General features: G+C 39.8%; 1 protein-coding gene across 2 annotated transcripts; it reads right to left on the reverse strand.

Annotated features, from left to right (window-relative positions):
• Positions 1 to 453: 453 nt before the first annotated feature.
• SELP (selectin P) lies at positions 454 to 44,268 on the reverse strand. Of its 2 annotated transcripts, XM_081948232.1 has the most exons (18): positions 44,129 to 44,268; positions 43,533 to 43,602; positions 39,864 to 40,247; positions 36,597 to 36,704; positions 35,300 to 35,488; positions 34,174 to 34,359; positions 33,342 to 33,527; positions 32,124 to 32,309; positions 18,108 to 18,293; positions 16,428 to 16,613; positions 15,989 to 16,174; positions 12,855 to 13,040; positions 10,463 to 10,648; positions 7,646 to 7,831; positions 7,031 to 7,153; positions 4,994 to 5,024; positions 3,750 to 3,805; positions 454 to 860 (listed from the first exon to the last, which is right to left on the reverse strand). In XM_081948232.1, exons 1-17 carry the CDS (start codon positions 44,129 to 44,131, stop codon positions 3,751 to 3,753), a joined length of 2,637 nt encoding a protein of 878 aa, XP_081804358.1. In that variant the 5' UTR covers positions 44,132 to 44,268; the 3' UTR covers positions 454 to 860; position 3,750. The 2 variants fall into 2 exon arrangements, with proteins under 2 accessions (XP_081804358.1, XP_081804359.1); XM_081948233.1 differs by lacking the exon at positions 15,989 to 16,174 and having other exon boundaries at positions 44,129 to 44,267.
• Positions 44,269 to 72,089: the final 27,821 nt, after the last annotated feature.

Here is a 72,089-nt window from a genome sequence, read left to right on the forward strand (position 1 = left end):
ACTATAAACCAACATCCAATTTCTGACAGCTACTTTTAAGGGAAACTCTCAGCCAATTAACCAATAACTTTAAAATACATCCTGCACTTGTACAGCAGTAGGAAAAGTCTCTGCTCGTGCCTGCGTGGACGTAACAGTTACATGTGCAGTATGTGTCATTGATTGCAACTTACAATTTCTGAAAGTTGTCTTCTTTCATTTGCTTTTGAAAACAAGATTCTAACCATTATTTTAAAAGATAAATTCAAGTATGTGAACAATTTATAGTAAAGTCTCAAGGGCGACTGCAAAAACTGGATATTCTCCTTCAAAATATGGAGCACAGTTGTCTTCTGTGTATTTTTTGTATATGTTTTTGTATTATGAAAACCAAGCTTTGAAAGAAGCAAGATTTATTAAGTCTTTACATCTGTATCTTGATACAAGAAAATAGAAACAATTTTTAAATCTGCATTTCTTTTTCTTTTTTAAGTCAATGTTGAAATATCTTGGAAAATCAGCCACAATTTCCCAAAAAGACTTCTTGGCATATGTACAGCATCTTCTTAGCAATAATGGTTAGCAATGTTATAAGCAGTTAAAAGTCCAAAACATGGGAAGAACATAGGTCATTTCAGAACATCTTGCCAGAAGATAAATGACAATGAATTCTAGTAAGTTTTGAGGTCCTTTAAGTGCTGTAGCTGGATAGTGAATGGAAGCTTGTAATGTAGCCTTTAAAGCTACATGTTTCAAATATTAATTTATTTTCTCTGACTTTCAATGAGCCCAAATCCTAATCAATATTAACAGAACTGAATGAAGTGTATGAATATTCCATTGCATCAGCATTTTTCTTCATAGCATGTTCCAGATGAGTTCTGTGGGATATAAAGAAAAAACAACTTATTTAATTATTGATATGAAAAAATAAGCAAGCTAGTGATTAAGAAAGCAATTACATCTGATACGGACTGAAATGATTAGGCTTCCCTAATGTGGCACATTCTAAGTAGGTTGAATTTCAATTTACACTCATACTTTCTGGAATTATAGGTTTGAGTTATGTTGGCTGAGGTTTATGGAAAGTGAAATCCAACTTATTGGGCAGCACCCGTTTGATAAAGCTGCAATAGAAAATGTTATAATTAAAACTAATTTCTCAGGGCTAAAAGAAATACTTAAATTTCTGGATTTAATGTTGAAATAATTGTTTAAGGACAAAATCATTGGAAACACAGAAGTTGTCAGACTCAAAGGTCCTTTTTCAAAAGGTAACTGGACTTTCTTCGTTTTTCCTTGAAGATGTTTCACTCCTTATCCAAGAAGCTTCTTCAGTTCTGACTAAATGGTGGAGAAGAGACAAATTTATATTCTTTGCAGCCTTCTGGTCATTAGCACTCTCCCTGAGAGTCGTTGAGGCCACTTGGTCTCATGACCTCAAGCCCTTGAGCACCTTGGGACATGACCTAGATGATTGAGAATCTCCATGGACAGAAATTGTCAGGGTGTTGGGATATGTTTGTTTATGGATATGGGTGCATTTTATTTTTATAAAAATATGCCTTGTATAATTTGTGATAAATTAAATCAGTAATTTGATTTCCCATGAGATAATCTATATTATTATTTCAATTCATGTAATATGTTTCCATATATTGGGCAGTGAAATGAGCACTCAAGACAATTAGCAATGGAAACAATGCAAAATATCATTTGATGAGATAGGCAGCTATGGAAATAAAATAAAATAGTTAACTCCCATTTTAAAAGCTAATATTAATCTTTGAAGCAGCAGATCCATGGAGAGTGTCATGGTGGCTGCAGGTAGGTTATGGATTTTTCAGATGCAGTGGAAAAGACATACTGTACAGCCAGTGGATTGCTAGTCTATTGTAGGGATATTCTCAGTCAATAGAGGATGAAGCTGTTGAGCAGAAACTTGCAGAACTAAGAGTTTTGATAGTCAAGAATCATTCACAGATCTTGACCAAGTATCGAGTCCTAGAATTATCCAACAACCCTGCAGTTGTTAGAAAGGATAAGACATTAGGCTAAAGGAAGGGCAGAGAGGGTTGATGCTCAATTAAGGAACAGATTCAAACTCTGTAGCAACAAACCCATTTTCCTTGACCAGCACCTTGCTTCTCTTGGATTTCTGATTTCTTGGATATTTGACTACTTTGATCTCAGGCTAACATACGTATCTCGTATTTGCATCAACTTCTCTCATGCTTATGAACTCTTATAGGTGATTCAGAACAGTTTACCTCACAGTTTCTCATCTTCTACCTGCAGTGACGTGCGGTGAGGGTTATGGCTGGGGAGGCTGGTGACGTCATCAGGAAGGCGGGGAATGGGACCACGTGTGCAGGAGGCTGAGGCAGCCCCAGCCTCCAGCACACGTGGCCCCATTCTCCGCCTTCCTGAGTGAACATTAAGGGGACCGCGGAGTGCACTGATCCGCGTAGCATTGCTTCCTCCACCGGCGCCAGTCCCTTCCCCCCCCACTCCTTCAAGGTCTCCCACCAACCCAAAGCCCGATCCCCAGCTCCCTCGGGCAAGGCTTGAGCGGGGTGAATGGGAAAGCAACGAAAGGGGCTGCGCTTTCACCCCGCTCAAGCCTTGCCGCCTGCAGCCACCACCTGCCCTCACTGCACCTTTCGTTGCTTTCTCATTCAGGCGGCTGCGCTTTCGTGCCTTTGTCCTCCGGCAGCGCCGACATTTCTGCCTCCGCCCTCCGCAGCTACCGGGCGCGCCTGGACGGAGGTAGCCAGAATGGCGCTGAGGCAGTCCGGCGGGCGAGCGGTCCGGGCGTGCCTGGGAGCTGCGGAGGGCGGAGGCAGAAATGTCGGCGCTCCCGATGACGAAGGCACGAAAGCGACTCGTGCCTTCGTCATCGGGAGCGCCGACAACATTTCTGCCTCTGCAGCTCTCGGGCGCGCCCGGACGGAGGTAGCCAGGATGACGCTGAGGCAGTCCGGCGGGCGAGCGACCGAGGATGAGGCTGCCTCGCTCGCTCGGTTGCTCGCCCGCCGGACTGCCTCGGCGCCATTCTGGCTACCTCTGTCCGGGCGCGCCCGAGAGCTGCGGAGGGCGGAGGCAGAAATGTTGTCGGCGCTCCCGATGGCGCCGAGGCAGTCCGGCGGGTGAGCGACCGAGCGAGCGAGGCAGCCTGATCCTCGGTCGCTCGCCCGCCGGACTGCCTGGGCGCCATTCTGGCTACCTCCGTCCGGGCACGCCCGGGAGCTACGGAGGGCGGAGGCAGAAATGTTGTCGGCGCTCCCGATGACGAAGGCATGAAAGCGACTGGGGAACCCAGTCGCTTTCGTGCCTTCATCATCCGGAAGCGCCGACAACATTTCTGCCTCCGCAGCTCCCGGGCGCGCCCGGACGGATGTATATAATATTATAATATTATATATATATATATAGTATATAATATTATATACTATTATTTCATGAAGAGAGGTGAGGCCCTGCCTCCCCTGACCGCACGTCCCTGTCTACCTGGCTTACACATTTTGACTGTGGCTCAACTTCCCCACCTCATTGTTTGCGAGCTCACAGCTGTGGACTATCTTGCTCATAGCCAAATAGTATATCTGGTTGCCAGGGGAAAGTTGGGACAGGAGTCAGCCTTGAACCCACTCCTTCTGCTCCCCATCCAAAAGTCAATTGTGCCACAGGTAAATGTTCTGACAGAGAATGGAGAAGGACATTAAAGCCTTGGAAATCAACACGACAAAATAAAGCATTTTTGATCTTACCTCAGGAGACTGAGTCAAATGCTGAATTGGAATATGTACCAGGTACCCCCAACTCACTAAAAGGCAATAGATAGTTATCATTCTACAATTCATGTCACTTAGGAAAATAGAGCAGAATGCCTCCAGGCACACTTTACAATTACGGTTTTGAAAATCTCAGAATTAATTTAATATGTGATGTTCCTAGTGCTTGAAATTGCTTTTTGAAATGTGGAATGGGGGGAAAAAACACATCCTGTAATTTGCTTCTATTCTCAGTAGGGCAACATCTTTTGTACTGAACTTCCAAGAACAACATTTTAGACAAAAACAAGAATGAGTTTTCTGACACCTCATAAACTAACACATTCATATCATGAAACATTTGCTTAATCAAAATCCACAGAAAAGTTAGTAGTTGACAGTTCAAGTGCAACGCCTACAAATCTGGTCATCCAGAGCATTGGCTGTTGGCTTAGCTTGTGAATAGATGTGACAGGTATGCTGTTTGCATTAATTTGGGCAGTGAGGCGATCAGCTAGAGTAGGAGTCCACAACCCTAGTTTGTGGCCCACTACCAGGCCGCGACCCATTGGGAACCAGGCTGTTGAAGTGGCGGGTGAGCTTGCAAAGCTTCATTTGCACATGCATAGGATTTAGGTTGCACACACATCCACTTGTACAGCACTTGTACGGTGGCTGCTGCTTCCGGCAGGCACCAGTACGGACGTACTGGGGCCTACCACCTGCAACTCACCACTGCAACTCACCACTGCACCAGTTGTTCCAGGATGTTTCTAAATCCCGTTTCTTTACTGTGATGGTACATAAATTAAAAGCCAATTGGCAAAGTGCTGGAAGAAGCCTTTCAGTCCTAAGCAAATATAGTACACCGCAAGTTCTATTTATAATAAGAATAAAAGTTCTATTTTAAATAAGAGACGTATTTCTGCATAGATTCATGCTATGTGTCTGGCTACCTTAAATTGCTCAAGGCACAAATGAAATATCTATGTTTTGTATATATTTGTTCATCTTTACATGTTTTTTGGGGGGGAAACCCCCCTCTATCCCCTGTCTTTCATTTTGCAGGCATGCCATTTTGCTGACTTAGTATTTCATATATTTAACAAAGTAGAATAAAATATATAAAATCGTATGCAATGATAAATGAATTTGTCTTTGAATTTTTATGGAAATTTGCATTGTTTTATAGCTTCATTTAAGAAATTTGATGTATTGTAATTTCATATTGCAGTCAGTACCTGGTATGACTTAACAGCTTCTTTTTCTCCTCTGATGGAGTCATAGTTCCCATTGGATGGTGAAAAAAGACAAAAAGATAGATTATTCCAATGGATTACAACATTACAATTAAATCATTAATGTAAACATTAGTTAAAAATGGCAATAGTGATTCTGATGCAAGGGTATAAATTTGTATTTATATCAAGTATTTTCTTCTTCAAGTTCAACTTTTCTTTATTATTCCTCTAATAAATCTTATTATTCCTCTCTGCTAGGTAACACATAATTTTTCAGAAGGACAATTTTTCAGAAGATTTGATTAATTGGGTCAAGTGTTCCTCTCCTAATTAACCAGTCTGTGTTTGGGAGGAATAAGATAGAATTTCAGATTGAAATTTAGTAACACAGTTGTTAAGTGGCTTCCTCATTGATTTTGCTTGTCATAAGGTCTAAAAGGTGATCAAATGACCCCAGGACACTGCAACTGTCGTAAGTATGAGTCAGTTGCCAAATTCCAAATTTTAATCATGTAACCATGGGAATGGTGCTGCAACAGTGTGAAAAATGGTTATAAGCAATGGTGGTATTCAGCTGGTTGGCACCGGTTCAGCTAAACTGGTTGTTAACTTTTTGTGCAGTTCGGTGGACCAGATGATCCCACCACTGGCTGGGCTCACCCTTCCCCTTCCAATCACTGCTCACCTGGCCTGAGAAAGTAAGGGCAATGGCGGTGGAGGGAGACTTGTTCTGGGTGGGGCTGGAAATCTCCACTGTAGAGGGTGGTACAAGAAGTGGTGCAAGGAGTAGCACAGTCCTTGCCGGTCAGAGAAGTGGCCAGGTCTGATTCTCTGGCGCCCCATCTCTTGCTGGGTCTCACTGCCTAACAGTCAGGTTTTTTAAAAAGATTTTTGCAGCAGGAAAGAGCAGGCAGCTACGTCCGGCCTTTGTTGATGCAGCTGGGCATTCTTTGGTTGCTCAGGGAGACCCGAAGCCTGCTCTCCACCCCGACACACTGGCCTGCTGTTTTTGCCGCTACCACCTCATGGCCTGCCCGCTGACCCAACCCAGCTGGCACCGCTGCTGTTGTCAAGCGGGAGTGGGGCAAGGTCGCATTGTGACTCCGTGTTATAATGGACTCTAAGAGGAGGAGCGCACTTCCCCCATTGTGAAGTGCGCTAAATTTCACTGTGCTTCACAAGGCGCTGCAAGAACAAGTGGCAGGCCATTTCAGCCATGTGGCGGCAAAAACAGCAGAGGCAGTGGTGCGGTTCAGGTTGGGTCAGCGGGCAGGCCATGAGGCAGCAGTGGTGAACATGGCAGGCCAGTGTCTCTGGGTGGAGAGCAGATTGCATGTCTCCCCAAGTGACTGAGGCATGCCCATCTGCACTAACAAAGGCCGGAGTTAGCTGCCCGCCATTTCGTGCTGCAAAAATCTTTTTTAAAAACCTGACTGTTGGGCAGTGAGACCTAGGAAGAGATGGGGTGCTGGAGAATCAGACCCGGCCACTTGTCTCTGCCACAGTGCTTCCTGAACGCGGCTTACAGCTCCGAGCCCAAAGTGGCGGGAGGTGAGGGCTGCCTTGAGTGCGACAACAGTGGGATGCTGTTGCTGCGCAAAGGCAAGTACAGGGGTGCTTCGCTGCCACACTAAGTCTCTGGCCATCGCCCACCTGCACCTTTCTGTGAGTGATGTCAAGTTGGCCACACCCATTCAGTCACATGACACTCCCCCAGCCACGCCTACTGAGCCGGTCATTAAGAAGAACCAGTTATTAAATTACTTGAATCACATCACTGCTTATGTCACTTTTTTCAGTGCTGCTGTAACTTTGAATAGTCACTAAATGAATGGTTGTAAGTTGAGGACTTCCTGTACTATACAATTTTGTATAAAATGTACTTTAGAAAGGCATTTAAATTGGAGGGGATGGGAAGTTGTATTTAGTTTTAATTATTATAACTATATATGCTAAAAAATGTGAACTCTCATGCTCATGAGGATAAAAACACAGGTAACTGGGGGGTTCCTAATTGGATGGTGTAAATCTCCTTACCTCTTTTGCCGAGACGCTTAATTGCTAGAGCTATCAGACCCCCAGAGATCATTAAAACAACAAGGGATGCTGTGACTCCACCAGTATAGAGCAAAACTTGCTTTAGGTAATTGGCAGCGTTTTCTGAAATTCAATATATTAGAAATGAAATAAGTCAAGTTAGAAGTACATTCTTTTCTTGTAGGACTCCAATATCCTAATATTGGCTCTGTAGCTCCATCCATTTACATCAAGAACTAAATGCCCTTGACCTCAGACTCTGAGCAATGTCTCACATATTTTGTACCCTTGGAAGTAACATTACAAGGAAATGTGCCAAGCTAAACTTTCTTAGAAAATGGGGGTGGATGAGTGGGGAGGATATGATTTTTTTAAAAATCTTCAGCATTTCTTTATGAGTCATTTTAGAGAAAAAAATATTACAGCAAAATAATGCTTTTAAACATTAATTAGTAAGTGCTTTCTAAGTTATTCTTTGTGATCATTATGTCAATAGAAACATGTTAAACCAGCAGAGGGCAGCATTAATACTCTACTCACTGCAGAATTGTTTTGCAACTGTTTTTCGAAATTGGAGCCGATGATTGCAATTTGCATAGAAAGAGATTGTGGTACCTTGACAAACAGGCATCTCAGCAGACCACCGGCCATCAGGTTGGCAGTACATCGTACTCGTTCCATTGAGAGTGAAGCCCTCAGTGCAGTAGAAGCGACATGCGGAGCTGTAGCTGAAGTGGCCCCAGGAATGGGAGCAGTTCTTTTTCATGTTCTCTGTCTCTTTAAGGTGGGGACACTTTATGGCTGTGGGGGAGGCAGGAATTAAAATTAAGAAAAGATCACAGGATCTTTCAGAACTGGACAAAGGCTGATCAAAGGATCACATTGTGAAAAGAAGTCACAATATTGGTTGTAGTGATACTGATGTTGGAATTAGAAAAAGTAATGGATACATGGTGATTGTATGTGTGGGAACATCTAAACGTGTGGTGTGTGTGTGTGTGTGTGTGTGTGTGTGTGAGAGAGAGAGAGAGAGAGAGAGAGAGAGAGAGAGAGAATTACTTGTGCTGAAAACTTGGTGTACAGACCTTGGATTGTATTATTGAAAGAGAGAATAATTCTCCCTCCTGTGTACCACTGGATTCCAAGGTCATCCTATGACCCTGACTGCTGGCAGATTCAGGATGAACAAGTGGACGGGTGGATATGTATTTCAGGAAACAATGCCACCGATTTCTTCAAATTGCAATTGGCTGGGTCCAGGAGCCACCTGCAGTCACAGAGCCTAAAGCATCCCTACAATGTTAACGTCCAGTTGATCAAATACAGGAACAGACTATTGGGTGGTAGTGGCATTTGGCTTGACCCAAGAAGGCTCTTTTTATGGTTTCATCCGAAAGTATGTGTAATTAGGCAAGCTTCTTGGAAAGGGCATTTTATAGTTGGGATGTTATTGCAAGAAAAAAAGCCTCTCAATACTTCTTCAGTGTGGCCCACCCTACCCAGGATGGGCACATTACTGAAGGAGGGCTTTTGCAGATGGTTTTACTGCAATGTGAAGTTGAAAAGGGTTAGAGGCCCACGTTGGTCTATGGTGGCAAAAAAAAACCAGGCGTCTCATAACACCTTTCTCATGGACTGCAGCTCATTTTATCAGATGCACAGAGGGTTTGGACTGATTAGGATTTAAACTGAGTGAAGCTTTTCTAAAAAGGTCTACTAGTCTATAGAACCATTGAGCGAGAAAGTGTTGTACTCACAGATATTTTTAAAAAATCATTTTTGATCCCATTTTCAGACTGGGTTGTTAACATATTAGGTTTTTAATACAGTACAACTATGATAAGTTGCATGTAATTTGTTTTAAGTATAAACTATCTTCCTTTCATCCATCCCAAACTTAGCCCAGTTTAAATCCTACATCTGTCTGGCCACTTTGTGCTTCTGCTGAAGTAAGCTGGAGATCACAAAATTATGTGGCTGTTAATAATATTTGTTAATTGAAAAAAGTGCTACCATACTCCTGTGTTTTGCCTTCACAGTTACGTACATTACAGCCACGTGGCATGAAACCAAGAAGGAGCAGAAGTCTCCCATAAGTCACAGGAAGTGGAATAGGAAACCATCTTAATATATTTTGTTCATGTACAATTTCTCTAATAGAAGAGAATATATGTAGCTGAACTATGGAATTCGTTGTGCTCTCTAAGCTTAGTTGTTTGGTTGCGGATGTTTCCCTCCTGCATTTGAAGCAGTGTATAGCACTCAGTGTGGTAAGTTCTTCACAAAATGGTGCAAACCCTGTCCACTCTCCTGTGGCCGTACAGTTCAGCCTTTTGGATCCAATTCTTTTAAAACCCATGTCACAGGAGAAGACACAGCTGGAGTTATATGTGAAGTTTCTATAAGACTGAGAGCATTTGAGCTCCAAAGAGCTTCTTTGGCGCCTGCAATTCAGGGCACTTGAGAGCTGGTGAAAAACAAATTGAAACCTTTTGGAGAAAAATCTACAAGTGTTGCAGAAAGAGGCAGGAGAAAGAAAATATTAAGCAATTAATAACATAAAAAGTGAATTAAGGAGAAGACCTTTAGTGACTGATGAATTACTGCACATTAAATTCACAAGCTAGAAATATCTGGGAATATTAGATGCTAAGTTAAAAAAAAACCACTAAGCTTGTATGAAACTTGCTGATTTATTTTAAGTTTTTAAAATCATTTGCATCATTTCTGCAGAAAGTTCATATTCTACCTATCTTTTATCACTGGAATGTATTATTTAATTTGATTTTAGAAGAACACTGCTTCTTTGGTGCTAAATGCTTAAGTCTCAATTAGGATTGTTCCTTTATGGGAGAGAGAGGAAAGGGAGGGGAAAAAGAACGATCAATGAAAAATAAATGTTGTGTTCTGCATAGAGTATTTGCATATGTCCTTTGGTATATTACTTCATATTGTACTTTGATTTTGATTATTTGATTATATCGGGCACCCAGAGTCATTGGGAGGTGGGTGGTTTTTAAATCCAATAAAATAAAATGCTGTTGTATATGCTTGTAATAAACTAAACATACAGAAAGTGTTTCTGTTGCTAAGATGTGGAAAGGTATCAAATTTATTATTTCTGCTGCTTGCTTGGAATTATAAACCAAGAAGCTTCCTCAAACAGGCTGTAAGAGTAATATATGTTATGTATCTATATCTGTCATATAATGGCTACAAAAAAAAGACCAAAGGCATTATAGAAATCAGAAAAATTGACTTACTGAAAATTAAATACTTTCATTTTTTGCAATCCTCAACAAATTATATTTTTCATCTCCTGAAGATCTTTACCAGCTCTTAAAAATAAGGCTACATTCGATTTGAAGATGAACCACCATGATAGAGATGGAGAATTTCTAGCCTTCAACCCACATGGTTTCTTAAACCTACCTTCACAGATGGGTGTCTCTCTAGTCCAGTTTCCCTGATTTGTGCAGCTCAGCTTATCTGATCCAGCTAACTCAAACCCAGAGTTGCAGGAGAAGGTGCAGCTGGAGTAATATGCAAAATGTCCATAAGGATTAGAGCAATTTTCTTTGCCATTCTCTGGGTTTTTCAGGGGTGGGCATTGGACAGCTAAAAAAGGTACAAGCACATTAAAATAAACGATATCATCATCTTGGATGAATCAAATAATGCATATTGTTCAATTATGTTCTCACAGGTAATCAATCTGTTCCATACTGTAAAAAGACAATTATGCTACTTTCTTTTATCAACAAGTGTTTTCAGAATCAAACTTCTATAGAGTTAGTTTTCTTTTGAAGATACAGCATTGCAGACTTATTGTATTTTAACTATTTTTATTAATTTGCAAATTGAGAGGAAGGTAATTTAGACTTATTAAAGTTTTATCACCTCTTCTGAAAGTAAGCCCTATAGAGTGCTTGAAGGCTCACAAAGCTGTCTACTGCTTCCCAGTCAGGTGGTCAGCTCTATCGTCTCTCTCTCTCTCTCTCTCTCTCTCTCTCTCTCTCTCTCTCTCTCTCTCTCTCTCTCTCTCTCTCTCTCTCTCTCTCTCTCTCTCTCTCTCTTTCTTTTTGGCTTCCATCAAATGAATTATTTCATCTCTCACCTGGATAGATGGGAATTTATTCAATCACTAGACAACACTAGCTGTTGAAGCCACTAAGAAATGCACACTATAAGAGGTGGAATGTTGTTGAAGTGGGACCTCCTCCTTTCCTCCCAAGGCATTCAATGAAAATGGGAAAGAAAATTGGCTCATAAACTCCATAGATTTCATTGTCTATCCATTAATGCTTCTAGCGTGGAAATAGAACAAGCTTGATCTCTTAGCATAGAAGAGAAAATATGATGTGGTGGACATAATGAAGACTGGCCAGGCCCATGATGGCAAACCTATGGCATGTGTGCCGGAAGTGGCATGCAGAGCCATCTCTTTGGGCATGACAGCTATCACCCGTTGCTCTTCCGGGTTCCACGTGCACATGTGTGCCAGCCAGCTGGTCTTCACGTGTGCATGCATGCCAAAAACCTGAAGACCAGGTGACTGGCACACATGCGCCTGCCGGAAACTGGAAGCTCTGCTTCCCGGCATGCGCATATGCACTGTGGAGCTGCTCTTCTGGTTTCTGGCACTCCCACACACACACACTCCCATTTCGGCACTCAGTGTGAAAAGGCTCGCCAGCTCTGGGCTAGGCTGACTACTCTGGTTGAAATACTTTGAAGGTTATTATTTATTGAAAGGAACTGGTGCCAAGTCTTTAAGGCTTAATAGATTAAAACCAACAACTAAGTTATACTTTGAACTGAATAAGTAATAACAGCAAGGCCTGTAGTATGAGAGTTAAATGACTCCAGCATTTGGAGACTACTAACAAGAGGGTTGCTGCATTCGGTATCAGATATAATTTATAAGTGGTCTTTAAAGACAGCCCAAGTAAAGCACATGGAAGTAGTCTTTACAGGTGATGATGAGGGCATAGTTTACTGCACCTAAGTCCTCCTGTACCATGTAATGTTGTAGGTGATGCTCCAGTTGTAGCTAGGCAAAATCCTAGACAGAGGATCTCCCACCTCATGCACGGTCATCTAGAAGAGTGACAAAAGTCATCTTTGTCTCCTATCTGGGCCTGAACCCAGATTGAAAAGAATACAGATAAACTGCTTTTTTTAGGGTGTTTGTACTTGATCCATCACTACTATCTCAACAACCTTTTCCAAAGAGGAGGGCTTTCTAGGATCACAGGAAATAATGTAGCCTTTTCAAAAGAGATCACTTCATAGGCTTCTTCAGAGCTGCAAGCAGTTCCCCTTCACTTAGAGAGGAATCAGCACACTAACATATTCAAGTGGTCACCTTTTTACTTATTCCTTGCCACAGTCAGGATGGACAGAAGTCCACATTATATGTTTGAAGGACAATCTAGAAAAAAACCCTAACCATTTCTTTGAAGGCTATGAACCAAAAGGAGTCCCAGATAATATGGCAACATGGTGGCTTAGTCACCATAAAAACTCTGCCCATGAGAAAATATTTCGATAAATATGAGTGACTGTTGACAATAACACCAGGCAGATTGGTCAAAATGCTCAGGCAGGAGTTAGTGAACAAGGTTGCTGATGATAGGTTGACAATGCAATAAGGAGAAGTGAACCCACTTTGCTTCCTTTATTATGACAGTGTAGGCTGCATGATCAGATTCACTCTAGTTTTTCTTTACAGTTGTGCCAAGCATTACATTTGACAATTCATTTCTCAGCTGGCCTCAGATAGTGTCTGTATTCCTTATCGGAAAGTGTGCTTAATACTGACCTTTACAGGAAGGTATTTCTTGAGTCCAGTTTCCTAATGCTGTGCAATCAAGTGTTGCTTGCCCAACCAGTTGAAAACCGGCATTGCAGGAAAAGTTGCAACTGGAGCCATATGCAAAATGGCTATGAGGGTGAAGACACTTTAAATGGCCATTTGCAGGCCTTTGTAGAAATGGGCACTGGGCAGCTGAAATGAACAAAGCAAAGCTGTGGATACAATAAACTGTACATATACTTTATATGTGGATGTTTAACATAGGTGATACAGGTAGTTTTCATGATCACAACTGAGCCCAACATTTATGTTGCTAAGTGAGACAACTAAGTGAGCTGTGGCCCGTTTTCTGACCTTTCTTGCCACAGGTGAATCAGTGCAGTTATTAAGTTAGTTATTGAATGAATATGGCTTCCCCATTGATTTTGCTTGTCAGAAGTTTGCAAAAGGGATCACATGACCCCAGGATATGCAACTATCATAAATATGAGTCAGTTGCAAAGCGTCTGAATTTAGCCCATATCACTATGAAAAACAATCCTGTCACTTTTTCCAGTGCCATTATAATTTCAAACAGTCCCTAAATGAACCGTTGTAAGGTGAGAACTACCTATAATATGTGTAATATTGGGCACTCAGCAATTGAAACAGATTACATGTGTACAATTACTACATAGACACACACACACACACAAATAAAGTATTCATATAACAAAATATGTAGCACAGAGGATATTTCCTTAAAATGAAGAAAGTAGAATATACATGATTCAGAGCTTAATACAACTGATAAAGAATTGTTATCCAAAATTTCAGGCAAAGGTACCATTCCTCTCAACTAAAGTTTAAGATTCTTTTAACAAGAAATATATCTACTGAAAATAGGACCTTGGTTTCAGCAGGCAAAACATTAGCTCTATTCCATTTTATCATAAGTGTTTATATAAGACTTTGAAAAAAGGCTAGAGTTCCGAATGATTATGTTCCATTTCTTATCATTGTTGGGAGGTGGAGTAGATGATTGAAAGCAAAAATCACACATTCTAACTATTTCATTTGTCCCCACAAATGAAGTTACAATCATCCGTATAGAGCCATTCTTCCGTTGATTATGCTATCAGTGTAGAAATATCTACTAGGGCAATGGTCAAATATCTGTATCATTAAGATCATGGCTGCTGTAAATATATTTTCCAGCCACAAGAATTATTCCGGCATAAACATCCATTGTTTTTACCCTAAAGATGAAAAGCAACTATAGTTCACTCCCTCTAAATCTGGTATTCATGAATGTATATTGGGAAGAAAGAGAAGAATGCAACCTTGCAACAATTCATGCTTCCCTAATCTGAGGACTTTCAGATGTGTTAGATTAAAATCTCTGTTATTGTGCTTTGAATTAACAGGAGATGCATCTGACATACCTCAAGGATACCCAAATGTGAACAGTTTCAGTAGTGTGTTTATATTACATACATAGGGAATTGCTTATGCACACGTATCCAAATCGGTTGACTTTTTCAACTTCACTCTTATTTCAAAATAAACAGCTAGAACTTAATGGTATCCAAGTTATGTTCCATCTTTCTTGTAAGTATATCCCAAGGAGCGACTTAGTTAGTTGGTATATTCCCAAAATTCTGAATAAGATTTGTGTGAAATTTGAAAAAAAAAAGAGATCCTATTGTTGCTACTGCTATTTCATTAGTGCTACATTACAGCAATATTTCTTGAATGTTTTGCTCTTGGGTCCCCTTCCTACTTTTAAAAATTTGGAGGAATAGGTGGACTGAAGAGATCTTTGTGAAAGCAGAGCAATGACCAAAGAACCTTTTGAGTATTCCAATTCTTTGGAATCCCTCCAGATTAGATAAGAATGGAAATTGCCTACATGTGCTTTGTCAGCAGCTTCCCATGAGGGGAGTGCAGGAGTGCAGGATAGCGGTTTCCTATGCTTGTAAACACTGGAAAATGACAAGAATAGCTTTCTTACTTGCAACCATAGTTGGTGCCTTTTAAAGGACACAAAGTTTCCTATAACTCACTCTCTAATCATTGGGGCTGAAAGGCGAAAGCAGAAGCAATATGCAGTATGCTTATATTTGGGTACGCAAGGTTGCCCTGATAAAAAAACACTCTCTAATCACTTTTGGAAACTACTTTTAGGCTATTAGAGACCCTCACATAACATAAACATGATAAGTTTGCCTTCAATTCTGAATGAAAGAAAATATTAATCATAAACTTAAGAATTTAAAATAAACAACCAAAAACTAAACAAGATTGTGATCTTACAAAGTTATAAACAGCCTAAGGGTCAGGTAAATTTGAAGTATAGAAACTTTTACTATGATATTTTGAAATTAATTATAAAGAACATAAAGCTTCTTGTGAGAAATAGATCTTTTTTAGAGATTAGGAAGGCTGACACAATGTCCACAGAGTCAGTCATTATGCCTGCCTCCATGGATAGACTCTATCCAAAAGATGTTATTGAATGACAGATATGGAACAAATTTTATCTAACAGGATAGATGGTACTGAAAGTGGATTTACAAATGACAGAGCAAAAGAATAACTTGAAAAAGAATGTCTCATTGGGTATACAAAAGAAACTAGCTGATGTTTTAAAACTCAAAAAGGAATATAGAAATCTGAAGTCCATACAGTCACCTGGATATTTTTTTTTTCTTATTGGCTTACAAGAGAGGTGTAAAGGAATTATGAATGACCTTGCGGAAAAAGAGGAAGAGAAGCTATGGCCTAATGTATGTATGCATAATATTAGTGGCCTAATGGTCAAAGAAAGAAATCAAGAGAGGACACACCCTTATGGATCAAATAGTTAAAAGTAGAGGAGGGAGGTTTGTACCTTCAGACTTTTAATGTAGCCTTATGATAAAATAGAATTTGTTTATCTAGTTGTGTTTCATGTCTGATTTACCTGGAAGGGCAGACATCAGTCTTACAAGTCTGAAGTCACAACCCCCCCCCCTTTTCCATCTCCTTCCTCCAGTATAAAAATCTGTACTACATAAAATAATTGTTTCTTTCTAGTTTAATTTGTTTCTTGTTCTACATTACTATCTACACAGCACTGGATTTTCTATCTAACTGCCAAGATTGTATTCTCTATTTATCTTCACAACTGGGTGTGGCTGCAGACCACTTTCCCAAATGTGTGCACTGAAGTTGCCTTGTTCCAATGTGTACAAAGCCCATATCACAGGAGAAGGCACAACTGGAATTATAAGCAAAACTTCCATGTGGATGAGAACATTTTAATTCTCCATTTTGAGGAGTATCCAGGTTTGGGCATTCAATAACTAGAATGAGAGAGATTGTTGGTGAAAGAAAGAACAGCCAGCCCAATCATTCCAAAAGAAAGTCCAAGAATGAAATCAGTGTTCCTCAAAGTGGAGATTTCTACAAATCTCCAAAGTCGAGATTTCCAGATTACAATATTGTGTTTAAGTTGAAACTGTCCAAAGTTGAAAGAGCTGACTAATGTCAGAAAAAACATTAAATTTCATTGGAGAAAACAGCAACAAAAATCAAGGTGAGGTGAAGGAACTTTACCATGGCATGCTGGTAATGGAGAACTCCAATGCCTGGTTGCCAAGCAGAAGGTTGTGTTTGTTCCAGTCAAGAGAAAGCCAGGTTCACATGCAAACTGACAGGTGGATTGGTAAGCAAACTCTGCAAATGGGTGAGAGCAGGCCATCTCCCCATTTTTAGGATTCTGCAAATGGTGGCATTGCATAACTGGAAAAAAAGCCACAGATTTGATAAAAACATTGACTTTTAAGCATGGCTCCATTTTATGATAGATTTTTCTTAAAAGAAATCATGTTTAGACACTGATACGGATTAACAGAGTTGGAAGGGACCTTGTAGGTCATCTAGTCCAACCCCCTGCCCAACCAGGAGATCCTACACCATTTCTGAGAAATGGCAGTCCAATCTCTTCTTGAAAGCTTCCAGTGATGAAGCTCCCAAAACTTCTGAAGGCAAGTTGTTCCATTGGTTGATTGCTCCCACTGTCAGAAAATGTATCCCTATTTCCAGGTTGAATCTCTCCTTATTCAGTTTCCATCCATTATTATTTGGCCATCAGGTGCTTTGGAAAATAGGCTGACCTCTCTCTCTGGCAGCCCCTCAAATATTGGAACACTGCTATCATGTTTCCCCTGGTCCTTCTCTTCACTAGACTAGCCATGCCCAGTCCCTGCAACTGTTCATTGTATGTTTTAGCCTGGATTCCCCTAATCATCCTTGTTGCTCTTTTCTGAACTCATTCTAGAGTCTCAACTTCTTTTTTTATATGTGGTGATGCAGCATTGTAGGTGTGGTCTTATTAAGGCTTTATTGAGTGGCATTAGTACCTCACTTGATCTTGATTGTATCCCTCTGTTAATGCAAGTTAGGATTGCACTGCCATTATTGGCTGCCGCTGCACATTATTGAGTCATATTTAATTGGTTGCCCACTAAGATTCCAAGATCCCTCTCACTGTTACTGCTATTAAGCCTGGTTTCACCCAGTGTACTTCACTCAGTATATGTGTACTTTTGTTCACATTTGTCTATGCTTGGATTATTAATTATTAATTAATTATTAATTTTTGGATTACTTTTATAACATTATGTTCTCTCTAGTTCAGTGGTTGGGAAATGCTGGGAGGTTTGCTGATGAAGCCAGTCAATTCATGATTGCCAATCTATAACTGCTACCTAACCACAGGTTCCTCCTCCTTAATTTCATGAATGTCATTGACATAGACAAAGACAAAGACTTCTTCATAAAAAGAGAACAAAATAATTTAGCAGTATCCCTAATTTGTGTGCAAAATACCTTTGAGAGTAGTTAAGTGACCAGTATGTTCTGACCAGAGAGGAGAGGTAAAATCAAATGAGAATCTGAGAAAGTGAACACCTTTGAAATGATGTTACACGAGGAGCATCTTTTTTTGGAAGGGAGAAGCCTTCTGGAATGCCCAGAACTCTGAAAATTGCCAGGGATGACAGTTTTCTTCCAAAACAGATTATCTCCAATGCATGGGAGTAGGATGCTATTACAAATATAGTGGATAGTATTGGCAATGTCATAACAACCAGTACATTTTGCAGCAATGGGGATGTGATAAATCAGTCAGAAGCTTCCTTGTCTTCTTGCTGTACCTACCGAATATTATTCAATTCTCCTCACTAATGACAGAATCCTGAAATGGAGATTAAGAAGAAATAGAAAGCCTCAAACCTCGGCAGGTTGGCTCTGAAGCACTCCATGCTCCAGACGCTTCACACATAGCGGTCTCTGCTCCGTTGATCAGAAAGCCTTTTTTGCATTTAAAGTTGCAACTAGACTGGTAATGAAATTCCCCATGGATATGAATGCAGCTGAAGTTTCCATTTGCAGGGATATTTAATGGCTGGCACTGGACAGCTAAGGGCAGGAAACATATACAATGCTTTAATAGCACTAAAGATGGAAACATTTTGAAAATTTGAAGTCATTAACAATACTTTTATTATGTTGAAAACATAGAACACTGGAGACAAAAAACTCATTTTTAGTACATATATTATGTTCTTACTTTATATAAAAAATATAAAAATATTACTGCATAGAAGTATATTTAGCCTAAAGCTATACAAAAGTATAGCTTTATTATAATAAATATTTTTTGTGTTTTTGTTTGTCACAAAGGAACTGCAAGCTGCTGAATTTTGCACAATACAGCATGACTTCAGCCATATTGGGAAAGATAAGATACAGACACACAGAGAAGCCTGGGGTCATAGTCATAGACATAGAGAAGGAAATAAGAGAGGCTGTAAGACATGTAAGCATAGGTATAAAAGCACACTATCATAGCTTTCAATGTACCATTTTGATCTGAAAATCATTCAATAAGATATTTTTTTATTACCTAAAGTAAAAAACTTTTCAACTGCTAGACCAGTCAGTTGCTCTCTCCTGATATGCATAAAAGGATATGTTTTGGCTATCAGTTAATGATCATTAGCTAAGGCAAAAATGCTTTCACCATCCCAAAAATTGTGGGAGAGGGAGTGGGTCACCTCTGGTCTCCCTGAAGATGTATCAGGTTCTAGGATCAGGTTGCAGACTATTATTTCCAACACCTTAGCAAAGAGAGCCTCGCTTATTTTAATGAATGACTAGAAGAAGGAAAGATACTGAGAATCAACCTATATTTTCCAAATCCACTTTTAAATGGTTAACCATTATTCACTGAGATAGTAAACCTACATGTTGTGAAAGGTATATACCAGGGGTGAGTTCCTGCCAGTTCTAACCTCTTCTATAGAAGAGGTTCCACAAATCTACAGTGCCATTTAGTACCCGTTCCAGCTCCCTCCCCCCGCCAGTCCGCACATCATCAAGATGAAGAGTGAGAGGAGGAATTCTGGGAGTTGAAGTCCACAAGTCTTAAAGCTGTCAAGTTTGAACACCCCTGGGTTTTTTTTCTAAAGGGTTAGGGGTGCAAGGGTCTTGTAACTTGACAGCTTTAAGACTTGCGTGACTCAAATGCCAGTGTTTCTGAGCCAACATTTTGGTTGCTAAGCAAGACGGTTGTTAAGTGAATTTCACCACATTTTACATGTTGGCCACGCCCACCCAGTCACATGGCTGGCAAGCCACTCCCATCTGGTCACATGGCCAGCAAGCCACTCCCACAAAGCAGGTCACACCTACAGAAGAGGTTCTAAAAAAATTTGAAACCCACCATGGAATGTACATACCTACACATATATACATACATACATACATACATACATAATCAGTGGTGGGTTCCGTATCCTGTTGCAACCGGTATGGTGCAATGGGGCCCGGTGTCCACCACATGAACGCGCACAGCATGTGCATGTGTACTTACCGTCCGAGCCCAGGGTTCACATTTGTCAAGATCCATATGTCTATGCTTGGATTATTAATTTTTGGATTACTTTTATAACATTATGTTCTCTCTAGTTCAGTGGTTGGGAAATGCTGGGAGGTTTGCTGATGAAGCCAGTCAATTCATGATTGCCAATCTATAACTGCTACCTAACCACAGGTTCCTCTTCCTTAATTTCATGAATGTCATTGACATAGACAAAGACAAAGATTTCTTCATAAAAAGAGAACAAAATAATTTAGCGGTATCCCTAATTTGTGTGCAAAATACCTTTGAGAGTAGTTAAGTGGCCAGTATGTTCTGACCAGAGAGGAGAGGTAAAATCAAATGAGAATCTGAGAAAGTGAACACCTTTGAAATGATGTTACATGAGGAGCATCTTTTTTTGGAAGGGAGAAGCCTTCTGGAATGCCCAGAACTCTGAAAATTGCCAGGGATGACAGTTTTCTTCCAAAACAGATTATCTCCAATGCATGGGAGTAGGATGCTATTACAAATATAGTGGATAGTATTGGCAATGTCATGACAACGAGTACATTTTGCAGCAATAGGGATGTGATAAATCAGTCAGAAGCTTCCTTGTCTTCTTGCTGTACCTACCGAATATTATCCAATTCTCCTCACTAATGACAGAATCCTGTTTTTTTTTTAAAGTAAAAAACTTTTCAACTGCTAGACCAGTCAGTTGCTCTCTCCTGATATGCATAAAAGGATATGTATTGGCTATCAATTAATGATCATTAGCTAAGGCAAAAATGCTTTCACCATCCCAAAAAATGTGGGAGAGGGAGTGGGTCACCTCTGGTCTCCCTAAAGATGTATCAGGTTCTAGGATCAGGTTGCCAGGACTATTATTTCCAACACCTTAAGCAAAGAGAGCCTTGCTTATTTTAATGAATGATTAGAAGAAGGAAAGACACTGAGAATCAACCTATATTTTCCAAATCCACTTTAAAATGGCTAACAGTTATTCACTGAGATAGTAAACCTACATATTGAATTGAATATTATTCAATTCTCCTCACTAATGCCAGAATCCTGAAATGGAGATTAAGAAGAAATAGAAAGCCTCAAACCTTGGCAGGTTGGCTCTGAAGCACTCCATGCTCCAGACGCTTCACACATAGCGGTCTCTGCTCCGTTGATCAGAAAGCCTTCTTTGCATTTAAAGTTGCAACTAGACTGGTAATGAAATTCCCCATGGATATGAATGCAGCTGAAGTTTCCATTTACAGGAATATTTAATGGCTGGCACTGGACAGCTAAGGGCAGGAAACATATACAATGCTTTAATAGCACTAAAGATGGAAACATTTTGAAAATTTGAAGTCATTAACAATACTTTTATTATGTTGAAAACATAGAACACTGAAGACAAAAAACTGATTATTATGTTCTTACTTTATAAAAATATTACTGCATAGAAGTATATTTAGCCTATAACACAAAATTATAGCTTTATTATTATAAATATCTTTTATGTTTATGTTTGTCACAAAGGAACTGCAAGCTTCTGAATTTTACACAATACAGCATGACTTCAGCCATATTGGGAAAGATAGACACACAGTGAAGCCTGGGGTCATAGTCATAGTACATAGAGAAAGAAATAAGAGAGGTTGTAAGACATGTAAGCATAGGTATAAAAGCACACAACTCTATCATAGCTTTCAATGAACCATTTTGATCTGATAATCATTCAATAACGTATTTTTTTAATTACCTAAAGTAAAAAACTTTTCTTTTTTTAGCAGCTTTTTTTATTTTTTCCCTTCTATAAGACATTACAATCATTATATCAACATTGTTATATCATCATATCTGTACATGTATATAACATTTCGCTTCTATATTTACACACCTTTATACACAGTTTTATATATATATATATATATATATATATATATATATATATATATATATATATATATATATATATATATATATATATATATATATATATATATTGTTTTTCAGCTTAATTAATTTTCTTGTTTTGCAGCCATTTGTACCAATTGTTCCAAATTTCATAATATTCCGACTCTTCTTTGTCTTTTAATTTCAGTGCTAATTTGTCCATCTCTGCACAATCCAAAGTTTTTTTTATCACTAATTCGTCCGAGGGGGTATTATTTTGTTTCCAGCATTGGGCAAATGCTATTCAAGCTATAGTTAGCAGATGTGTTAATATGTATTTAATTTTCTTTGTATATTTCCCTTTGATTATTCCCAGCAGAAGATTTCCGGTTTGTATTTTATCTGTTCTCCTGTCATTTCTTGCACCCATTTCCAGATTTTTGTCCAATATTTTTGTGTTTCCGGGCAGGTCCACTATATGTGATAAAAAGTCCCTTGTACCTTTTTACACTTCCAGCAGGTCGGTTTCATGTTTGGGTACATTTTAGCCAATCTTGTTGGTGTTAAATGCCAACGATAAAACATTTTGTACATATTTTCTTTAAGTGCTGCTTATCGTGTTAGTTTATAATTTGTGTTCCAAATTCTTTCCCAATCCACTAGATCTATGTTGTAACCAAAGTTTTTGGCCCATGCTATCATGCAACCTTTAACTTTTTCTTCTTCTAATGTTACTTCTAATAAATATACATCCCTGCGACCAATCCGCTCGCACAGAGAGGGCCTCCTCCAGGTGCCGTCCACTAGACAGTGTCGGGGGGCGGCGCCTAGGAGTAGAGCCTTCTCTGTGGCGGGCCCAGCCCTGTGGAATGACCTCCCTCCGGATATTAGGAATACCTCTGACCTCCGCTCCTTTCGTATTAAGCTTAAGACCCACCTATTCCAAGCAGCTGGCCTGGCTCAACTTTGATCTAACCATATCGCTCCTGACGGGTTTTTACTGGGTATTTTAATTATATTTAATTATCTAGGGGTTTTTAAATACTGTATTTTGTTTTATTTATCAGCCGACCTCCTCCTTGTGTATGTCTCGGTATATGTCTCTGTTATATGTTTGTTTTGTCCACATATTTATTTCATATGTTTCATTGTACGCCGCCCCGAGTCCTTCGGGAGAGGGTGCGGCTAAGAAATAAATATTTATTATTATTATTATTATTATTATTATTATTATTATTATTATTATTATTATTATTATTATTATTATTATATTTGTAAATTTTCGTTATGAGTTTATTTTCCAGGCCAATTAAAATTTTACCTATTTGTTGTAATTCTGTGTATATTCCATATACTTTTACATCTTTTTTGTATCTCGATTGTAGTTGGAGATATGGCCACCAATCTATATTTATATTTTGCTCCTTTAATTCTTGATTTGTTTTCAAATTCCCTTGGCTGTCTAAAATTTCACTATATCTAACCATTTTCGATAGATCTAGCATATTGGGATGTGTCATGGCTTCCATAGTGGAAAGCCATGTCGGTATTTTCATGTAATGTTTTTCTCTAATTTTATTCCAGACCTGTATCAGTGCATCTCTAATATAGTGTCTGTGAAAGTATTTTTGTTTCTTTTTACCCTCTTCACATAGGAAAAAATGCCATCCCGTTTGCAAATCGTGACCCTCTAATGTTAGTATTCTTTTATTTTTTAAATTTATCCAATCCCTGATCCATGTTAGTGCTGCTGCTTTGTAATAAAGCTTCCAGTCAGAGAGTCCCATACCACCTCTGCTTCTGTCATCCTGTAGGGCTTTCAACTTTATCCTGGCTTTCTTCCCTTGTCATATAAATTTTAATATAATCTTATTCAATTCGGTAAAAAAAAATTCCCTAATTTTATGGGGATTGTTTGAAATAAGTATAATATTCTCGGTAGTACATTCATTTTTATCATTGCTATTTTCCCTAATAATGATAGTTGTAGTTTCCCCCATAATTCTAGATCTTTTTTTATTTGTTGCACTAATTTTGTATAATTATTTTCTTTTATAGTTGAGTACTTTGCACTTAGCCATATTCCAAGATATTTAACTTTCTTTGTCACTTGCAGTCCTATTATTCTTTCTAATTCTTTATTTTGTTCTTCCTTCAAATTTTTAGTTATCATTTTAGTCTTTTCACTATTAATCTTTAACCCTGCTACATCTCCATATTTTCCTAATTCTTGCATTAAGCTATTTCCTGTTTCTAGTGGGTCTTCTATAATGAATACCCAATCATCTGCAAAGGCCTGGATTTTATACTCCTCTTTTTTAATTTTAGTTCCTCTTATCTCCGAATTTTGTCTAATTCTTATTAAAAGACTTTCAAGTGTCAGGATAAAGAGCAGAGGTGATAGTGGGCAACCCTGCCTTACTCCTTTCATTATTTTAAAGGTCTCTGTACTTTCCCCATTTAATAGTATATTTGCCCTTTGGGTGGAGTATATCGTTTCTATTAATCTTTCAAATTGGTCCCCTAATTTCATATTCTTAATTTGTTGTATCATGAATTCCCAGTTTAAATTGTCAAATGCCTTCTGTGCATCCAGAAAGACAAGTGCCACTTGCTTCTCTTGATGCACCTCATAGTACTCTAAAATATTTGCTATTATTCTAGTGTTATTCCTGATTTGTCTTGTTGGGAGAAATCCATTTTGGTCTGGATGTATATAGTCATTTAATAGTTTTTTCAATCTCTCCGCTATTATTGTTGTAAATATTTTATAGTCGGCATTTAACAACGAGGTTGGCCTATAGTTTCGAATCTGTTTTTTATCTGCACCTTCTTTAAATATTAATGTAATATGTGCTTCCCTCCATGAATCCGGTATTTTTGCTTTCATCAGTGCCTCATTGTACATCTCCAACATCAAGGGTTCTATTGATTCGTTCAATTCATCTATTATTTTGTACCATTCTGCTGGGAATCCATCTGGGCCTGGCGTTTTATTATTTTTCTGTTTCTGAATCGCCTGTTTCAATTCTAGTTTTGTTATTTTTTTTGACAACATTTCTTTCATATCTTCTGTTATTGACGGGGTTTCTTCTCCATTTAGATATACTTTTATTTGTTTTCTATCTACTTGTTCCCCAAATACTTGTATGCAATCTTTTTCTTCCCTTCCATTGTATGTTGTAGTTCACCAGTTTCCTCTTGAAGTTGATATACTAATCTTTTCTCTCTTTCTTTTCTCAATCTATATGACAGCCACCTCCCCGGTTTATTTGCTTGCTCAAAGAAGTTTTGTTTTGTTAGTTTTAGGCCCTTTACCATTTCTTCCTGGTCTAATATATTTAATTTATGTTTTGCTAACATCCAATCCTTTCTAATTTTGCTACTTTGTGGCTTATTTTGTAATTCTATTTCTAAATTTTTAATTTCCTTCTCGAATATCTTCTGTTGTACCCATTTTTCTTTCTTTCTTTTTGCTGAATACGCTATAATAATTCCACGGGGATAAGCTTTTATGGTGTCTCATAAATTTTGTGTAGATGTCTGTTCTTTTGTGTTTTCCTTAAGGAATAATTCCAATTCGTTTCTACATTTTTGAATAAATTCTTTTTCTTTTAATATTTGCAAATTTAACATCCATCGTCATCTAGTTTTTTTCCCCCTTTCCAGATTATTTTAATGGGGTTGTAGTCTGCCCAAGTATTTGGTAATATTTCAATTGTATGTATTTCTTCCCCAATTTCCCCATTCATCCATGCCATATCAATCCATGACCAGGATTGGTGTGGGTTGGAATAAAAAGTAAATTGTTTTTTTCTGGTTCCATTTTTCTCCAAATATCTATCAAGTTTAACTCCTCCATCATCTCAAAACAGGTTGTTGGTAATACTTTTTTTATTTTTAGTTTTTTTGTCACTTATGTAATCTTTTTTACTGTCTACTATGGCATTATAATCTCCTATTATGCAGATATTCCTCACTCCAATTTCTCTAATTTTTTCATGTAATTTTTTATAAAAGTCCTTCTGATTTTCGTTTGGAGCGTATATTGCTACCAGTAGCATTGATTTTTGATTTATCCATATCTCTATCATTAATATTCTTCCCTTTGGCTCTGCATAAATTAAATTTGTCTTTATCCCATCTTTAACATATATCGCTATCCCTTTTCTCTTTTCTTCTGCTGATGCTGCATATAATTTTCCTAATTTAGGACATTCCAGATATTTTAGATCTTGTTTTTTAATGTGTGTTTCCTGTAAGCATATTATGTCTGCCTTTTGTTTTGTTAATTTTGCCCAGATGTGTTTTCTTTTTGTTGGCGAATTTAAACCATTAATATTTACTCACAATAATTGAATTTCTTCTTCCATCCTCTTAATTCTCTACCTGTCTTTGTTTTTTATTAACTCTAGTTTCTTTTTTGGCTCCTTGTTTTTGGTCTCACTTCCTCCTCTCTCTGTTGTTCTTCCTCCTCCCTACTACTTCCTCCCTGTTTTTCTTCCGTTATTCTTTGTTGTTGTTCTTCCTGGCTTCTATATTCCATCTCCTCTTTACTGCTCTGTTCCTCTTCCGGGCCTACTAGTTGCTCATATAAATCCTGTGCCTTCTCCAGATTGTCAGCTTTAATCCTTTTCTCCTGCCAGGTTATAAGCATCCTTTCAGGTACCAACCACCTAAATAGTATATCTCGTTTAATCAATTGTGTCGCCAGGAATTAATATTCTCTCCTTTGTTCCCTCATTCTTCGTGGGATTTGTTTCAGGATTTGTATCTCTTTCCCTTTGTACATCATCGGCTCATCTCTTGTTATTTTATAAATTATATCTCTTACTTTTTTCCTTGTGAATCTGATGTGTACTTCTCTAGGCAATTGGTGTTTTCTGGCATAATTGGTGCTTACTCTGTATATATCGTCCAACTCATTTAAAATCTCATGTCTATCTCTTTTTAACATCTCTGCTATTAATCCCGACATTATCATTGGTAAATCTTCCTCTTTTGTCTCTGTTACATTCTGAAATTGAAGGTAAAATGCTGCACGGTCCATTTCCAGATGGATGAGAGAGTCTTCTAAGTTTTTGCTTGATATTTTCACCTGCTGTTCAACTAAGTTTAGTTTGTTCTCTGTTTGTTCTGTTCATTTTCTACTGCTTTTGACTGCTCATTTTTTTCCAGTGTTTGTTGTATAATTCCCATTTTGTCATCTAATTTCTGTATGTTGTTTTTAACTTCATTTTTCATTTCACTCATCTCTATTTTCATTTCATTCATATCCGTTTTCAATTCACTGTGGTTTTTAGCTACTGCCTCTTGAAGCTTAATCATAATTTCTTGGATAGTTAGCAGTGCTGTCTGCACATTTTCAATATTCGAACCAGAGTTTGGTTTTTTTTTTAAAGTAAAAAACTTTTCAACTGCTAGACCAGTCAGTTGCTCTCTCCTGATATGCATAAAAGGATATGTTTTGGCTATCAGTTAATGATCATTAGCTAAGGCAAAAATGCTTTCACCATCCCAAAAATTGTGGGAGAGAGAGTGCGTCACCTCTGGTCTCCCTGAAGATGTATCAGGTTCTAGGATCAGATTGCCAGGACTATTATTTCCAACACCTTAAGCAAAGAGAGCCTTGCTTATTTTAATGAATGATTAGAAGAAGGAAAGACACTGAGAATCAACCTATATTTTCCAAATCCACTTTAAAACGGCTAACAGTTATTCACTGAGATAGTAAAACTACATATTGAATTGAATATTATCCAATTCTCCCCACTAATGCCAGAATCCTGAAATGGAGATTAAGAAGAAATAGAAAGCCTCAAACCTCGGCAGGTTGGCTCTGAAGCACTCCATGCTCCAGACGCTTCACACATAGCGGTCTCTGCTCCGTTGATCAGAAAGCCTTCTTTGCATTTAAAGTTGCAACTAGACTGGTAATGAAATTCCCCATGGATATGAATGCAGCTGAAGTTTCCATTCACAGGAATATTTAATGGCTGGCACTGGACAGCTAAGGGCAGGAAACATATACAATGCTTTAATACCACTAAAGATGGAAACATTTTGAAAATTTGAAGTCATTAACAATACTTTTATTATGTTGAAAACATAGAACACTGGAGACAAAAAACTGATTTTTAGTACATATATTGTGTTCTTACTTTATAAAAAATATATAAAAATATTACTGCATAGAAGTATATTTAGCCTAAAGCTATACAAAAGTATAGCTTTATTATAATAAATATTTTTTGTGTTTATGTTTGTCACAAAGGAACTGCAAGCTGCTGAATTTTACACAATACAGCATGACTTCAGCCATATTGGGAAAGATACCAGTGACATGCAGTCAAGCGAGGCAAGTGAGGCACAGCCTCACTGCTCTCATCATGAAAAGAAAAAAAATGTAAAAGGAAAAAGCTGAGATAGTTGCTGCCTCCCCTGGATGACTCTGCTTAACTGTTAAAAAAAGCCTCTAAAAAAGTGCTCTCTACTATGAGGCAGGAGAACTGCATGCCTCCTCTAGTCTGACTTTAGGCGTTTTATGATCACTTGAGCAGAGTTAAGCAAGGGTTAAAAGCCTAAAAATTCCTTATGTAGGGGAAGAACGCAGTTCTCCTGCCTCATCGTAGAGGGCGCTCGTCCCTGAAGATGTATCAGGTTCTAGGATCAGGTTGCAGGACTATTATTTCCAACACCTTAGCAAAGAGAGCCTCATTTATTTTAATGAATGACTAGAAAAAGGAAAGATACTGAGAATCAACCTATATTTTCCAAATCCACTTTTAAATGGTTAACCATTATTCACTGAGACAGTAAACCTACATGTTGTGAAAGGTATATACCAGGGGTGAGTTCCTGCCAGTTCTAACCTCTTCTATAGAAGAGGTTCCACAAATCTACAGTGCCCTTTAGAACCGGTTCCAGCTCCCTCCCCCCGCCAGTCCGCACATCATCAAGATGAGGAGTGAGAGAAGGAATTCTGGGGGTTGAAGTCCACAAGTCTTAAAGCTGTCAAGTTTGAACACCCCTGGGTTTTTTTTCTAAAGGGTTAGGGGTGCAAGGGTCTTGTAACTTGACAGCTTTAAGACTTGCGTGACTCAAATGCCAGTGTTTCTGAGCCAACATTTTGGTTGCTAAGCAAGATGGTTGTTAAGTGAGTTTCATCACATTTTACAAGTTGGCCATGCCCACCCAGTCACATGGCTGGCAAGCCACTCTCACCCAGCCACATGACCAGCAAGCCACTCCCACAAAGCAGGCCACACCTACAGGAGAGGTTCTTAAAAATGTTGAAACCCACCATGGTATATACATACATACATAAATACATGCATACATACATACATACATACATACATACATACATACATATATAAATATAATCAGTGGTGGGTTCCGGATCCCGTTGCAACGGGGCCCGGCATCTAATACATGAACGCGCACAGCATGCACATGTGTACTTACCATCCGCGATGCCTCTGCAACGCTCCAGCTGCTCAACGAAGCGTCGCGCAGGCACCATAAGCTCCGTGTGCAGAAGCTCTGAACAGCTCATACCGGTAAGGAGTGTGGGCGGGCGGGTGGGCCTTCTGGAGCACGATACCAGAAGGGTACGGCCGTTCTTATATATAGGAACGCTTTATTCGCACAAGCACGATGCCAAAAACACCAGCCTGAAGATGGTATGTGAGACCTCACCGAAACGTTGCCAAGTCAATCTCAATCTTACATGGGAAAAGACCCGAATACAACCAGACCAGCATACCTACACCCATGAAAATCTACGAAAACAAATATCTTACCTCTACAGGGAGGAAAACTTCCTGCTCACCAGGACCTGCGAGAAACTTGAAGTCCGAAGAGTCACCATCTTATGTGACCTCATATTCCTACACAACTGCCGAGACAAAAGCGTGATCCCCACATGCTTCCAACTAAAATTGCATTCTAAAACCTCAGCCACCAAAAGGATCCTGAAAAGAACTGAATTAGCCCTAATCAGAAACGAACTCTACAGGAAAAGATTCCTACAAGACTAAACCAACCGGGACCTATTTCACTCTTCACCTCAAACTCAGCAACAAAATCTACCCAGCACTCTGGGACAAATCCAAACAACTAGCTCTCTGAAGAGCTGAAACAGAAACCTCCTACAAAACAGACACACACACCAACAAACTCCACAGACTAGAAAAACAACAGAAGCCCAACCCCCCTCTACAGCAACTCATGAAACAAACAGTACACAACATATCAGACAGGACCCTTACCATAGCAGAAACCAATGTCCTTTCCAGAGGATTCAACTTTGCAGTCGCCCCTAAACGCATCCCCACTGAAAATACCATATACGGAGTTGAAGCTACCTACACTAAAATCAACCCAGATGAAGCCAATAAAATCAGACTTGCAGTCAGCAACATCCTTTGCTCCAGCAATCCACCCAGAAGCAACTTACAGAAAGAAGAACAAAAAGCACTAAAACCAACTTGAAGAAAGACAACAACATAATCATTCTCCCAGCAGACAAAGGTAACGCCACAGTGGTGATGAACACGCCTGACTACCAAGTCAAACTATCCAACCTACTCCAAGACCCCACTTACAAATCTCTAAACACAGACTCCACCACCTACCTGTAAAAAAACACCAAATCCAAAATAAAAGCCTCTCCCATCAGTTAAGAGATCCAGCCAAGAATCATCCCCAGAGAGAAATCATCCAGATGCCCAAAGCTCTATGGCCTCCCTAAGATACACAAAGAAGGAACACCACTCAGACCCATAGTCAGTTCCATAGGCTCATCTCTACAGAATCTTGCCAAATTCCTCACCAAACAACTTCAACCCTACGCAGAATCTATCACCTCACACGTACAAAACTCACTCCACCATAAAGAAACAAAACCTACAACCCAGCGTGAGCGTCGATGTCATATCCTTCTTCACCCAAGTGCCTATAAAAGAAGCCTTGACAGCTAGCCAGAACAAATACAACCCCACTAAGCACATCCTGGACCTGACCAACCACTGCCTAACCAACACATACTTTATCCATAATGGACAAAGATACAAACAGATAGAAGGAGCACCCATGGGATCACCCCTCTCACCCGTCATCGCAAACTTATACATGGAACATTTTGAAACTAACGCCTTAGATAAATCTGAACACAAACCCTAGGACACACAATCTACCAAAAAAAACTCACACCAACCACTACTTAAACACACAATCCCATCACCACCCTGCATAGATCAACTCTGTAGCCAAGACCCTCATCTTCAGAACCAAACGCCTAGCCGACAAAGACCACCTGAAAACTGAATTACACACTCTCACAAACATATTAATCTCCAATGGATTCCAAAGAAAAACAATTACGAACCTAATCCAAAAGGAGACACCACCCAAGAACCGAGACACAGAACAGGACAACGGCATCGCCCTTCTCCCTTACATCAAAGGCACCACAGATAAAATCAGCAAAATTCTCCACAAGCACAATATCAAGACAGCCTTCAGCACGGACCAAAAATAGCCAACATCTTAACAAAACCCCAAAGACAAGATCCAGCTAGAAAACCAAGGAGTCTACGAAATACCCTGCAAAATCTGCCCTGCCACATACATCAGACAAACTAATAGGAGAATAAATGCACGCATCGCAGAACACAAGAACGCAGTAAGAAAAAAAAAGAAAAAACTTCCTCCCTTTTCCAGCACCTTAAAGCAAAAGGACATGAAATTGATTTTGAAGGAAGCAAATTAATCTCTAAAACTGAACACTTCAACAAGAGAATAATTATGTAAGCCATCGAAACAGAAAAACACCCCCAAAACATGAATAAACGTGACGATACCTCTCACCTACCAGACATTTGGAAACCAGTCCTAATCAACAAACGAGCCCCATCCACCACCCAGGTTGTTACAACACAAAAGAACAACGGACACACAGCCAGCACCTTAGCCACACAGGATGATACAAAACAGCCAACCAATCTACAAACATCAACTCCATCTACAAATCAGGATGCAACTACACAGCCAATCAACCCACTTATAGCAACAAAGCCAGCACTCCACACACCCCCACCAAGATTTATAGAGAGACGACAGCTCCAACCACGCTTTACTCGCACAAGTATATATGTACACACACACACACACACACACACACACACACACAGAGTATAGCATGCTTTGGATCTGTCGCTATTTGGACTCATGGGGCGTGTTACACTATCTATGCAGCATACACAAGACTCCTGTCTGTAATTCTGATCTGTGACTGTAATAAAAATTCTATTCACACGAATCTCCTTCCTACCTCTTTCTTGGTTCCCTTTTTTCTTTTTTTCCTTCAAGGCAAATGCTAATGGGTAAAAGAGAATCCATTTCTTTTCCTAAATGTTGAAAAATGAGTTGTTCCTGTTTTTTCAAAGTAATTTCTACATGGGCAAGAAAGGTCTTAAAAGGAAATTCCCAACCTTGGCAAACTGGGGCTGGGGCTGTCCATTTTCCTGAAGCTGTGCACTCAGTGACCTCTTTTCCAAATAACCGAAAACCCTTGGTGCAAAGAAAAGTGCAGCTGGATTGGTACTGAAATTCCCCATGGAGATGAACACAGGTAGTATTTCCATGAGCAGGTGCCTCTAGGGACTGGCACTGAATAGCTAAGGAGAGGAACAGAAAAGTCAATCAGGTTGAACACAGACAGGTTTAAAGAGCATTGAAGATGGCTTGGAAGAGATACTGCTTATTTATTTATTTATTTATTTATTTATTTATTTATTTATTTATTTATTTATTCACTTGTATACTGATTCATCTGGAGTTTAAGATAAGTCACATGATAGCAAAATGGATCCTACATCAAAGAATTCACCTTTGCCTTTCATTGGAAGAGGACAACCATGTTAGTCTATGGTGGCAAAAATCAGAAGTATAGCAAAAGCTCGTCTGGCTAGCAAATATTTAAAATCTTTCATGAGGAAGTTCTAACTTGCACCTGCATACACAGCATGTCCCTGTTCATCCCAATTTAAATTGTACATTATTACACAAAAATATATTCATTTTAATAGAATTCATTGGTCAGAAAAGTTTCAACCAGATGCGTTCTGATTCTTTGTCTTTCAGCCAATTCATTTGCACTTTAAATCAATACTATCACATGAAAATATCCATATTCTATATGTGACTTGATTTAAAACTGATGTCATTTTATTCAAGTAACCAACTTCTATACATTTTAAGTTCTTGTGCTAACAGGACCTGGATTTCCTTAAACACAAACATGATTGATTTAGGTTCAGTAATGAGTCAGTTGGTGTTGGTGGTCTCCTTCTCACCAATTAGTTTACAACATCAGTTCCACCATTTAAGTAAATAGCTGCAGAAGGCTAATAAACTTTACGTGAATTGTAATATGGGAATTCTTAATGTTAAAGTGTAATAGGAGTTACAGTTTTTTTAATTCTAAACAAGAATGGGTTAACTGAATATTCATTGTACTTGAATTATATCTACTGAAATCTACTGAAATTCCTGAGAGCAATTATTCATGACTAATGTAAATCTCATTGATTTGCATGGATCTTATAAAAATCTTCAGACATAACTCAAGTTATGAATAAATGGATTAAACAGAAATTTAGACATCAGATTTCAGAAAAAAGTTCATACAATTCCGTTAGATACCATACCCTGACATGTTGGTACGGGAGAAGTCCACTGACCAGATGCGTTGCAAATCAAAGGCTGGGAATCACTAAGTTCAAAGCCCACTTCACAAGCAAAGCTGCAAGTGGAGTTGTAACTATAATCACCAATTGGGTTTACACAATTTATCATTCCTCTTGCAGATGGCTGAATTGGCCGACATTGCTTAACTAAAAGGAAGGAAGGAAGGAAGGAAGGAAGGAAGATAAGTAAGTAAGTAATGGAATTAGAATGTATAAAAGCATAATATGTATAAAAAGACTATGCAAAAGGCAATACTTTAAAATGATTATATGTTTAATAAATGGGAATGATAAATTATTACTACATTTCCCAAAGTTCCTAGCCTTCCCACATACCAGCCTGATAATTTTTCAATGAACTCTGGATTTGTAAAACGTCTTTATGACACAAATTATCATCTTTCAAATCTAACAATCCTATGGATAGCCACACATTTTCCTGGAAGTAAAAATTATTGCACCGATTGATTGACTTCTCAAAGCATAGGCCTGCCCTATGGAAAGGATCTTTTCCAAACTTAATATACCCCTATTTGTTTATCTGTAACACCATAGCATAATGCTGTGTACTTCTAGGCTCCAGGTTCTAAAAATCTAAAAGAATTGCAACATGTCTTTCTTGGCTTTTGAAACCTGACATCAGAAGAACTAGTAAATTTTGTAACAATGGGGATGTGATAAATGAGTTAAGAAAGCTTCCTTGTCTTCTTGCTGTAGCACCTACTAATTATTACTCAGTTGTCATCACTTACACCAGAATCTTGGAATTGAGGAGAAATAGAAAGCCACAAACCTCGGCAGGTTGGCTCTGAAGCACTCCATGCTCCAGACGCTTCACACATAGTGGTCTCTGCTCCGTTGATCAGAAAGCCTTCTTTGCATTTAAAGTTGCAACTAGATTGGTAATGAAATTCCCCATGGATATGAATGCAGCTGAAGTTTCCATTTACAGGGGTATTTAGTGGCTGGCACTGGACAGCTAAGGGCAGGAAAGTAAGAAATCAGGTACAATGCATCATACACCACAAAAGATGTAAACATTCTGGAAAATTTGAAGTGCTGAAAAATCATGTTTAGAAAACAGAAAACTGGAGACAAACTGAAACATACAGAGCACTTGTTTTTAGCACATTTTACATATATGTTATTACTTTATAAAATATTAGTGTGTAAAAGTATATTTAGTATAAGTTTAGCTTTGTAATTATAATTATTTCTTATTGTTGTCAGAAATGAGGCTGCAAGCTGTTGAATTTTATAGAATCCAGTACAGCCTGTACAGGAAAAGTAGGTAGGTAAACAGTTAACACTGAATTTCTCAAACATCTATGAACATGGTACAAAAACTGACATTCTGAGCTAAAAAAAAACAGGAACTAAAGATGAATTACAAAACTGGTGGAAAATGAGAAAGAGAAATAAATCAATAGGAATTATTTAAATATTATTTTAGAATGTTTTACTTTATTTATGTATTGATATGTAACTTTAAGACCTATTATCAAAATCAAAATACATTGTCAATATATTTCTTCTATTACATATGTCTTTAGACACAGTTTTCCTATGAAATACATTTTGATAAGCAAATTGCCCTATCTAATGTATTATGTTTGCACTGCTATGTCTCTTTCTATTTATAGTCAGCAATTTAGTTCACATAATAGTTTGAGAAATATGGTTAGGGTTCAAATTTTCACATTAAAATACAATCTGGATAAATTTTGTTTTCATCTCTATTTATTTTCTAAATAATAAAATAACAAGGATAATTATCAGATGAAAAATGTACCTGATTCCCAAACATAGCAAGGTTGTAAAAGCCTTCATCCATTTTTTCTCAGCTAACCCACTACCATTTATGGTCTTGACAAGGATCCATTATGCCAACACTTGGCACCAATGATGTTAGGTTATACCTGCACACTGAGGTTCTTCTGCTGTCCATTGCCCAGATGACAAACATTGCAAGTTGACCGGGCCAGTTATTGTAAAACCTTTATCACATCTGAAGCTGCAATGAGATCTGTAACTGAACTGCTCCAGTGGATGAGTGCAATTCAAAAGCAGGGCCTGATGGAGAGGGCCAAACTTGTTGCATTTTACAACTAAACAAAGACATAAAAAGATAACATTAAGCCATCATCATCACTGACAAAACTGTTTTTCCTATATTGCAACAAAGATAGGGAAGTTCTTGAATTCTGATGAATTCAAGGGCTTGGCATCTAAATTGTTCATTAACACAAAACTTCAACTATTTTAAAAGCTCCCAAAAGAATAATGCAATTATTTTAATAGCAATATATTTAATTTTATGGAAACATGGGCTCATCATTTCCTCTGCTGAATAAAATTGCTGAAAGAAAGACCACTTATGATTTTAAATCCCTTAGGGCACTTCTTGACAAACCTTTACCCTAAGCCTATAAACCCAACCTGCAGTATAAGGAAACACAATCCATGTTGCTAAGGAAAAACTGCTTGAAGTGTCCTGTTGTTTTCAGTGTATGGCTAGAATGACATTTCTTTAAGGCACTGATATTTTTCATTAATTATTTCATTATTTTTCATTTCATGCAAATAACTTAATAGAAAAGCAGATGTTGTTATTACATTTTCTAATTTAAAGTTCTGATGTATTATCCGACTTAAAGATCTCTAAAAAGAAATTCAACTAGTTATTCAGTGCTAACCAGAGGAATCCATGCTATCTTCCCCTACTGCACCCTTATGATGTAACCAATGCAGCTTGCCTGATGCTACTTGCAATGTTTTTCAGAATGTTATCACAGTGAATTCCTTTGAATATTGTTTCAAATAAAATCAACAGGTTTCATCAACACTAAACAAAAACCATAACATAGGAATTCCCACTCACCAAAGAGAAAACATTTTTTTTCCCCTTTGTGACCAAGGTTTTCTTGGAAAAATAACTGGGAGACTGTTCAGCCTATCCCCCAGAGAAAATAATAGAGCTGAAATAGAATGCTTGTAATGCTTTAAAGGCTGAGGACCAAAGTGGACGTGACATTTTTCATGTAGTTTGCTCTTGCATGAGGGAATCACATTGATTGTATCAGTACTGTGTCATGGAAACCGAAATACTTAATTCTGTTATCCTTGCTGAGAATATGCCATCTTTCCTTATGGCCACTGCCTCTATACCATCTAATCACAATAGAAAGAAAATGTCATTGATTCCAACAAACTCACCATTTTCACACAAAGGGCCATAGAAACCAGGATAGCATTGGCAGGTATAGTTCCCAATGGTCTCCACACATTCACTGCGTTCGTTGCAGGAGGAAGATTGACAAGAAGCTGCATAAAAAATAGAATTGGATTAGAATTACCTAATGAGATTTTTTTTCTTTCATTCAACCATGTCCAATTCCTGGCCATGTCTTTGCAGCTTTCTTAGCAAGGTTTATCAGAAATGATTTGCCATTGCCTCCTTCCTAGGGCTGAGCTAAAGTGTCTGGCCCATAGTCACCCACCTGCTTTATGCCTAAGAAGGGACTAGAATTCACAGTCCCTCACTCTCTAGTTTGATGCCTTAACCATTACACCAAACTGTCTCTTGTCATGAACATACTAGAGACTTAAAACTTTTTTGGCTTCTTTCAATTACAAGATTTCTTTTGGAAGAAAAAAGCCATGTCAATAAAAGGGAAACAACTTATATCAGACTGTAAAACAGATACAAGAATCTTATGACCAATCCAACATGTGACCATTCACAAATGGGATCCATTGTAATGCTGCCACATCAAAAGTGATGGTAAACTGGGATAAACAGGGGGCTTTGGCATGTATTACCAGTATTTTACCCACAAAACCATCATTCTCAATTAGTAACATCTGAAAATCAAAAGGTGACAATTTTTGGATTTCATTTCCACTCGCTCCTATCAGATTGTGGAACTGCTAGTCTTGCATCTATCAAAGATTAATGTGCTTATGAATACATAACTTTGGTATAAAATACAATATTTGACATGGCTGTCACAAAAACTAAAATATATTACTATTTTAAACCCTCACTAATTTCTCTATCTTGAGAACAGAATGTTTTTGTTCAAGAACATTCTTTAGAAAATTACATTATCAACTGAACTCTTGCTAGCATTTTCATGCTTCTTTATTCATATCAGAAGCACCTCCAAATTATAGACAAATTATATCTATAATTTTCATGCTAAGAATATCGTACATCTATTTAAACCTTAACATTGAAAATTACTTTCATCTTTGTACTGTCTTGTAGTACCTTTGTAGGATCTAGAATTATTTTGCTGTGTTGTTCTATTTCTTTAGATGTCAAATTTATTACATATTCAATAAATGCAATATATATTTTATTATATATTTCAATGTTAATTTTTCTTTGATTCAAAAATGCCTTTCATTTTGTTTACTTTTGCAGAAATAATTCCTAACACCATGCTCATTAATGGGTATAACATATTTGCTCAGTTCCTAGGAGAGACAAGCTTCTATTAAAACTGGGACCAAGACCAGTGAAACAAAAGGCAAACATGTTAGAGACTTATGACATGACATTTTCTCTTTTTGTCTATTGATTGCATTATAACAACTCAATCCAAGTTAATCCAAAGTTCATAAATTTGTCTTTTTTTCTTCTCTCACTTCAGTTCTACATGAATATTGGATTCCAGTAGCTTAACTTATATTCATGAACATTTGTTTTCTCTTTGGAAGAGTGTCTTCCATTTCTCATCACATCCAGATCCATTTCTACTGGTCTATTGAGAAGAAAGCCTGAAATAAATTTTCAGTGCAAAGTCTGCAATGGGCTTGCAGATTTGAATAATGGAGATTGCCCACAATCCCAATCTAGCTTCGTAGAGCGAAGTTGACTTCTCAATGTTTTAACAGTTGCTAACAGTTTCAAAAATCACTTTTTCCTTCTAACTATTCCATGTAAGCACATCAAAAAGAGTGCTTTGGAGACTACTGGACAAAATACATTCAGGAATTATTTGAAGATGGAATGGCTGGTAATGAGGTAGTGTTGCTAGCATTTTCTGTAGAGATTGCAATATTTATCTGGAAGTAACCACAAAACAAAGTTCAACTTTGTTTGGTTGTGCATTATATTGATTTTCTTATGACCCTCATGAACTGTTTATTGTGATTGTTAATGGGCAGAGTTACCACTCCAGAATACTTCCAGTGAAGCTATGGGCATTGTCTAGTTGTGCCATTGCCAGAAAAGACAATGACCATTTTTTGAGGGCAGAAATGGACAGTGGCAAGCATTGCCTATCTCCCATTGCAAATTTTATACCAAGCATATTTTCCTGATGTGGTCTTTTCCTCTGAAAAGTAGTATTTTCCCTTGATTGCTTTTGTTCTCTTTAGTGGAGCCTTTTGCTTCCTTACAGGTTAACTTCAACAGTCCATTGTCTACTGCACTCCCAGAGGAAGAAATGTTCCTTCAACTGCGGCAATAGTTGCTCTAATCTAAGAGTATTCTCACCTTCACAATTAGTATTAAAATAGCATAGTGGCTAAGAGCATTGCCTAGTATGTGAGAAGTTGCTGTTTTGAAACCCAGCACTACCTTTTAACTTTGGATTTTTCTATATACATGCATAAACATTTTACCTAATGTGCCCAGAAAGGAAAATTTCTCTGAATCAAAAGGGAGATAACACAGCAGCCAAAGAATTGCCCTATAGAAGGATGTGACAGCCTGCAGCTGGGCTGAATGGTTTGCAAGCTGTTTTAAAGTCCTCCGGCCCTGACAAGTTTCTTGATCCAACTAAAATTTAAGTGGCCATAAGCACAATGCAGGAATAGCTTCAACCATAAGTGCAAATAACCCCAAAGAGCAAAGGTGCATACTAATTATGGATTCTTTTCATATCATCATTTTTATAGTATAAGGAAATGCAGAGTTGATTTCTGTATCCCTAGTATTTTTTTCCAGGACTCTATGACTTCAGAGTTGCAAATTCTAATTTCCCAGTTATTATCTTGTTACCTGCAATTTGATTTTCTGCATCATGCAGAACCTGATAAACATGGGGCTGATTATAATTCTGATAGCAGGAAGCTCTGCATCTCTCTCTTTGAATAAAAAAGTTACTTGGATATGAACAATTTTAATGTTCTAAGATGTTCTGTTTAATCTTGATTATTTGATGCAACAGTTCCAATGATGGACAAACTTAAAATCACAATAGCTTAAGTTTCATTGCAGTCTATCCCCCTGTGCTAAGATTATATTCATGCAACAACCCTGTTCCACAAAATTACCCAAACAAATGTTGACCTAGCATTTTTGGGAATCCAGCTTATGCTGTCAATTTATAGTTCAACTCATCAAACAATCCCAGAAAACTGAGTTGGGTTAATCATGCCCAAACTAATCCCAAGATAGAACATCAGGCAAACAGTGCCTAGTAGTATACAGAAACTCTTACAACCACTCAATATGGAGTATTTCACTACCTTTATAGCAGAGTGCCCGTTTCTTCTTTCCACAAGGCTCATCATTCCATTTTCCAACTTCGTAGTTCCTCTTAATGTAAATCTCAACACAGTCTTGGTTGGATCGCCTGTTGTTAGGTTCCCGATAAGCCCAGTTCTCTGCCTCTTTGGTCAAGGCCTTTCTGGTTCCTACCCATGTCCAGGTGTTGTTTATTTTCCGGATCCCAATCCAGTAGTAATTTGAATGTTTTGGTAAGACCTCATTGAGATAGGCAATTTCTTCTTTGTTCTGGATTGCTACCAGGTCAGTATACCAGGTCTGGCAAAATGTCCGTGCATCTTCCCAGGTTAAGTCTGAGTTGGCCCCATAGTGGTAAGTCCAGGCATCCACATGAAAGAGAAGTACTGCCAGAGGAACAAATAGCATCAAGAAAGAAGATGCTTCAGTTAATACAACTATATTAATATTATCGCAAAATAATAATGTTCCAGGCCATTTAAAGACCGCAAGGCTGCCTTTATCCTGAAAAGGGCAGAGTGATTTGTAGTATCTGTTTAATAATAAGAGAGATGTTCTCTGATCCTAACACTTGCTAAATGACAGGAGTTCAACAAGTGAAGCTTTTCTGGAGGGAGGAGCCAACATCGCGACGATACAGACATGTAGTCTCGATGCGCCGAGATCGCAGCCAATACTTTTGCCGCTGTGTGGTCCAATTGGACCTAAACCATCCCGCAGAGATGGTGAACAGGAAGAATACTTCTTGCTGATCTCAGGGACATCGCAAAGTGCCTGATCAATGCAAGATAAGTTTTTCAAGCCGGTGACAAAAAACCCAGCCAAGGCTGATGAAGTTGGGGCAGCTCCAAAACGGAAGGAAACGGAAAGAGAAAGTGTTTCCAGCTGGTGAGGTTTTAAAAGAGACTCCCTATAAAAAACTTAAAATTAATTTAAATTGGAGAACAGAAGAAATAAGCAGCGGAATTAAGTTTGGAATGGCTCTGAACAGTGGGTTATCTTACTTTTTAAATGCTATGTTCATGGATAGAATTTATGCAAGCCTTTTAAAATGAATGGATTAAGTTTTCTTCTTCTATTTTTTTCTTTTATTATTCTTTGTAACTTATGAACTAAAATTCTCCTCTTTCATTACTGTGGGTGTTTTTCTAACTCATTCAAGAATCAGACCTTTTTTAACTTGAAATACAAAAAAGATAAAAAAAGAAACAAAGAAAATTGCAACAATAACACTGCTACTCAGAGGCCAGAGGTTTGTGTATTGGAAACGAAACACTTTTACTTTTCTTACTGATTATCCTGGCTTGGCACTCCAAGGTCTCACTGCTTGTTTATAGAGAGTGACAAGAAGAAAAGCATACAGATGTCCCTTTGAAGTATATCTTAACCAGAGAAAAGTGAAAATAAAACTTTATTGTGAATCTATGCTTAATCTTGTAAAAACCTTACAAGCTAGAGCAGCAGTGTTTGTTAGCTGGAGATAATGGGACAACTTCAACAACAGAAAGAAACTTTAAGCCTGCAAAAGATATTCTTAGAAATTCAGAAATTATCAAACACATTTGAGAGGATGGAGAAGAAGTTGGAAGACTTAGAGCATCTAACAGTAAAATATGATGAAGAAGTTGGAGATGTTTATCAAGTGGAAATAGTGGAGGTTAGAATCCTGAAAACTGAAGAGGAAAATGAACATAAAGAAATTAAATCTGCTGATATTTATGGCGATTGGTTTGTTTCTGAAAATGGAAAGAGTGGAATACTGAAAGAGGAATTAAATGGAGAGGAACTCTACCCCAGATGGCAAGACACAGAAGAAGAAAAAACAAAAGAATTTATGGATTTAAAGAGAGAAATTTTATTAACAACATCATTGATAACACTACTGACAATTAAAGATAAGCTGATTAAGGAAACAGAAGAAGGGCATCGAAATTACATGAGAGATTTTATAAGCAAGGAGTTGCTTAATTGAAGTTGATTAAGGAGATGATTAGAGGAGTGATATCACAAATGGCAGAAGACATGAGACTGTTTTGTTACTGGAAAGTTACAGGTTGATAGATGGAAATGTATAATTTAAAACTACTTAAACTTAGTGAAATTTAGTGACAATAGATATAGTTAAATAAATAATTGATAATGATAATAATGTATACAATGTATAGTGTTATGATAAGCAATAATGGGATATGAATATTGAACGGTACCCATGAAAGGAAGATTAGAAATTCTTTTGGATTACATATAAAGGTTAACAAAAAAGAACTGTTAGATACAGTTAAGTCTTGAATACTAGGGGGGAAATGTTATGATACAGGATATAGTTAAATAAAGGAGGGATAATAATAACAACTTATATATAGGTATGGGTACAACATAAGGAAACTGGATGTAAATTGTAAACAGTGATTTGGAAAGGAGGATTAGAAAATTTTGTTATTAAATATTATGGATGTTTAGCTAGAATAGAACATAAGGATTCAGTGTTATTGGAGGATTTTAGAAATAGTAAATGAAATGCCAGTATGTGGTTATGAATTAAATCTTGATATATTTTATGATAAGGATGTTTTAACAATTATAGTCAAATGAAAATGGAGGTTTGATGACGGTAACATATATAAATATCTGAGTTAAAATACTTGAGTTAATATGAATTATGCTTGGTGACTGTGGAAGATATGCACATAAGTATTTCCTCTCTCCTCAATGCCTCCAACAATAACAGGGCTTCTAATGTAGTAATGGAAACTACTGGAAAAACTAGGATACATTTAGAGATGTATCTGCCTTTAAAATATCCCATGTTGAATTATACAGCACAGTAAAACATCAGCGTAGGAAAATCTTTTATGATACCTTGTATTACATCAAAAACCGTTTTATGATCATTTTTATGTCATAAAACGTTTTCTAAATTCGATTCCACAGGAGTCTTGGAACTCAGATTTTTGATGCACTCTGTAAGTTAGCCCATTTGACATACATTGGTTCAAAATGTTTTGTCCCGTGTCGCCCTTTTTTTCCCCATTTAAAAGTTATAGGAAAGAGTTTTTTTTACTAGTATATAGATTTTTAACACTCCTATAAAACTACTGTTAAGAATTAGATTTTTTTAAAAGGCTTTATTTTGCACTGATGATGTTACGTAATTTGGATAATGGAATGTCTGCAAGAAAGCAACTGAGCTCAGAGACCATTATGGACCCTTATGTTTGATTTTTTTTAACCAAAGCAGTAACAGCTACTTCTTTCTAAACTTTCAATTTTTGACATTTAAATATCATTTTATTCTTATCAAAATCACTTTGAACTTAGAAAATAACATATGCAATTTTGCATTAATGAATTTTTTTCTGATAACTACAGGAAAGAAGACCTTGCTTTCTAAAAGCATTTTGCATGCTACAAGCAAAATGTCACAATTGTGACCACTTTAGGAAATTGTCCCTGATAATAAGAAATAAAAGATCTGTTTAACATGATTTCCAGTGCAATATACTAATTTTTTTCTGGAATGGTGCCCACATCAGAATCAAGCCAGCCACAAATACATTTTGGTTACACAACTTCTAACCTAGAATTGCTTCTCTTTTTACTGCATAATTTGTGCATTTCATTGCATAAAACGAAAATGTTATTTTCACCAAGTTTAAAGATTACTTACTTACCCCAACTAATAATAGTAAGCAAAAAGCAGTCATTTGCCCATCTGTACCAGAACTGCCCATTGATCAAAGCCTGTGGATGAAAAATAAACATGTACTATTCGGTCATGACCTTTAGATCCAAATAAATTAATGGAAGTCCAGCAGCCTCCATTTTTATTAGTAAACTATAGATTTCTTTACCATTGATTGGATACACTCAGAGAATATCTTGGCTACTGAACAAGCAAGCTTTAGATCAGGATGCTTTACTGAGGAACAATGTCCAATTCTATACTATTTAGCTGAAAAATACTTTAGCACTTCTAAAGTGGCTTAAAGTGTCCTATGCTTACTGATTTAAAGGTGGTCTTTCACTCCATCCCTCATGGCAGGCTCTGCAATAAATTGGCCAGAATATCTATTGACCAACAGTCTTCTCAGCTTGATAATTTCATTATATCAACCTCTGTGATGCAGTCTGTTAAGGACTTAAAGTATCTAGGTACTGATTTTTCCCAATTGCAGTGGTATTGCAGAGAGCAGCTTACACCATCTCCTGACTATTTAACCATAGTCTTTAGGGCTATGTTAATTACCTAGAAAGAAAGAGCACCTACCATTTCAATGGAGATTCTTTTGAATTCCTCTTATACACCTTTCCTTATGTGGCTTCTTGTATCAGCACTTCCTCCAAAAGTGTTTCGAAGCTGATTGCATCCTTTTCCTATTGACTTCTTCACTGGACCGCCCTGCCACAGCCACATGCAGTTAACTCCTTGCCAACTATTGGCCTGAATATTTAAGCCCTGCTTTTCTCAAATTGGGGCATAAATCTAGCCACATGGTGATATACTTTATAAACTTTTAAAGGTATTATAACAAATAGTAGCCATAGTATGAACGTGAAAGCAGTAAGGGTGCCTATTCATGGACTACACGTAAATATGCTTATAGAGAGAATCCAGGATTAGTCAGATTTTGTGTTAGACTCATGGGAACATTTTGGCAGAATCAGGAATAAATTGTCAGAGGCACTATTTTATGTTTCACTGCCACTTTAATACTAAGTACAAAGGTTGTCTAAGTTTACAATAGCCCAGTGCTATGAGTTTTGCCAATTAATTAGTTCATGAAAAACTACAACATCCTGTAGTTTTTCATTACAAACAAAAGGGAATAGCAGCAATTGAAAGCCAGCACCCTTAAGGAATTTGGAAATTGGGGGGTGGGGGGACACTGGAGGACTATGTGTGATCTTTTTCAAAGTAATATTTTTATTAGGGCTCTTTTCTCTGCTGTTTCACACATTCCTAGAACTACCATATTTTTAAGAGTATAAAACGCACTGGACTATAAGCCTATAAGCACCAAGGTTTTGAAGAGGCAATTTTTTTAAAAAAAGTACTCTGAAGACCTCGCAAAAATGGGCCCATTTTTTTTTCAAAAAAAAGGAAGGGCATGAATAGCCTTTAGGAGGCTTGTAGAGTGCTCCTGGGGGCTGGGGGGGGGGCAAAATTAAGCAAAAACCCGGTCCGGTTCTTGCTCATTTCTGCCTTCCCTAGGCACCAGGAGCACTCTGAAAGCCTCCTAAAGGCTATGCATGGCCATTTTGGTGAAGGGGGCAGGGTTTTAGGAGGCAAAAAATGCTATATTCGGTGTATAAGATACACCCAGATTTTCAATACAGTATAAGCCAAAGATATTGCCAAAATATTCCTCTGAGTCATATTGGTACAGCTTTGGCAAATAGTTTTGCAACCTCTCTCTGTGATTCTGCAAGACCTATTAGATGACTTAGATGGGTCAACCTCTTCTTATTTTTCTTTCTTTCTTTCTAATATGGTGGCAATCTCTTTTAATGTCTATGGTTCTATTATGGGTGGATCTCAAGGAATCTTCTCGGATGAAGAAGAGAATGGTTATAACACTGATTAAGAAGATATGATAGTTACATATGCATGTGCTGTAGAAAATGAATTTGTGCTGGAATGGGTTCATTTTGCCCTCTGCAACAAATTTTCTGGAACAGGAGATTTTTTAGAAATCAAATAATTTGTTGGATTGTTAATGCTATGAATCTTTTGCTTATGTTCAGCTGGTACATCCTAGAACACAACAATGCCATGCAAATTGTAATGGTTCCTTTCATGGAAAATTTGTCTGAAGTAAGTGCCAAAAATTATTATTGCTTCTAGGATGGGGATAATGATTAACAGAATAATGCTGGAACACACTCAAAATCTAGCTTGTTATGACTCTTCCCAATTTATTTTTTCCTCACTTGAAATGCCTTAGCTCTATAGGAAGCTCTTTGATTCATCTGATTTTTTCCAGACTCAATGCCCACTTGAATTAAAACAAAATAACCATATTTCCGATATTCTCAATCAGTTTTGAGTAGACAAAAGGAGGAAGTGACGTTTAAATGTGTTTTCTAGAGATGTCTTTAGTAGACCAGACACAAAGGATATGCAAGAAAGACAGAAATTCTCCACAAAGATTGTTTGTTTGGATTCAGAGCAAGAAAAGGAAAAAAGCTGATGAATGACATAGAATGAAAACTATGAAAACATAGAATTATGGGGGCATTCAAATGGACTTGGGAAGTATACACTCAGTTGTTTTTAGCAGCATAGTACAGGTGATAAGGAAACAAAATGTGATGCAACAAATGTAAAAGGTTTTGTAATGCTCAGGATGGGTATAGATTAAGGCCTTTGAATTCTTCTCATCTCCTGGAGTCCGTCAGTTCAGGCACTTTCTTCTCACTGGTTCATTTTTTATATCTGAGCAGGCTGGGTTTACAGAGAAGAAGGATGGGATGTAGATGAAAGTAGAGACTCTCTTTAAAGTTATGGCTTAGGTATCTGCTTGACTACTGCCTCTTCAGGGACGACCATCCTGTCTGGTGTGATTAGGAAATGCTACAAGGAAATGCTAAGAAGACTGGAGGAAGCATGGGTGGGTAGAGTACACTGGGTGTTGTGTTCTGCCCACATGTATTAAACAAGATGCTCCCAAATTTCATTCTAGAAAGCAGTAAAGAAAGCCCAAACATTTTGTAGTGCCTTTGATGTCCATACTTTGGACAGTAGGATGTGGCTTTACATTTGGGACAATTTATTATTATTTGATGATTATTTTTTTAATGCTTGAAACTGCCATGAGTTTAAGTTGGTAGTCAATAAATAAGGTACATAAGTTAATGCACTTATTTAGTCTTCCATTATACTTTATTGAATCAGATATGTACATTTATTGTTATAAAATCTCAAACTGTACTTGGCAAGAAGTAATAGCCACATAAACATAAATCCATGGGCAGCATTCAAATTATCATTAGTTTTCTTTAAAAACAGCTAATATGCATACAACTAGTGATTGCATTTCAAGAAGCACAGAAGACATAGATCTGCTGGAAATAATAGGAGTTGAAATCAGCATATTCAAAGGGTAAGACCTAGTGTGTAGAGACATGCCAAAAAAAGCTTCAAATTTAATCTTTCTTCAGAGTAATTCTCATTAAATAGAGCTAAACTTTCTAATTGAAACGAACATTTACAAACATATTTCTGTGGTTTTACTTTTTTTACATGCTTCAGAATGAAGAATTCAAGCTGCACTAGTTGCCACAAGGGCCTAGATCTGTGATGGCGAACCTATGGCACACGTGCCACAGGTGGCACTTGGAGCCATATTTGGTGGCATGCCAGCTGTCAGCTCAGACCTGCATGCGCGTGCCGGCCAGCTGATTTTTCACATTTCTGGAGGGCCAGGGGAGGCCATTTTTGACCCGAACAGTTACCACCTGGTCACCGCTCGTTTGCCCCGCCCCACCCAGTCTCTACTCTGCAGCTTGCCTGCCTGAAGCGCTGTGCCACTGATCTGTCTGTTAGGTAAGACTGTGAGTTGTGGCTTAGCTAGCTGCCCCTTCCCCCTTCCCCTGCCATCCTTCCCTGCTTTCCATGTGGCCTTCTCAACGTCCCTGTGGCCAGCTTGTGAAAGCAGGCAAGCAGAAGGCCGCATGGAAGCAAGGAAGCATGGCAGGGCCACGGGGAAGGGAGCAAGCAGCCTACTCCCTTCCCCATGGCCTTGCCATGCTTCCTTGCCTTCCACATAGCCTTACCGGCAGATCCCCATGCCCGCTTGCCTTCTCAGATCAGCGTCCAGCCCGGCCTCGCCAGTGGGCGGCCCTTGGTGGAAACGCAGATGCTGTGCTGGGGCTGAGAGACGTGGCAGAGCGATGCTGTGGGATGGCAAGCAGACATCCCAGGCCTGCTGCACATGCACCCGCTCCCTTTCTGCAAAGGCAGAGCCCCTGCCCCAGCTGCAGGAGGATGCTGCCTTAAACCCAGGGCCGCATGCTTCTCATGCCAGCTCCATGGGGCTTCAGGCTTCAAAGCAGCCCACTGGCTTCCCACCCAGCTACCCGCCTGCCCCTCGGCCACCCCGCTGCTTACCAAAGGTGAAGAAGTGGAGCAAGAGGCATAAGTCGCAGGTAGGTGGGGAGTAGCCCCTCACGTGGGAAGCAGGCCACGGCTGAATCTCCTTCTTCCTGGAACTCCAGACTCCATAGGCCAAGTTCTCGGAGTAGCACTGGCGGTCTGTTCCTTCTCTTTGAGAGCCACCTTGCAAAGTAACAGAAAATTCCCCATTTTGCAAAGCAGCTCTCAAAAAGAAGGAAGTGGCCATGGTGCTTCTTCAGAGGCTGGAGGGGGTTTAACACGGCTCGCCTAGCCCCCCCACCCCACTGGCCAACATATCCTGAAGCCACCATCATTGCAGCTGCAAGGGGCACGGGGGCAGCCTGGCAAGCTAGGCACCCAAAAAAGCATCCGGAGCGGCCCTTGTGCACATGGGCTGCCCGGAAGCCCCGAGGCTTACAATCATCGTCTCCTGAAGCAAAACAGCCTCCCCAAGCCTCCCAGAGGTCCTCCAGAAGCTGGAAATGGCTTCAGGAAAGCCTCCGAAGACTGGAGAGGGGAAAAAACTCGATCCATTTCTGACTTCTAGAGGGCCTCTAGGGGGGCGAGGGAGGCCGTTTGCGCATGCGCAGGCAACCCCTCCCCAGGCACCAGAGGCTTTCCTGAAGCCTGGGGAGCCAGGCTTCAGGAAAGCCTCTGGTGCCTGGGGAGGGGTTGCCTGCGCATGCGCAAGAAGGTGTCACGTGCACATGGGCAGTTGGGCGGGGAATTGAGTGGGCACATGGGTATGAGCGGTAGCGCATGCTGAATTCTGGCAAGCCGTAAAAAAAGGTTTGCCATCACTGGCCTAGATGTTTAAGGAGCCACTTTATCTCCTGTGATTTCTGCCGATCCAGTACAAGCTAATAGAATACATGTGCCGCAAGTCCCCTCAATTAAAAAACACCCTCTTTCGCAACTTGGGAAGCCCTCCTTCTCTTTTGCAGCCTCTGCCTTCCAGAATGAGGTCCCCCTCTGAGATCCTGGCCCTGATGGCCTTGTGGTAGAGTGAGTGGAACCCTAGTTAGATACGTTTGACACAGGGGTAGGCTGCTGCCGGCATTACTGCCGGTTAGGTGCGCACACAATTTTGTTTGTGTGTGTGTGTGTGTGTGTGCACAGTTACCAAAAAATAGACCACATGGGCAGAACATGAAAAGGGGGGAACATGCCATGCCAACCGGAGAACAGATTTGGAGGCATGGCAAGCTTGGTCATTGCCAGTTCTGGCAACCCAGGCCAGAAAGCCACCACCAGTTTGGCCGAACTGGTCCGAACTGGTAGTAATCCACCTTTGGTTTGACATCTGCTGCACATATTGCCAGCTTACCTGTCCAGATTTTCCAACTTATTTATTTTCTTTATAAGAAAATACATTTTTATTTTCATTATTGGGCTTTTGTCTTGTTTATTTTAATTTTGTTTGCTGCCCAGAGTCAGTTTGGGGCTGGACAGCAACAAAGTCAATAAAAAAAAAAAAACACCTCTGCTAAACTGCATTTTGTTTTTCTTCTTTTGCCCAATTGCTAGATGGTTTGGGGAAGCTTTTTGCAATCTCTTCTATGTCTTTTCTGTAATATATTTTTGTTTGTAAGCAACCATAAATGAAAGGTTCTTCAATGCAAAGAGGCAGGTCCAAGTCTTTGCTTTGCTTCCAATATGTAATGCTGATAGTTTGGTATCAGCTAACACTTCCCTACTCAAAAATTTCTATAGAGAGCCATTTAAACTAGAGTGTATAAACACATGTACACAATGGTTGTGGGTGGGGTGGGGTGGGGAGGAGGATTAACAAGAGTTGCTGAGAAAAAAATGAAATCTGGAATTGGCAGAGAGTAAGTTTTATAAAATTGCATAAAAACTATTGCACAGCACAAAAGAAGGTGGCACCCATCTATCTTAGAACTGTCAGTGCGATCTCACAATTTGAGGAAATGACCTTTTGCTCTTTTCTGTAAATTTAGGTTCTAAATGAAAGCCGACTGTTTCCCTTGCCTGCTCATAGCTCTTTCTTTCTGTAGCAAACAAGAAAAGTCAATCAGGGAAGCCAGATTCGCTTAATGACCGCAGTGCAACTGCAGCAAAAAAGGACATAAAATTGGCAGCAGCTCAGTGATTGCCTTGCTTAGTGATGGAAGTTCTGGTCCCAATTGTGGTCATAAGACCAGGATTACCTGTACATCACTTCCATTCACAAAACTGTTTCTTTCATGATAGGATCATCTGATGTCCTATTTTCCATTTGTATACTGCTGCTGTTTCATACATAGAAAAGTTAAGGCTCACTTTGGGACTCACTCACTTTAAAAAAAAAATATTTTTTAAAGGCCTACAGATAGACAAATCAATATGACTGACAACCTTCTTTTCCACAGTTACAATAGTCCAACCTCCTTTTTAGATATTATAGAAATCCCCCTTGCCCTTCATTTTATTTATGCCTTTCTTCAAACCCGTAAATCTTCATGTCCTTTCACCACTTTGTGATTCTCCATGCCAATGGTCTTGTTTGCAATGGCCCCAGTGTGCCTTTTGTTAATGTAAATTGTTGCTTGGCATTAATTTCTCTTTCTTTCACTGGTTTTGCCTGTCTTGTGTTCCATTTTGCCAGTTAACTGTTTTGATGGTTTTTTTGATTTGTAATAAATAAGCATTAAGCTCAGGGGTGGGTTGCTCCCTGCATTACTGCCAGTTCGGTCAGCTCAAAAATTTGCTGATCCTCTTGATTTGCTCTCTTGGTTGGGTTCCTTACTTGTAACCTAGACATCTGTATTAAAAGGAGAAATTCAGGACAAAACCTTTTCATGTGGTCCTGCAGAAAAGGGCAGAAGAACAAAGCAATATTTTTTGAACAGTGCTGAAAAGTTTGGTATAATGTGATCTATATAGTTCTTGTAGCTTTAGATTTTGAAAGCCTTTCTCCTTCTCCTCCTCTTTCTCCTTCTCTTTCTTCATTATAAAGGACCAAAGGGAATGAAAAATATCTGCATTCAAATATTCCTCTTCCTGTTTAGGCTATAGGAAATTCTAGGAGAACTTGTGCATGGTGAAGTAGCGGTCATGGGCTAATAGAAATGGAAGGATCCTGCAAAAAGGAGGAAATGAAACATGTGCCATACAGCAAAACAAGGCATTTTAGGGTGTAGCAAACCACACAGGAAGCCAGTCACCCTGACTTAGTAATTGGGCAACCCTTGTGGGATACTGAAATCAAGAGTTGATAAAGTTATTTTCTCATAACCCAGTACCTATATTTTTTTCTACTAAAGTCAGATATGGTACTTGGCTGCACTACTACAATTGCATCACTATCACTTTTTTTTTTCTATATTAGAACCCAATGATAAGGTTTGCGTGTTGGGTGGTTTTTGGGGTGAAAATCAAGGCTGAAAATCAACTGACCAGCACGCTCGAGCTGACAGGGGCCTTCCATGCCCTCAGAAATGGCTCTGTGTGCCAGTTGCGGCACGTGTGCCATAGGTTCGCCATTACGGCCCTATACCATTTCAGACAAGTGACTGTCCAGTCTCTTCTTAAAAACCTCCAGTGATGAAACATGCACAACTTTGGAAGGCAAGCTGTTTTCCATTGGTTAATTGTCCTCACTGTTAGGAAGCTTCTCCTTAATTCCTGGTTGCTTCTCTCCTTGATTAATTTCTATCCATTGTTTCTTGTCTTGCCCTCTGGTGCTTTGGAAAATAAGTTGACCCCCTTCTCTTTGTGGCAGCCTCTCAAATACTGCAATGCTACTATCATGTTCCCCCAGTCTGTCTTTTCTCTAGACTGGCCAAATCCTGCAACCATTCTTCATATGTTTTAGTCCCCAGACCTTTAATCATCTTAGTTACAATACAATACAATACAATACAATACAATACAATACAATACAATACAATACAAATACAATACAATACAATACAATACAATACAATACAATACAATACAATACAATACAATAGTAGAGTTGGAAGGGACCTTGGAGGTCTTCTAGTCCAACCCCCTGCCTAGGCAAGAAACCCTATACCGTTTCAGACAAATAGCTATCCAACATCTTCTTAAAGACTTCCAGTGTTGGGGCATTCACAACTTCTGGAGGCAAGCTGTTCCACTGATTAGTTGTTCTTCTCTGAGCTTTTTCCAAAGTCTCAACATCTTTTTTGTAATGTGGTGACCAAAACTGGATACAGTATTCCAGGTGTGGCCTTACTAAGGCTTTATAAAGTGGTAATAATATTTCAGTGATTTTGATTTTATGCCTCCATTTATACAACCAAGGATTGTATTAACTTTTTTGGCTACCGCCACATACTGCTGTCTCATGTTTAAGTGATCGTCCACTATGACTCCAAAGTCCTTTTCACAGTTACTGTTTTCAAGCCAGATTTCACCTAATCTGTACTTGAACCTTTGGTTTTTCATTCCCAGGTGTAAATCCTTGCTTTTCTCCACATTAAATTTCATTTTGTTGGATGGGGCCCATTGTTCATGCAGGGAAATAAATGTGTGGTGTAATTATTAAAGGAAGGGCTAAAATCTTTGTCATAGAAAATGGATTGATATCATCTATGTTATAGTGTGTGCATATGAAATGTGAAGTCCATAAATTTCTGAATTGGTGGTCAGATGTTACTGTCTCACACTTCATATTTCTAGAGAACAGTAAATCTGATTTTGATTTTAATTGTATTTGAAGTAATTTATGCAACAGTGGTTTGCCTTATAAAAACAGCTGAATTTTAACAAGGAACAAAACAGTTAACGTGGGGTGAGGTGGGGGATATTCTGGGAACACCAGGTACAGATTGATTCAGTTCACCAATCCCATGGAAATAAATTTAGCCCCAAACAAATGCAATGATGTACAGAGTTAAATTCCAACTAGTCATGTAATTATTTTATTTTGTCTATATAATCTTCCAAAAAAGCTGGAAAAGGTGATCAGAAGAGCAGTCCATTACGGAATTAGATTTTTGAATCTATCGTATGTCACCCAAAATAGGTATATGCTGCTGAATTTCAATGACAGCAGTATCTGCTGTTTGTATAACAAGATGGCACCATGATCACTGTATATTGCAGAAACATAGAACAGAATTAGAATAAGAGAAAAGGTGTAACACTTTCACAAGAGTGACATGATTTGGAAGAACATCCAAATGTACTTTTGGAGCTTGAAGATGGGAAAGAGTTGTGCAAGTTAAATTGTGAAACAAGATTACATACATGTTAATAACTCAACCTTGTGCTGCCTTTACCCTGAGCTAAAATCTCTGGAGCAGTTAATAGATTTTATAAAAGCCATCCAAAAAGATTTCAATAAGCAATACATGAACACTAAATGTATATGTGGCTCCTTTTGTTTGTTAGAGAAAAAGTGCCAACTAAACCATGGACAGAGAGATGTAACTAAAGACAGATCTAGCATTTCTTTTGTTAATACAGTTTGCATCATTCACTTTACAAGCTGGAAGGAAGTTCATTTCACATTGTAGATGAGGATCCTGTTTTTTGTCTCTACCTTTAACATACTTCTCTAAGTGAAGCATGAGCGAAGTTGTTTTTTCTTTGACATCTAGTGGTGAAGTAAAGTCTAGCAACTGCACACCACTGCTTGCTTCTCCCACATAGCGCTTCTATGTAATTTATTAATATCCTTATATTTGTTTGTGCTCTGAGATAAATGCAACAGAGAAAAATTCCAGGCAAGGTTTCTATAAAATTATTGTTCTGCTTCCTTCAGGAATTTCATAGAGATTCCACAGACTTCTTCATCAAGTTGTAAACATGCTAATGGTTTTCCCATCTTCTTTCTCAGCAAGAACATTTTCATACTGGACTGAAACTATGAATTCTACCTACAAATCATTCCTAGTAGACTTTAAAATGTCCAGTATTTTATCTTTGTCTTCATCATATGTAGCCATCAGAATTGCACTGAGAAATTAACGTGCAACCTTGTGATTCTGGAATTTGCAGAGAACATTTTCAGCCAGACTTTGAGCCAATTATTGAGTTTATTCTCCAGTTGGCTTCCAGAACCCCTAAATTAACAGCAGCCCTTCGCTGTCCTATGTAGAATGAGAAGCAAATATGATTCCCAGTCAATATGTTTGTGTCGTGTATAATTGCCTTATCATTTGCACAATATTCCTCCCAGTATCACTATTATTAATCAAATTTATATAGCTGCCCATCTTACCCAAGGCAACTCTGGGCAATACACAGCAATATATCAAAAGTGAGAATATAAAAATAGCAAATACAAACATAACAGACATAATAATAAATATCCTAAAAAAACTGTAAATCCCATCATTTAAGGAAATAAAAATGGTCCCTTCAACATTGGAGTCATCTAGATAGGTCTCTGTTAGATATTAGCATATATCGTAGGAAGTCTCCTCTCTGGTCCGCTGCTACAGCGGGAAACAGGCATCGCTCTGATTGGTCGAGAGGCGTACCCGAGTCCTATAAAAGGGGAACCCTCCGGCCACAGAGCAAGCTGGATCACTACCACTACTAATAAAGAGCTGTTAAGTCACTTCGTGTCCGCAGTCTGTTCTCTCGTTGCCCAGATCTAACATTGGCGACGAAGGTGGGATCGAGAGACAGATAGGACGAAGAACGCTACCTCCAGAATCTCCGGATTTGATCCAGCCTAGGAATTCGGCAGAAATTCCGGCAGCCATCTCAGGCCACCACAGCGCAGCAAATTCAAACGAGAGAAGATGGCGATGCACACTCCCCCAGCTCCATTCGACCCAGCGAACGACGAATGGGAAGCCTTCATGATTCGTTTCGAGTGTTTTCTCGAAGCGAACGAATACACGGGGATCACCGACGCCCGGAAGAAAAACATCTTCCTCGGCTACTGCGGAAAAGAAGTCTTCAACACGGCCAGAGACCTCACCGCGCCTACTCCAATACAGGCAGTATCATGGACGGCGTTGCAACAGGCTCTACAGACTCATTACGCGCCAAAACCTTCCCGCCATGTTTGCCGCCAAGCATTCAACACGAGGAACCAGAAGGCGGGAGAATCTATCAACCAGTACGTTGCAGCTCTACGAAAAGCAGCCACACACTGTGCATTCAGAGACCTGGATGAGCAGATTATGGATCGACTCGTTAGCGGGCTGAGAGACATTTCCCTACAAAAACGGCTGTTAGCCAAAACCAATTTAAGCCTACAGATTGTACTCGACGAGGCAAGAGCTTCAGAAGCAGCAGACAGATCAGCGGAGACAATTCAACGCGGGTTCAACACAGGCCAGCCAGCGCCAAGACACACCAGAGTCCACAACGAGGACACCATTCCAGATTTCGAGGATCCCGAGCTCGAGGAAAGTCACCTGATGCGGAGCAGTCACGTGAGACCTGGGGGGAGACCCGGATTCTGTTTGCCGCCCTGCGCAAGCTGCAGAGGGAATCACCCCCGGTCTACCTGTAGGTTCAGGAACGTTGTTTGTTCGCACTGCAACAAACTTGGGCACATCGCACGAGTGTGCCGGAGCGAAGTCCCTGCCTCACGGCAGCCACCCATGTACCGCCAACAGAAGCCCAACCCAGGGGCTTGGCAAAACCAAAAAGGGCGCCCAGAGAGAAATCCACAAGTGTTTACTCAGAGAGAAAATTCCCAAAGAGCTGAGCGAGCGTATCCCCAGAGAGATTACACACAAGGAGCTGAGCGAGCGTATCCCCAGAGAGATTACACACAAAGAGCTGAAAGAGCGTTCTATCAAGACGCTCAACGAGAGTATTTTCAGGATACAGATGCTGAGATAGAGTTGACCCAGAGAGAGGAGTTGCGAACGTATCTCACCACAATAAGTCAGGTCCGCACCAAGCGGCCCAAAAAGCTGAAAGTCACAGTCCTCTTGGAGGGCTCACCTTGCGAGCTGGAAGTTGACACGGGATCATCCCTGACGATCATTTCATGGGCATCCATGAAACAGGCTATACCTAGCCTCAAAAAGAGCCAACTACGCGTTCCAGACATCCTGCTACGAGACTACCAGGGGAACCAAGTCCCCATCGTGGGCCAAGGCACATTCCAAATCCGTTTCAAGGACATCGTAGCCCAGCTGCCCGTGACCATCGCCAGCGCGCCATTACAGAACCTTCTGGGACTAGACTGGTTTGAAGCCTTGGGGTTAGAAGTCACCGGAATAAACGCAGTGGAGAACAGCAGCGCTGAGCAGATATTTAAGGAGTTCGAGGATGTATTCAGCCCCGGTCTTGGTAAGTATGTGGGTAAACCAATATCATTTAATTTAGACCCCAAAGTGGCGCCAATCCGACTTAAGCCGAGACGAGTGCCTTTTGCACTCCGCCCAAAAATAGACAAGGAAATAGATAAATTAGTAGAGCAAGGAGTCCTTGAGCCGGTGGATCACGCGCGTTGGGAAACTCCCATTGTGACCCCAGTCAAACCAGACGGATCAGTCCGCATCTGCGCGGACTATAAATGCACAATTAATGTCGCGCTACAACAAAGCGCGTATCCTGTGCCTGTAGTACAGCACTTATTGCACTCGTTGGGGCCAGGAAAGGTATTTGCTAAATTAGACATGGCACAAGCTTACCAGCAGCTGCCCGTAGATAGCGCCACAGCGGAGGCCCAAACTATAGTGACGCATAGAGGGGCATTCAAATGCAACCGGCTGCAATTCGGTGTGAGCGTTGCTCCAGGTTTGTTCCAGAGCATCATGGAACGGCTTTTGCAAGGGATACCGGGAGTCGTCCCCTATTTCGACGACATCTTGGTGTCCGCTGCAAGCGAGGAGCAATTAAATAAAAGAGTCAGAACTGTTTTGGCCAGAATCAGAGAGAAGGGTCTCCGCCTTAAAAAGGAAAAATGCCAAATTAACGTGCCTAGCGTAGAATTCCTGGGATATAGAATCGATGGTCAGGGAATACACCCCACTTCAAAGAAAATTAAGGCGATCCAGGACGCCCCCACACCACGTAACCAGACCGAGCTGCAGGCCTTCCTCGGACTACTTAACTTCTACAGCGTTTTTCTGAGACAGAAGGCGACCGTTGCTGAGCCGCTACATCGACTACTCCAGCGAAATGCACCATGGAGATGGGGACGATCCAAAGCAGCAGCTTTTGCCGGGGTAAAGCGCCTGCTCACCACTGACTCGCTGTTAGTCCAATACAGCCAGACACTACCGCTAGTATTGACCTGCGACGCATCACCCTTTGGAGTCGGCGCAGTCCTTAGCCACAGGATGCCAGACGGAAAAGAAGCACCCATCGCTTTCTACTCTAGAACTCTTTCATCGGCCGAGAGGAACTACAGCCAGATGGACAGGGAAGCGTTAGCTGCGGTAGCTGGAGTAAAACGTTTCCATGAATACCTCTACAGCCGCGATTTTGAACTAATTACTGATCACAAACCGCTGTTGGGACTTTTGGCGGGAAACCGCCCCACCCCGGTCTCCCTTTCTCCACGCATGACCAGGTGGACTGTTTTCCTGGCTGCGTACTCCTACAAGTTAATTCATCGACCGGGCTCCACTCTAGGACACGCAGACGCACTCAGCCGTTGCCCACTACCGGACCTTTTGCCAGACCCCACTCCCGAAGTACCGGTGTTGCTCATTGACTGTTTGGACTCTGGACCGGTTTCTTCCTGCGACGTTGCAAGGTTCTCCTCTAAAGACAGTTTAATAAAGCAAGTTCAAACTTGGGTTTGGAGGGAGTGGCCGAAGGGAAACGTGGGCCCAGAATTCAAAGTGTTTTGGTCAAAACGGGACGAACTCTCAGTGTTACAAGGTTGCTTATTGTGGGGGGATCGAGTTGTTATTCCTTATGCTTTATGTAAAAATGTGTTAGATGCATTACATGTTGGGCATCCGGGGATCGTTAGGATGAAGGCTTTAGCGAGAAGTTACGTTTGGTGGCCAAACATGGACAAAGAGATAGAGGAGTGGGTGGCCACTTGCGATCCATGCCAAGAATCGAGACCAGCACCCCCGGAAGCGCCCGCCACGGAATGGGAAAAGCCGAAAGCACCCTGGTCGAGAATACACATCGACTTCGCAGGGCCAGTTCAAGGTCAGACTTTCCTTATAGTTGTGGATGCATATTCCAAATGGCTAGAGGTAGTCCTAATGACTTCAACCACGGCAGAGGCAGTCATTAAGGTTCTACGGCGACTTTTCGCCACTCATGGCCTGCCCGACCTCCTGGTCTCCGATAACGGGCCCCAATTCACGGCCATGCATTTCGAAACGTTTTTAGCAGGTCAGGGAATTCGGCATGCCCTCGTCGCGCCATTCCATCCGGCATCAAACGGACAGGCGGAGAGAATGGTGCAATCCGCAAAAGAGGCCCTCGCTAGGATGGGTCCAGGTGATTGGCAAACACGCATAGACCATTACCTCCTCATTCAGCACATTACCCCCAGTGCAACGACGGGAAGGAGCCCCGCTGAAATGCTCATGGGCCGCCGTCTACGGTCTCACCTGGACCGTCTTCACCCCAACTACTCTGCCACAGCACCCCCAGACTCCACAAGCAAAATTCGGAGTTTCAGCATAGGGGATTCGGTATACGCCCACAACTATGCAGGGGGAACATTGTGGATGCCGGCAACGGTCATTGGCATCACGGGTCCACGATCATATCTGTTAGAACTGGAAGATGGGCGGAATTGGAAGAGGCACATCGATCAACTTCGGGGTCGCCTGGCGCACTCAGACCTACGAGCCGAGGATGAGAGCTACCTACCAATGCAAAGTCAGCCACTCGAGAGGCCCAACACAGAGAACTACGACACCTGCGAGCCCAGGACAGAGCAAGAGGTCGAGCGCGAAACAGAACAACCCCCAAGCAACGTAAGCGAGCAGACCCCCGAACGCCCAAGCAACGAAAGTCTGAAAACACCAGAACTCGAAGCAAAGAAAGCGACTGATCCTGCAACTACTCCTGACCAACCCGAACTGCAACGCTCCACTCGAGTAAGGCAAACTCCAACATACCTTAAGGACTACATAACCAACCGCAATTTTCCGTCTAAGAGGGGAGGGGTGTTAGATATTAGCATATATCGTAGGAAGTCTCCTCTCTGATCCGCTGCTACAGCGGGAAACAGGCATCGCTCTGATTGGTCGAGAGGCGTACCCGAGTCCTATAAAAGGGGAACCCTCCGGCCACAGAGCAAGCTGGATCACTACCACTACTAATAAAGAGCTGTTAAGTCACTTCGTGTCCGCAGTCTGTTCTCTCGTTGCCCAGATCTAACAGTCTCTGATTCCATGGGAGCCCCAAACCTTATCACATAACCAGGTGTTAAGAGCCTTCCAGAATATCAAAATTGATGGAAACAATCTAATTTGGGGTGGAAGAATATTTCATAAGGCAAGCATCACAGCAAGGCAGGCATGTTTCCTGAGACCTACCAGATGAACCCTGAATTGGACCCCAAGGCAACCAATACAACTCAAAGTGCTGAGATCTAATATGTGTTGCCTTGCGAGCCCACATAACTATCCATACTGCTGCATTCTGGACCATCTGAAGCTTCCAGATACTTTTCAAGGGCAGCCCTGTGTACAGTCCATTGCAGTAGTCCAATCTGGAAATAACTAGGACATGAGTGAGTACAAGCAGGATCTGCTGATTCAAGAATGAGCACAACTGGCACACATGACAAATCTGTGCAAAAGCCCTTGTAGCCACGACTGCTACCTGCTCCTTGAATAGGAGATGTGAGTCTAAAGGACCCCCCAAATTGTGCATTGGGTGCATCTGGAGTAGTGCAACCCCATCCAGCCTCAAAGATGGCATAGTCCTGAATCAGTAGGCTACAAAAACCAAAGCCATCTAATTGTGCCAGGGTTCAGCTGACGTTTCTTGTCCCCCATTCAGACCCTCATAGCCTCCAGGCATTGGGATAAGATATTTTTGGCAATCACCTTGTGTGTGTGTGTGTGTGTGTGTGTGTGTTTAGATGTTCATTGCCTATCATCAGCATATCAATGATATCTAACCCTGTGGCACTTAGTAGCTCTGAGGATGGGAACTTCCCCCCCCCCCCCGCCCCCCGCAATCATCACCGATTGAAATCAGCTCTGAAGGCAGGAGGCAAATCACCATAACATCCAACTGTACAATAAGCTATAAATGGGATGGTGACAAGAGAGATTGGTGATGGAAGCTGGAAATCCATCCTCTTTCTTGATAGCAGATCACAAATGCAGGAGAGGTGTGTCATCTATAGCTGCAAACTCAAACCTTATGCAGAGCTGCTTCATAATGCTTATCCTTAGGGTCTGCTAACTGAAACACAACTGAGATGTGGAAAGCTCTTACAGTGGGTAATGAAATACCCATAAATGTAGGATGGATTCATGAGAATGCCATTAATGTGAAAGTTCAAAATGAAAACTGCTTTCCCCTGTTGGAAAATCAGAGTATTTCAAATTTTGAAACACAATACAATGAGTGACTATTAGCTTCAGGTATCAATAATGTTGTTTTTGGACAGACACAACTGGGACAAAATTGAGATATGGAAAGGAGGGAAATAACAGAATAGAGTAGTTGTACCTGTGGAAGTTACTTTGGGATTGCTCCTCTTCCCTTGATTTGAATTTCTGGTCATTACGTCCAGGACTAGTACTTAAATAAACCTTGCCATTAATAAAGTTCTTTAAATATTAAGTGACAGCATTGCTAACTCTGCTCTCCTTTCTGTTGAATTAATAGATTCAATTTACAGGGTAAATACTCGGTTGGGAGAATACAAATTGTGCAAGAGTGTTCCGTGAATATTGTAAAATACTTGTTACATAGTAGGGTGCCGTGGTGGTGGAACAGCCATGAACCAAAATTGCTGCCAATTGTTTCCCCTAAATAGTCATTTCACAATAAGCCTGGGAAGTGAGTTAAACAGCTTGTAAAATAGAACTACTAAAATTTAGGGGTAAATAATGGCAGAATTGCACAATCATAAATGCAGAGTGCGCAGCATAGGACATATGCAATTTAATTGCAAATGATTAGGCCTATACTACCAAGCTATTCACATTAACTGAGATCTACTTAATACCATATCAATTAAACATACAAATATATGAAATGAAAATTTCTTATTATAGCTAAAGATCAGTTGGATAAAAGTCTAATATAAATAAATATACACAAAAAATTAAGTTCTACATATACTATATGCATACATAAACATCTATGATCTAAAACCAATCCAAGACAGGCAAGATAAAATCAAATGAACTAGAAGTCAAATAAGTGTTCACAATCATTCACAACTGTGGCCAAAATAACTCATGCTGGATTCTAAACGTTTCCCCAGTAAATTGGAATTTTAAAAATATCTCAATGAAGTTACTTTACTTGATTTCCATAACATATTCTCTTAACATCTTCATCTAATCCAAATCCATCTCAGTGTTGTTGCTATGTTATTTTAGTCTTTCTTACTAATAATGGACTAACTATAATTTTTCATAAAAAGTAATTCAAAACAAATAGTTTCCTCCTGATCCCAGAGTATTTACAAAAAGGGAAGGGCCAGTGTACCTAACTCCACATATTTTTGGAATATTCAGTTCTCACGCTGCCGAGAGATAAAATGTAGCCCCTACCCAGAAAAATGTCTGGTTTCATTGAACAGCTGCATCTCTATTGAGTTATCTAGTCCATCTAAACTGAGATTTATAGCTGGACATTTTTTATTTTGAAAAAAAAAACCTGATATCACTTTATCAGCTTTGTTAGTTCATCAGTTATGAGTTGATGAGTTGCTACTGCAGAGTTTAAGCTTTTGTTTCTGCCTGCAGTCACAAGTAGAAGGTGCCCCTCTCATAAAACATAAATACTGACTTCCGGTTCCGGCTGCTGACCACGACGGGCAGGCTCTGCTCGCCCTGCGCTCTTCTGGTGGGCCCCTCACTGCTTGGGGGGCACAGGACGCCCCCTAGAGGCTCCTGCCGAAGGGGCGGCATAGCAGGGGATCCCCTGAGTCGGCGGCGGCCGGGGGGGCCGCATCGCCCTAAGCACCGGGAGGCATGATAGGGAGGCGCTGCGGCGTCTTTGTGAGGAGGCAGCTGGAAGAGCATACTATCTGAAGGATGCGGTTGCTGTGTGGTGAGGTGGAAACTTCCCTCCGTTCCTTTGCTTGTTTAAAAAAAAAGAGACTGCCAGCTGCTTTTAGAGCTGTTTTCAACTCGGCTCGGAGAAGCGTGACTGGAGGGAGGGGGATTTTCCCCTCCCCTCGGACAGGCGGCTAGAAACAACTCTGCTCTCGGCCCCAGAGGAGGAGGAAGGGAGAGAGCTATGCAATGATCTCACGCTCATAACGAAGGCAGATTTTGGATTGTTATTCTATAAATGAGGTGATGATCTGGGAACTTTGGGAACTTTGAAAAACTTTTTTTATGCCCCTTAACTCCGAAGCTGGCAGGGCAAGATAGCTTGCTTCCGCTGTCTTTATAAACATTGAAATTTGACTCCACCCATAGAACTTCAGGCTTACTGTCTTTGTCTCTGTGACACTCAGATAAATCTCCTGTCTGTATTGGACTCTCCTGGAACAAAGGATTTTATTACTCTATTGCCAGAAGCTGCAATTAGAAAGAATTCCCTTCTGCTTGGACTCTTTGCCTCCCGATCTCTCTTGGCGGTTGCCCTCCCTAATTGTTTCCTCTCTGTATTGACTCTGAACTCTTTCTGCTCAATATAATGCCACCTAAAAGACCACCCCCAGGGAAGCTGGGCTTTGCTGTCTCCCCCCCCCCCCCCCGACATCTACAGTATCCAGTCCTAGTGGACAACAAACTCTAACATCTCTGATGCAGCCCAAGCCTCAAGAGATGGATTTTCAACAGATGTTTCAACAAATCTTAAAGGGACAGGAGGACATAAAAAGTCAATTAAAGGAGATGAAAGAGCAGCTTAAAGAGAACCAGGACCAGACGAGCAAAAATTCACAGAGACTGGATCTTTTGGAGGGGGGTACGGCTGAGATGAGGGGGGAGATGAAAGGGGTGCAGAAGGGGAACCAAGATCTTAAGTCCCACCAGATGAAAACAGAATTTGAAAGAATGTCTTTTTTCCTTAGGTTCCAAAATGTGGTTGAGGTAGATGATGAGGATTTAAGGGACATCATGACAAACATTTTGGCTGAATACATTCAAAAAGAAAAACAACAGATGGGGTGGGAACTGGACCTGGTATATAGAGTAAATTCAGCATATGCTAGAACACATAATGTCCCCAGGGAGGTACACATTAAATTTCTTAGAAAGACCACAAGAGATGAGATTCTGAGTGCACAAAGGGGGCAAGCTTTGAAATATCAAGATAGAGAAATAACCATTCTGAAACAGATCCCCAAGAAAGTGAGAGAGAAAAGAAAAAATTATTCGCAATTAGCGAAGCTTTACCAGAAGGGGGTGTGGTTCAGATGGTTGATGCCTGAAGGTATGCTAATTTTCTGGGAGGATACTAGAGTTAGAATTAGCACAACCACAGAGGCTCAGGCCTTTATGGAAAAAAACAAAGCACTCCTAGATAAAACTGATGATCCTACACCAGATCTACAGGACACGGGAGGGGCCGGAGCGCTGCTGGCGGGGGGAGAAGGGGCAATACCAAGAAAACTCAGAACACAAAAATGAACAGGAAAATCTGCTTGATAAAAATTGATTGAAATTATTACCTGAATTTATATGCTGACAAAATATTGCTATTTAGTATTAAAGTTTATGTTTAAATGAATATCATGAGTACGGGGGGAGGGGACACCTTCTACATATTGTAACTGCCAAAATTTGTAACCCATTCCACCACCCCTTTCCTTTTTTTCCCCTAAAAAAAAACTATAAAATTTTGTTTAAAAAAAAAACATAAATACTATTTACAGAGGTATAATTCTGGCCATTGGTTGGTACTGTTGTTTTTTCCTCTATTTACATGTTTCCTGTTTGTTAAAATCCAGTTAAAATACTGCTTCAGGATGCATCATTTTTCTCATAACCAACTGTTATGTTGCAGAAATTGACAGGCTTTAGACTTCTCAGGATACAGGAAAAGTTTATTTGGCAGCCAGGTTCAGAAAAGTTAGCCCATGGCTAACGTTGCAAATTTCTGAACGACCTTCATTATCGAAGCACGCATTCTTATACATTCTCAAAGACAGCGTAACACGGAAACACTTAACTCATTTCTTATTGGTTACCTTGAGGAAAAAGCCTTATAAGGAGATGGGGGTCTTATTTCTCCTTTTGTTACAGGTATGGACTACGTGGCATTAACGAACTTTAATTGAACCTTGTGGTTTTGGACTTTTGACATAGGGACATTTGCTGGAACATGTTGTGGTTGAAGGCTGATGACATTTCCCTGTCCCTTTAAGCAAGCTTCTAACTGTCCCTTTTATGCCACGTCTTCATTCTTATATTTTAATCCATATTTTATTCTACTTTAGTTAGATACCAGAAACATTGGTAATGGTTTACACCAAGTCCTCTGTTCCGGTGGGAACACAGATTCAATCTGATTGGTCAAAGGGTCTGACAGCTCCCTATAAAAGGGCTGCTGTCAGACTGAACCTTCACTGGATTGTACATAGTTGACTTGTGCTAATAAAGAGCTGCTTGTTACTCTGAAGCCTTAAGGATATTACGTGCACAATCTTAGCAGAATACATTGAGAGAGATAAAGAACAGTTGTGGTGGGATATTGACCTGGTTTATAGAATCAATTCAGAATATGCCAGAACACATAATGTTCCAAGGGAAGTCCATGTTAAATTTCTTAGGAAGACCACGAGGGATAAGGTTTTGGGAGCCCAAAGGGGGGGGACCATTAAAATATAAAGATAAAGAAATTACCATTCTTAAACAAATTCCGAAAAAAATAAGAGAAAAGAGGAAGTATTCCTCCTTATCAAAGAAATTATATAATAAAGGAATTTGGTTTAGATGGTTATTGCCAGAAGGAATGGTAGTTTTCTGGGAGGGAAATAGAATTAGAATTAATTCAGTTGTGGAGGCAGAGGCCTTCATGAAAAAACACAGTTCCCTCCTAGAGGATGAAACTATAAGAGGTAGTGAAAAAGGTGATAATATACAAGATATAAGGGAGGGAGGGGCTGCAGCTCCGCCAGGGGACAAGGGGGAGGGAGCAATACTGAAAAGACTCAGGTCACAAAAATAAATGTATTTGAAATATTATTGTAATTGTTGATATATTAGAAAGTGGTAAAAGAGATGATTGAACATATGGTTGATACAATGTATAATAAGATGCTGTTCTTGCTTATCTTTTATCTTTTGTTTTTCGTTCTGTAAAAGTTGTGAGATTTGGAGAGATTTCTACTTTCAGCACAATGTAGCTGCCAAAAAATTTTTATATCCACCTACCCTTCCCTATAAATGTTTAAAAACCAATAAAATTCTTTAAAAAAAACAGGTCCATCTGACCTGACTGAAGAACACCCACCAACTGAACTGCGCAGGTCTGGGCGAGCCACCAGAAAGCCTGCCTACCTGCGTGACTACATCACAAGTCGGTTGAGCCCATCTAAGAGGGGAGGGGTTTTGCTGATTAATATAGTTTGTTTTTATAGAAATGGCTAGTATTTATTAAGTTAGTAAAGTAAAAAGCTGAAATTGTACTTTATTGTGCTAAAAAAGTTGGAAATCAATACTTTTTCTTTCCTCTTTCATCTACAAATCTCTTCCCCATTTTCTCCCCTTCCTTATCTCCCTATCATCTTTATTTTCATTTTCATTGTATATTATGGTAACATTAATATAATTATTTTAAAAAGTAATTGTATTTGTATGGATTCTGTCTTCATAGAAAGAATTAACCCTCATCCGTTCAAAGTCTTTTGAATATATTAAAGTTTTAAAGTTTTATACCAGTAGTTTAACTTTGCTAATTTATTTCTTTTTGTAGCTGTTTGATTCTCTTTGGTTAAACTGTAATATAAAATGTAAAAATTAACAAATTATGGATAGGCATTAAAGCTGGAAAAGTAGTTCTTTGAAATATGAGTTGGGTTTTCCTCCAAACAGCTAAAAATGAAATTTATAATTATATACAGAAACACGTTCCAGACTATTTTCCACTGCCAAAACAAATCCTATTTCTCAACGTGTTTACAAGAGAGAATAATTAATAGAATGGAGTGGAGAATTTCCATTACGCAGTCAGTGCAGGGAACCCACTTGCTGGTGTTTTGATGCTTTTATGGGTTCCTGCATACCACCCTCCTTACAAGGTTGCATATTTTAACTAACACATTGCAGTGCTTTTAAAGACCATCTAAGGAGAAAATAAATCTGCTACTCATACAAGAGTATGTCAGGAATCACTGCTATCTTATCACCTTAAACTTTTCATTTGCTACTCTAACATGTTGGAGAAAGCCTCGGGGACTCTTTTGTTTAGGAGTAAGAATGGTAGCAAAGTTACTAATTATTGGGAAAGTATGTTTGATACAGTGTATGTGGCATGAGATATTCCAGATAAAGATACACCATTTTTCAGATACAGATGTCCAGCAACCTTTAAGGAAAATTTACAGACGCTGTAATTCATCCAGAGGAATTTCTTCTCAGTGAACAAAGTAAAATATCTTTGTGTATCTGTCTTACATATTATCATAGAAGCAGGAAGCAGGATAGGAAGATTACTGACATTTTTGAACTTTGGAATTCGCGAAGACTCTGGAGAACACCATGGACAGCCAAAAAACAAACCATACCCACATTTTTGATGGAGAATATACAGCCTTCAAGCTGTACATTGTGTACTTAGGAGAACACAGGGCAATATCTACATGTAATCTGTTGCACTTAAGAAAGAATTGTAATTGTATAGGATATAAATGTGGCATATCAAACTGGGGTGCAATTATTCCAGAACTGTATCTTGATGTAGAGGCACTCTGGGAAATTCAAAATAGGAAAAAAGTGATCAGAAAAAGAAATATCAGGCATGTGTTTCACATACACTAAGTAGGAGCATAGAAAGGTGAAACACAGCAAAAATGTCAGTGGAAGGAAGGGAAAAAGGTGAAACACAGCAAAAATGTCAGTGAGGAAGTATTTCTCTAGAGAGCTGACACAGTGGCCTGTTTCACAACACACTTACAATATCTATTTACTGGTTCTGGCAGTACATAAATATACCACCTAAACAGTGGTGGGATTCAATTTTTTTTACTACCGGTTCTGTGGTGTGGTTTGATGGGTGTGGCTTCATGATCATGTGAGTGGGTGGTCATGTGAGTGGGTGGGCATGGCCAACTCAAGGTCACTACCACCCAGTCACATAATACCCACTCCCAGCCACACCTACCCAGGTTTTGTGGCTCCCGGTGTTTGTTTGTTTTTTAAACAAAATTTTATTGGTTTTTAAAAAAAATAAACAAGGAAAGTGGTAGTGGAATAAGTTACAAATTTTGGCAGTTACAATATGCAGGAAGTGGTCCCTTCCCCCGTACTCATACTTTTCATTTATTAATACATTAGATTATTACAGATTGATGGTATTTTGTCAGCATATAAACTTTTATCTTCAAATAATTTCAATCATTTTACATCAAACAGATTTTCTTGTTCATTTTTGTGATCTGAGTTTTCTCGATGTTGCCCCTTCTCCCCCCGCCAGCAGAGCTCCGGCCCCTCCCGTGTCCTGTGTGTCTGGTGTAGTGTCATCAGGCTTATCTAGGAGGGCTTTATTTTTTTCCATAAAGGCCTGAGCATCTATGGTTGTACTGATTCTGACTCTTGTGTCCTCCCAGAAAATTAGCATACCTTCAGGCATCAGGCATCTGAACCACACCCCTTTCTGGTATAATTTCTTCGCTAGTAGCGAATAGTATTTTCTTCTCTCTCTCACTTTCTTAGGGATCTGTTTCAGAATGGCTATTTCTCTATCCTGGTATTTTAGTGCTTGTGCCCTTTGTGCACTCAGAATCTCATCTCTTGTGGTCTTTCTAAGGAATTTAATGTGTACCTCCCTTGGAACATTATGTGTTCTAGCGTATGCTGAATTTACTCTATAAACCAGGTCCATGTCCCACCCCATCTGTTGTTTGTCTTTTTTGATGTATTCAGCCAAGAGGTTTATCATAATGTCCCTTAAATCTTCATCATCCGCCTCAATCACATTTTGAAACCTAAGGAAAAAGGACATTCTTTCAAATTCCATTTTTATCTGGTGGTTCTCAAGCTCTTGGTTCCCTTTCTGCACTCCCCCCACCTCCCCCCTCATCTCAGCCGTCTCCTCCTCCAAAAGATCCAGTCTCTGTGAATTATTAATCGCCTGGTCTTGGTTCTCTCTGAGCTGCTCATTCATCTCCTTAAATTGATTTTTTAAATCCTCCTGTCCCTTTAAAATCTGTTGAAACATCTGCTGAAAGTCCACCTCAGAAGGCTTGGGCTGAAGCAGGGAGGTTAAAGTCTGTTGTCCGCTGGGGCTGGACGCGGAGGATGTCGGGGCAGAGACTGCAAAGCCCGGCTTCCCCGGGGGTGGTCTTTTGGGTGGCATTATAATGAGCAAAGAGATAACAATGTCAGTACAGAGAGGAAACAATTAGGGAGGAAAACCGCCAAGGGAGGAAAACCGCCAAGGGAGGAAAACCGCCAAGGGAGGAAAACCGCCAAGGGAGGAAAACCGCCAAGGGAGGTTACGAGGCAGAGAGTCCAAGCAGATAGGAACCTTTTCTGTATTCAGCTCCTGGCAATAAAGTAATAAAGTCCTTTGTTCCAAGCCCAGAGTCCAATGTAACAAGAGATTTGTCTGAGTGCCACGGAGACAAAGACAAGATGCCTGAAGCTTCTATGGGTGGAGTCACGTTTCAGTGTCTATGAAGATGACGGAAGTGTGCCATCTTGCCCTGCCAGCTCTGGGATCAAAAGGCAAAGACCAAAAGTTTTCAAAGTTTTCAGATCATCACCTCATTTACACAATTGCAGTCCAAAATCTGCCTTTGCTATGAGCGTGATTTCGTTGCATGGCTCCCCCCCCTCCTCCTCCTCTGGGGGCAGAGAGCAAAACCGTTTAAAGCCGCTTGTCCAAGGGGGGGGGGAAATCCCCCTCCCTCTAGTCATGCTTCTCCAAAACAAGTTGAAAGTCAGTTCTAAAAAGTTGGCATTTTTTTTCCTTTTTTTGATGAAATTTTCCTTTCAGCCAAGTAAGGGAACGGGGGAAAGTTTCCACCTCACCACACAGCAGCTGCGTCCTTCAAATCTTGCTTTCTTCCAGCTGCCTCATCGCGAAGATGCCGCGGCACCTCCCCTCTTGCCTCCCGGTGCCTAGGATGATGCGGGGAGCCCCCCTGGCTGCCGCCGACTCAGGGGGCCGCCCCCTCGACAGGAGCCTCTCCAGGGCGTCCTGTGCCCCCCGGATCAGTGGGGAGCCCACAAGGAGTGCGTGGGGCGAGCAAAGCTTGCCCGTCGCGATCCGCAGCCGGAACCGGAAGTGGCGCTCCCGGTGTTTTCTGTGGGAAATGGGTCATGTGACTGGGTGATTTAATGGGTTTCCCTGCCCTAATCCTGTCAATTCCTGTTGCTTATTGACTTGATTCAGCATGTATGCGGCTGTATTCCAGCTGCAACTGTTAAATAGTTCTTGGCTGTCTGCCCGGAGCTATTAACTGAAGTGAGAGAGAGGGGAAAAAACCCTCTCTTGCATTTTATTTTTAACCTGTTCTCCGAATTGCATAAGCAATTAACTAACGGTTTGGGCGAACCAGTGAGAACCAGCTGAATCCCACTTGTGCACCTAAGCCAATGGGTATGGGTAACAGAGGATTCCCACCCACTTTACAAAGAAAATGATTGCTATGCCATGAAGTCTTACACTTTGAGAGTGTAGCTAATATTTCTTAGCATCACTAGTCAGATCCTCATCAATGCACTAGTATTGCTTTGCCACTACAAGGAACCACACAAAAACTGTGAGAGTTTTGTGCACTGTTCGCAATGAGTTCTGTAATGGAAAACTGTTTTTCCCCATTGTTATTTGTCTCTAAAGTTTTTTTAAAAAACTGAGATTTATTGCATTTATTTATTTATTTTATTTGCCAACCATCTCATACCAAACAATGAATGCAAATTATTTTATTTTATTATTTTTGGTGCTTACAAGTCAATGTTGACTCCCGGCAACTGCCTGGAGAAGTCTCTGCAGTTTTCTTGGCAAGATTTCAGAAGTAGTTGCTGTTGCCTTGTTCCTAGGGTTGAGAAAGAAGAACTAGTCCAAGGTCACCCAGATGTCATATCTAAAATGGGACTAGAATTCACAGTCTTCCAATTTCTATCCTGGTACCTTAACCAGGAAACTGGCTGTCTATATTTAATGCTACTTGTAGCTGAACTAAACACCTCAGGTGGGTTAATCGACCAGGTCAGTTTTCCCCTTTTGGGAGTATCCACATCTTAACTTCCTCAGTGAGCCGACTAAACATGTCATGAGAATAAGGTCATCCAGTCTGTTGAGAGTATACTAGCCTGTTTTTTATTTGTAAATACATTCAAATTCTCAAAAATGCTGTAAGTCTCTAGTAGCTTTCTTGTAAAGGAATGAAGCCTAGTTAAATATTCCTTACTAGAATAATTTACTAGGAGAAACAAGGTGAGCATGAACACACACACACACACACGAATGGTGGCGGCAGCAGTGGCAGCAATAGGCTGCGATGGGTGTCAAAGGCAGCAGTAATCCCTGCAGCCTGGAACAGCTGATCAGAAGTATTCCATAGGTATTTATAGGATTTCATTTCATTTCTTTATTTTATTTTTTATTGTATTATTTTTTTCTTGAGCTGCTTTGTTAAGCCACCCAGAGTTTAGCCATATAAATTTTCTAAATAAATCAATACATGAATCTGCATTTAGGCTACATTTCCTATGACACAGCCATATGTTAAATAAGTACTGTAAGAATAGTTTGGGAAAAAGATCCTGATGTTTTACTGTTAAGTCAGTTTGTGTTTTTCTTCTTGGAAGCTCCTCTCAGTCCCTTTCTCTAGCCCTTCCAGGAAACATTTGCTGACTATTTCTTTGAGTTGACAAAAAGTAAAGGACTGACCTTTCTATGAACTCCCCATGGAATTTCCCATATATATGACCTATCTGTGCTCTTCCATGGAATCTCTTTGCATGACGTTGCAATGTTCTCCCATGGAACCTTCTATGTGTATATCTTCATTCTTTTAGAATGTTGATAAATTTAAGTAGCTTTGCTGATGGAAAGATTACATTTGTAACTTGTAGAATTCATATATGGTTGATCTGGAGTAGGCCATGCACAACAACATACAATACCCTGTTCTATCATGTATGCCACATTGTACTTTGCAAATAAACCTGTGGATTATAAGAAATCAGGTCTGAGTCATCTATATGAGATGGGACTTGGTTACACTCTTTTACAACACTCTTCCTGAAGTGCAATAATAAAAGAAGATTTTGAGGGGCATCTTGTTCCACACTCTATTACAAGCCTATAGTGTCCTTCATGCTTTCTAATAGATACACATAACTGCTGGGATGGTTGATGCCCAAATGTTATTTCCTTCCATCAAAATCAAAATTCAGGAAAGCCATACAAATTTTAAATCAGTGTCTCATATTGGATGCGGATGGGTTATGTAAGGCAAACAAAAGAATCCAGATAAGACAAAGATGCTCCTGGTCAACAAAAGACACATACAATAGAGTTGCATCAATGATACATAGTATGTTGCACACTTTTTGAAGATTCAGATTTGTGATCTGCTGAATTCAAGTATATTTTCAGCTCCTATTTGATAATGGCCAGGTATGAAATTACGCAGCCAAAGGTAATACACCTCTCTTATTTAGTCTTATTTAAGCAAACAAGCAAACAAACACTTATTTAATTGATATGTTTGGCCAGAGTAACACATATTAGTTTCATCCTATCAGGAGTACTATTAATATTTACTGTATCAGTTCCTAAAAGGGATGGAATCTAGATACTTGAGAGACTGTATTTTGTGCCCAATGATTTCTGAAAAAGTTATTTGGAGGGAATAAAACCTAATATTTTTAGTAGCTGCTCTCTAGCTAAGCAGATTCTTCTATTCTTCTATTATCAC

The sequence above is a fragment of the Natrix helvetica genome, assembly GCF_964273705.1.
Source record: "Natrix helvetica genome assembly, chromosome: 3".
In the NCBI taxonomy this organism is placed as follows: Eukaryota; Metazoa; Chordata; class Lepidosauria; order Squamata; family Natricidae; genus Natrix; species Natrix helvetica.

Excerpts from the sequence above, each read along its gene's own strand:
- SELP (XM_081948232.1), bottom strand. Across the intron at positions 32,310-33,341 it reads TCCCGTACCAACATGTCAGG|CTATTCAGTGCCAGTCCCTA; the intron begins GTATGGTATCTA and ends TCCTCTCCTTAG. Across the intron at positions 5,025-7,030 it reads TAAGCGTCTCGGCAAAAGAG|AGGAGAAAAAGAAGCTGTTA; the intron begins GTAAGGAGATTT and ends TGACTCCATCAG.